The sequence below is a fragment of the Phyllobates terribilis genome, unplaced genomic scaffold, assembly GCF_046119375.1.
Source record: "Phyllobates terribilis strain yellow unplaced genomic scaffold, ASM4611937v1 Scaffold_8__6_contigs__length_399053987, whole genome shotgun sequence".
Taxonomy (NCBI): domain Eukaryota; kingdom Metazoa; phylum Chordata; class Amphibia; order Anura; family Dendrobatidae; genus Phyllobates; species Phyllobates terribilis.
In genome coordinates this window covers 155,986,902-156,058,990 of record NW_027362768.1, presented here as the reverse complement: position 1 = coordinate 156,058,990, position 72,089 = coordinate 155,986,902, and the positions used below count along the sequence as shown (strand labels likewise).

General features: G+C 46.6%; 1 protein-coding gene across 1 annotated transcript; it reads right to left on the bottom strand.

Moving 5' to 3' along the window:
• Positions 1-17,231: 17,231 nt before the first annotated feature.
• On the bottom strand, positions 17,232-49,927 carry LOC141156954 (calcium-activated chloride channel regulator 1-like). Its single transcript, XM_073643547.1, has 14 exons — positions 49,706-49,927; positions 48,404-48,538; positions 48,094-48,244; positions 47,511-47,619; positions 45,661-45,838; positions 38,151-38,375; positions 35,180-35,407; positions 34,132-34,309; positions 25,747-25,853; positions 25,091-25,312; positions 23,514-23,784; positions 22,350-22,514; positions 19,311-19,538; positions 17,232-17,742 (listed from the first exon to the last, which is right to left on the bottom strand). The coding sequence occupies exons 1-14, from the start codon at positions 49,862-49,864 to the stop codon at positions 17,321-17,323; spliced, it is 2,778 nt and encodes a 925-aa protein (XP_073499648.1). The 5' UTR covers positions 49,865-49,927; the 3' UTR covers positions 17,232-17,320.
• Positions 49,928-72,089: the final 22,162 nt, after the last annotated feature.

Below are 72,089 nucleotides of genomic sequence, written 5' to 3'. Positions count from 1 at the left end.
AACATCCAGCCCCTCATCCCCCCAGTGTATAACATCCAGCCCCTCATCCCCCGGTGTGTAACATCCAGCCCCTCATCCCCCGGTGTGTAACATCCAGCCCCTCATCCCCCGGTGTGTAACATCCAGCCCCTCATCCCCCCAGTGTATAACATCCAGCCCCTCATCCCCCGGTGTATAACATCCGGCCCCTCGCCCCCAGTGTATAACATCAGACCCCTCACCCGCGGTATATAACATCCAGGCAACATTGTACCTGCTGTACAGTTTAATGGAGGAGGGATAATGCTATGGGCTGTTATCAGAGTCGGCCTCGGCCCCTTAGATCCAGAGAAGGGAAATCTTAACCCTTCACCACGAAACATTGTGGACCATTGTAGTGACGCGCCCCTGGGCCTGTGTCGCGCTGCGTTGCGCACGCGGGAGCTTACCCGGAGCCGGATCTGTTGAGGGTTGTAGTCTCGTGGCGGTGACCCGGTCCGTGCCCAGGGAGTCAAACTGAGCGGCGATGTATCAGCGGTAGATGTTGGATGACTACGCCACCCGTTGAGTACAGCTAAGGAGCTGCTGCTGCAGGGCAGACCGCTGAGGCCGGTGGTAGGATTGTGCAGCGTGATAGTATAACCCCCAACGGGAGGGGTATGGCCTCAGGGCAGCCGACGTGGATGATGGGGGTAGCAGGAACCACTCGGAGACGGTACGGTGTAGTTCAGGGTCTTTACTGGTGACAAAGATAGACCCTCCCGGAGTACTGGCTAGCGATTGGGGCCTGGTCAGTCCTTGAGCAGATGGGATCTCCCCTGGCCAGGCGGAGTTGTAGGCCTCCCAAACTAACTGTACTCTTCTGGCTACCTTGCTAGAGGCGGGTATAAGTAGCCCACGTCCCTCAGTGTACCGTGTGGTGCTCACCCGTATGGCCGGTGACTCGGGGCCTTCTAGTAGCTTCCGCTCCACGACGGCGGTGCTGGTCCCATGCGTGTGACCGTGCCTTCGGGTTTCTTGGCCAGAGGACCTGGAATCCCCTGCCTGACGGATTCTGCTGCTGGGTAGGAGTTAGTCCCCACAGCCTCGGACTCCGGGTCCGGTAAGAAATCTTCTCAGTCAGGGCGAGCTCTGCAGCTGCCAGCCCCTGACTCCTTGTAACACTGCTCCCACAGAGCTCCTGATGTTCTGTTCCTATATTTGCTTCTTTTCTCTGTCTCTACTTCTTCTCTACTCACTAACCCTGCCTCAGCCCTAGGTTTATATAGGGGAAGTTCTTCCCCTCCCAGGACTGGGCAGGAGGTGTGGCATGCATAGGATTCCTGACCAAGAGACCTCCCACCTGCTCTCAGACGTAATATCTCTATCACTGTGGCAACCAGACCCCTGGGGTGTCACATTCCCCCCTAGTGAAATTTAGTACTCCGGGACTAAACATATTTTAGAAAAACATAACAAGATATAACAATAACAATACAATTGTAGTGCCGGCGTCCCTGCCCTCTCCTAGGCAGGGACGCTGCTCCTCTCACCGCTCTGCTCCGTGCCCAGCATCCTCCCCCCGCTCTGCTCTCAGCGCGCGCTCCTTCCCGGCCCCTGTGCTTAGGGCGCGCGCGCGCTCCCCTCCTCTTAAAGGGGCCGCGCGCGCCGCCCTAAAGAGTCCCCGGCCAATGGCCGGAGGACTTCATCATATATAAGGCACCTCCTCCAAAATGGAGGTGCCCGAGCAATGTTGTTTGCACCTGTGTCTCACCTGTGCTTCAGCCCTCAGGTCCCGTTGCCAGTTACCTGCCAGTTACTTGCCTGTTTCCTGCCAGTTACCTGCCTGATTCCTGCCTGAATACTTGTTACCTGTCTGCCAGTCTGAGGTCCGACGGTCTGCCTTACTACTCCTGTCAGTCTGTCTAAGGACCAGCCTGCCCGCTCACCTGGGAGCGCATATCAGCTACCTGCCTGCTTGCCTGAGGTCCGACGGTCTGCCTTACTACTCCGGTCAGTCTGTCTATGGACCAGCTTGCCCGCTCACCTGGGAGCGCTTCTCCGTTACCTGCCTGCTTGCCAGCCCGGAGGCTCCGTTGTCACGTGCTGTGACCACCAGCTATCTCAGAGACTCTTGCCCGCTCACCTGGGAGCGCATCTCCGTTACCTGCCTGCTTGCCAGCCCGGAGGTCCCGTTGTCACGTGCGGTGACCACCAGCTATTCCAGAGACTCTTGCCCGCTCACCTGGGAGCGCTTCTCCGTTACCTGCCTGCCTGCCAGCCCGGAGGCTCCGCCGTCACGTGCCGTGACCACCTGCTATTCCAGAGACTCTCGCTTGCTCACCTGGGAGCACCAATCTACCATCTGCCTGCTAGCCTACCCGGAGGCTCTGCCATCACAGGTCGTACCTACCCCTTACCCAGAGACTGCCCTGATCACTTGCCGTATCTCCCTGTCCGTTCACCCAGAGACTGCCACCCGCTCCCTTACAAGGGCCGCCCCCTTGTATAGTAGCTCAGAGGTTCCGCCTCCCGGACCCGTTACAGTTTGCTCGGGCCATGGAACCCGGTGGCACCCAAGCTCCCTCGCTCACGGACCTGTGTCATGAACTATCCCGTCAAAGGTCCCAACAGGAGTCCATCCTGGGTCACCTGCGGAATGTCAATACTCGCCTGGACACTCTGACTGCACCACCTGCAGCCACTGCCAGTACCATGACTCGCAACCCGGCAGCTCCGCTACCCACTAATACCATGGTAACCTATCCCGGACCCCGGCTGTCTGCACCTCCTCGCTTCGGAGGTGACTCCGCCCAGGCTCGGGGCTTCATAAATCAGTGCACCCTGCACTTTGAACTTTTGTCCCATCAGTTTAATTCCGACCGGGCCAAAATTGCCTTTATCATGTCCCATCTCACCGGGGAGGCCCTGGCCTGGCTAAATCCTCTATGGGAGAGAGGAGACCCCCTGGTGTCCAACTTGCCTGCTTTTCTCTCAGCTTTCCGGAAAGTCTTCGACGAACCCGGACGGAAGACCTCATCCGCATCCTCTCTGCTACGCCTCCGTCAGGAGGGTCTCACCGTGGGCCAATATGCCATACGGTTCCGCACCCTTGCCTCGGAGCTGGCCTGGGATAACGACGCTCTGGTATCCGTCTTCTGGGAGGGTCTGTCCGGTCGTATTAAAGATGAACTTGCTGGTCGGGACATTCCTACCTCTCTCGATGATCTAATAACCCTTGCCACCCGGATTGACCTACGGTTCCAGGAGCGTGCCAAAGAGGTCACCCGTGAGAGAAGGATTCCACGTTTAGCTCCTACTTTCCAGAAACCCGTCATTCCCTCCGTTTCTCCCCAGGTACACTCTTCTGAGCCTATGCAGGTCGACCAGACCAAGATGGTCAAAACCCGTCAGGACTCACGCCGTGCCGAGGGGAGCTGCTTCTACTGTGGCAGTAAGGAGCACCGGATCCGTGCCTGCCCGGAGAGGTCGGGAAACGCCTGTGTCTAGGTTCGCTCAGAGAGGTCCACCTAGACAAGAATAAATCCTCTCCATCCCTGCTGTTGTCTGTTTCGATCATCTACGGGGAGAACCGTTATTTCGAACTAGCCCAACTTGACTCTGGAGCAGCCGGGAACCTTATTTCACAGTCCCTGGTTGAGAAATACCGCATCCCCACCAAACCTCTGGCTGTACCCTTGTCTGTCGCTGCCGTGGATGGGGGCCTCTTACCTCGCCCCATTCAACTCATCACCGAATCCATTACCCTGCAGGTGGGAATGCTGCATTCTGAAAGTATCTCCTTTCATGTTCTGCCTGGACTCTCTCACGCCCTCTTGCTAGGTCTGCCCTGGCTCCAGAGACATGCACCCGTGCTAGACTGGCAAACCGGAGAGGTCCTTCGCTGGGGACAAGACTGTCATAAAACCTGCCTGGTTCCCGTCCATCCCGTCCGTCCCTCTCCTACCCCAGCTAATCTACCTGGACTTCCGATTCCTTATTGGTCTTATGCAGATGTCTTTAATAAAAAGGAGGCAGAGACATTACCACCACATAGACCATACGACTGTCCCATCGATCTGCTACCCGGTACTACTCCTCCCCGTGGGCGTATCTATCCTTTATCCGCTGCTGAGACCCGGTCAATGTCCGAATATATTGAGGAGAATCTGGCCAGAGGATTCATCCGGAAATCTACCTCCCCGGCGGGAGCAGGCTTCTTTTTCGTCAAAAAGAAGGACGGCTCTCTCCGTCCCTGTATAGACTATAGAGGCCTAAACCTGATCACGGTGAAGAATAAGTACCCCCTTCCGCTCATTCCAGAATTATTTGATCGTCTGAGGGGGGCTAGGATCTTCACCAAACTGGACCTTCGTGGGGCGTATAACCTGGTTCGTATTCGTCAGGGGGATGAATGGAAGACGGCATTCAACACCCGGGACGGCCACTATGAATACCTGGTAATGCCCTTTGGTCTCTGTAACGCTCCTGCCGTCTTTCAAGAGTTGGTCAATGACATCTTCCGGGACCTTCTCTACTCCTGCGTAGTGGTGTACCTGGACGACATCTTGGTCTTCTCTCCGGATCTCCAGACTCACCGGAGGGACGTTCGTCAGGTCCTGCTCAGGCTCAGGCAGAACCATCTCTACGCTAAATATGAGAAGTGCCTCTTTGAGCAGACCTCGCTTCCGTTTCTGGGCTACATTATCTCTCAGACCGGCCTACAAATGGATCCTGAGAAACTGTCTGCCATCGAGAAATGGCCCTGACCGGAGGGGTTGAAGGCCATTCAGCGATTCCTGGGCTTCGCCAACTACTACCGCCTCTTCATACCACACTTCTCTTCCCGGACGGCCCCAATTTCTGCGCTCACCCGTAAAGGTGCTAATCCCAAAGAGTGGCCACCCGAAGCAGAGGAGGCCTTTCTTTCCCTTAAACAGGCCTTCTCTTCCGCCCCGGTGCTGCATCGCCCAGATGGCAACAAGCAGTTCTTCCTGGAAGTTGACGCCTCCTCCTCTGGAGCCGGAGCGGTACTTACTCAAAAATCATCTTCCGGGAGGATGGTAACTTGTGGCTTCTTCTCAAAACTTTTCTCCTCCTCTGAGCGCAACTATTCCATAGGAGACCGAGAGTTATTGGCCATCAAACTGGCATTGGAGGAGTGGCGTTACCTGCTCGAGGGGGCTCTTCACCCGGTAATAATTTACACTGACCACAAGAACTTGGCTTACCTCCAGCATGCCCAGAGACTTAACCCGCGCCAAGCCCGGTGGTCCTTGTTTTTTGCTCGTTTTGATTTTGTCCTTCATTTTCGCCCGGCTGACAAAAACATCAAGGCGGACGCCTTGTCTCGATCCTTTCTGGTGTCTGATCTCGAGGAGGATCCGAAACACATCATCGATCCCGCCAGAGTAATGCAGGTGGCTCCCGTGAGTCTAAATCGTCTTCCTCCTGGTAAGACGTTCGTACCAGTACCTGATCGGGAGAAGATCCTACACTGGGGTCATTCGTCTAAACTAGCTGGCCACGCCGGTCAGAAAAAGACCCTCCAGCTTATTACCCGGCACTACTGGTGGCCTAACCTGCACAAGGATGTAATTGACTTTGTTTCTGCCTGTGTGTCCTGCGCCCGCAACAAAGTTCCGAGACACCTGCCGGCCGGCCGCCTCCTACCTCTGCCAGTACCTGCTGCCCCCTGGCAGCATATAGCGATGGACTTCATAACTGATCTGCCCGTCTCTGCCGGTTGTACGGTCATTTGGGTGGTCGCTGACCGCTTTTCCAAGATGGCTCACTTCATTCCACTGCCAGGTCTTCCGTCTGCACCCGAGCTGGCTAAAGACTTTATTCGCCACATCTTCCGTCTTCATGGCCTGCCCCGTCACATCGTGTCGGATCGAGGAGTACAGTTCACTTCCCGTTTCTGGAGAGCCACTTGTAAATTGCTGGACGTCACCCTGGACTTCTCCTCCGCTTACCACCCACAGTCTAATGGTCAAGTGGAGCGGATCAATCAGAACCTGACCAGTTACCTTCGGCACTTCGTTAATGCCCACCATTCTGACTGGGTGGATCTCCTGCCATGGGCCGAATTCTCGTACAACAATCACGAGAGCGAGTCTTCCTCCAAATCCCCGTTTTTTGTAGTCTACGGTCAGCATCCTCGGATCCCGTTTCCCGTCTCCACCTCGGTGGACAATCCGGCTGCGGAATCTCTTGTTAACAAATTTTCCTCCATATGGGAGAGTACCCGGTCCGCACTCCTTCTGTCATCCGAGCGTATGAAAAGACACGCTGACAAAAAACGTCTGGACCCTCCTCAATTCCGCCCTGGGGATAAAGTCTGGCTCTCGTCCAAATATGTCCGGCTCAAGATCCCTTCCTATAAGTTAGGGCCTCGGTTCATCGGCCCACTGGAGGTCATCAGTCAGATCAACCCGGTGGCCTATAAATTGAAACTCCCGGCCAACTTACGGATCCCTAACTCCTTCCATGTATCTCTCCTCAAACCTGTGGTGCTTAACTCTTTTTCCAAGTCTACAGGTACGCCTCCTGCTCCGGTTTCTGCTGAGGACGAGTTTGAGGTAGAGAACATTCTTGCCACCAAAAGGGTAAGAGGAAAGACCTTTTTCCTGGTAGATTGGAAGGGGTTTGGTCCTGAGGAGAGAACGTGGGAGCCCCGGGAGAACATCCATGCCCCTCTCATCCTAGCTAAATTTCTGTCTGGCCTAAAAAAGGGGGGGCCTAAAGGGGGGGGTACTGTAGTGCCGGCGTCCCTGCCCTCTCCTAGGCAGGGACGCTGCTCCTCTCACCGCTCTGCTCCGTGCCCAGCATCCTCCCCCCGCTCTGCTCTCAGCGCGCGCTCCTTCCCGGCCCCTGTGCTTAGGGCGCGCGCGCGCGCGCTCCCCTCCTCTTAAAGGGGCCGCGCGCGCCGCCCTAAAGAGTCCCCGGCCAATGGCCGGAGGACTTCATCATATATAAGGCACCTCCTCCAAAATGGAGGTGCCCGAGCAATGTTGTTTGCACCTGTGTCTCACCTGTGCTTCAGCCCTCAGGTCCCGTTGCCAGTTACCTGCCAGTTACTTGCCTGTTTCCTGCCAGTTACCTGCCTGATTCCTGCCTGAATACTTGTTACCTGTCTGCCAGTCTGAGGTCCGACGGTCTGCCTTACTACTCCTGTCAGTCTGTCTAAGGACCAGCCTGCCCGCTCACCTGGGAGCGCATATCAGCTACCTGCCTGCTTGCCTGAGGTCCGACGGTCTGCCTTACTACTCCGGTCAGTCTGTCTATGGACCAGCTTGCCCGCTCACCTGGGAGCGCTTCTCCGTTACCTGCCTGCTTGCCAGCCCGGAGGCTCCGTTGTCACGTGCTGTGACCACCAGCTATCTCAGAGACTCTTGCCCGCTCACCTGGGAGCGCATCTCCGTTACCTGCCTGCTTGCCAGCCCGGAGGTCCCGTTGTCACGTGCGGTGACCACCAGCTATTCCAGAGACTCTTGCCCGCTCACCTGGGAGCGCTTCTCCGTTACCTGCCTGCCTGCCAGCCCGGAGGCTCCGCCGTCACGTGCCGTGACCACCTGCTATTCCAGAGACTCTCGCTTGCTCACCTGGGAGCACCAATCTACCATCTGCCTGCTAGCCTACCCGGAGGCTCTGCCATCACAGGTCGTACCTACCCCTTACCCAGAGACTGCCCTGATCACTTGCCGTATCTCCCTGTCCGTTCACCCAGAGACTGCCACCCGCTCCCTTACAAGGGCCGCCCCCTTGTATAGTAGCTCAGAGGTTCCGCCTCCCGGACCCGTTACAACAATAAAGAAACACATAAAGGTGGTCACGGCATGTCCGTAACCGGGTGCAGTCTTTGAAGAAAGCAAGGTGTCCATTTCACCAAAACAGGGAGACGTAACCAGGTAGGGGTCTGTCCTGCCCCGAGTCCTTAACAGTCTTTAGTCCGTCCTGGGTTACGCTCCAACTATGTACACAGGATTCCCGGTAAATCCACCAAAGACTCCTATAAACAACTAGAAACACATAATTATTCACAAGCAACAAGAAAAACAGGTAACCACAAATAAAACAATTTATACACTTCAAATCCTCCAACGTGCGGGTAACTGGCCTCTAGTGGCCCTAGTGGACCTACGGAGCTGACTGTCTGGCCCTGAACTAGGGTGTAGGAGCTGTCAAGGGTAAATTGGGCAGCTGTCTATGAGCCCTTTGGCTCACTAGGGATATGGCAGGCTCACTGCAAGCAGAGGGTTGATCCTCCTGATCTGCTGGTGTGGGGTCTTCTGCCTCCTGGACCGGCTGTTCTTCCAGCTCTACCTGTTGCTCCGTAGGTGCTTGGGATGCTGGTTGGAGGAAGGTGAGTACGGGTACCACAACTGCAGCATTGACTTGAGTCCAAGACCGAGGGAAGTCTCCGAGCACAGTACTAACCATATCTTCCCTTTCCTCTACGGGTCGATGGTCTTCTTGTTCCTCTTCAGGGTTCCGTAGCTGTTCAGGACACTTCTTCAGGTGATCCCGGGATACAATGGCTGTGGTCTCCCCTCCGTCTTTACTGATGGTACAGACCTTCGGGTTCTCGTGGCTTGAGGGCAGTACGGTGTACGGGTCCTTCTCCCACTGGTCGTCCAACTTGTGGAGCCGTCTTTTCCTCTTCAAGACCTGCTCTCCGGGCACCAGGGGAACAGCGGGAGCATACTGGTTGTAAGTTTTCTCTTGTCTCTCCCTAGCCTGACAGAGACTTTGCTCCACGCTCTCCTGTACTTTCCGGTACTGCTGCTGCCTCTCTGTGTCCCAGTCTGCTTCTGGTGAAGTGTCCTCGGGTGTCAGGACTCCCATTTCCAGGTCAACAGGTAACTTACCAGGTCTCGCCCTCATTAGGTAAGCCGGGGTACAGTTGGTGGAACCTACCGGGATGTGGTTGTATAGGTCCACCAGATCGGGCAGCTTCTCAGGCCACAGACTGCGTTCTTCCAGGGGCAACGTTTTCAGAAGATCCATTACCACCTGGTTCATTTTCTCACAAAGTCCATTAGTTTGCGGATGATAGGGTGTCGTCCTTATCTTCCGGCAGCCATACAGATTGCAGAATTCCTGGAAGACCTCCGCTTCAAAGGCAGGTCCCTGGTCCGTCAGCACTTGGTCCGGGTACCCGTGTGGACGGCAGAAGTGCTGCTGGAAGGCTCTAGCTGCTGTTTGAGCCGTTAAGTCCTTGACGGGGACGACAACCAAGAACCGGGAGTAATGATCCACGATGGTTAACGCGTAGACGTAGCCACTTCTGCTTGGGGTCAGTTTTACATGATCCAAGGCTACCAGTTCCAACGGCTGCCGGGTGACGATGGACTGCAGGGGAGTCTTCTGGCTGGCACGGTCCTTCCTCCTCAGGTTGCACGGGCCACAGTCTCTGCACCACCTCTCGATGGTTCCCCTCATGCCTACCCAATGGAACCGCCCGCGCAGCAGGAACTCCAGCTTCTTCCATCCGAAATGCCCAGCTCCATCGTGGTATGCCTCCATCACCATGGCTGCGTCTCGTCGTGGCACCACTACTTGCCAGATTAGTTCATGCGTCCGGGAGTTAACCATCCTGCGGCACAACTTCCCCTTGTAAAGGAACAGTCTACTCTTTTCTGCCCACAGTTGCTTGGCTTCCTCCGGAGCGTCTGGGTCAAGGCGAGCCTCTGGCCGAGTCAGCATCTCCTTCACCAGCCGGGGCAGGGTCACTGTCTTGCGTTTCCGCCCAGTTGTAGTGAGGTAAGGGGTTAAGCGTAGCGCCTTGCTTACTCCTTACCCGATGGGAATACTGGATAGTCCCATGACGGTGAAACGTGGGGAGTTCGACTTCTTCCAGTCCCTCTGGATCTTCTCCTACGTCCGGTAGGTTTGGCATCCTGGACAGGGCGTCCGCGTTGGTATTTGAGCGTCCTGCCCGGTATTTGATGGTGAACTCGTAGTTGGACAGGCGGGCCATCCATCTCTGCTCTAGGGCACCGAGTCTTGCCGTGTCCAGGTGTGTCAACGGGTTGTTATCCGTGTACATGACGAACCGGGAAGAAGCGAGGTAGTGCTTAAAGCGTTCGGTGACTGCCCACACCACTGCCAGGAACTCTAGCTTAAATGAGCTGTAATTCTCAGGGTTTCTTTCGGTGGGTCGCAGTTTTCGGCTGGCGTAAGCGATTACTCGCTCCTTCCCCTGCTGGATCTGGGACAACACGGCTCCTAGCCCGATGTTACTTGCGTCGGTGTAGAGGATAAAGGGCTGGCTGTAATCCGGGTACGCCAGGATTTCATCCCCCGTGAGGGCCATCTTCAGCTGGCGGAAGGACTCTTCTTCCAACTTCTCCCATCTGAAGGGCGGCTTCTGGTTCTTGGCCTTCCGTGACTGGCCTATCAGGAGGTCCTGCATAGGAGCTGCCTTTTTGGTGAAACCGGGGATGAACCTGCGGTAGTAGCCTACCAACCCGAGGAACTGCCGCACTTCCTTTACACTGGAGGGACTTGGCCATTCCTTAATTGTGGTGATCTTATCAGGGTCGGGAGCCACTCCGTCAGCGCTCACCACGTGTCCCAGGTACTGCACCTTTGGTTTCAGGAGGTGACACTTGGACGGTTTCACCTTTAGGCCGTAGCTTGCCAGAGCTTCGAACACTTCCGCCAGGTGTTTCAGGTGGTCCTCATAAGTCTTAGAATATACGATGACATCGTCCAGGTACAACAGGACCGTCTCGAAGTTTCTGTGGCCCAGACAGCACTCCATTAATCGTTGGAAGGTTCCTGGTGCGTTGCAGAGTCCGAACGGCATACAGGTAAACTCGCTAAGTCCCATCGGGGTGGTGAATGCGGTCTTCTCCCGGTCCACCTCTGCTACAGGAACCTGCCAGTACCAACTAGTGAGATCCAAGGTAGAGAAGAAGTTAGCAGATCTTAAAGCAGCCAAAGACTCCTCTATCCTTGATAAGGGGTACGCATCCTTGTGTGTGATACGGTTGATTTTCCGGTAATCTACACACATCCTCATGGTGTTGTCTTTCTTTTTGACTAAGACTAGTGGAGCTGCCCAGGGGCTACAGCTATCCCTGATCACCCCAGCCTCCTTCATGTCTCTAAGCATCCCCTTGGCGTGTTGGTAGTGTGCAGGGGGTACGGGTCGATACCTCTCTTTTATGGGAGGATGGTCTCCCGTGGGGATGTGGTGTTCTACCCCCTTGACTCGCCCGAAGTCTAACGGGTGTTTACTAAACACTCTCTCGTACTCTTGAACCACCCGATAGACTCCCTGTTTCTGGTGTGAGGGAGTGGAGTCAGTACCCAAATGTAGTTGCTGACACCAGTCCTCCATTGTTTTCTTAGAGCCGTTACCTTCCTCCGGGTGAGATGGAGGCAAGGGTTCCACAGATTGTATAGCATTTTGGTTAATGGTATATAATTTGGCTAGCGTGGCATACCGGGGCAGGTACACTTCCCTCTTCCCGATATTGATTATGCGAACGGGCACCATCCCATGGCGTACATTAACCACCCCCCGTGCTGTCAAGATGGTGGGCCTACTGTCTGAGTAAACTGGTTCTACCATTGCCTGGTAATCTCTACCTCTCAGACCAATAGCTGCCCGGCACCAAATCATCATTTCACTTTTTGGGGGCATGGCAATAGGGAAAGGGTCACACATTCTCACGCTACCAATCTCACCGCCGGAGAGTTCCACCTGTTGCCATCGCATCAGTGCCCGGATCTCTTTTTGGAGCACTCGCTGCTCGCCGGAGCTGGCGTTCTTGGCAACCTGCTGTAAAAGGAAAATCACCTCTGCAAGACAATTTTCAATTACATTAGTTCCTAGAGTTATCTTTGGGTGACTCTCGTGTTTGTCAATGTCTACAATGATCAGTCCCTGTGCTGCCAGTTCGACTCTACCGATTTTAATTGTCACCTCTTTAAATCCAATCTGTGGCACGGGCTGACCATTGCTGGCGATGATACTCAAGTCGTCGTCAGGGTAGCGGGTGATATCCGAGTCATTCCAGTACTGCTTGAAGAGCACGTACGGGATGGTGGTGACCTGTGACCCGGTGTCCAGTAGGGCACTCATAGGAATGCCATCCAGTACCACGGGTAAGACTGGACGTCCTCCCACATATTTGTCGCGCCAGTTCGATGGGCCTGGTGATCTTTTTCCTGGGGGTTGGCCCTCTACCCCAGGTTGTGCCAGTTTAAAGGACAGTACCTTGCCATATGTCCGGGTTGATTGCAGCGGCGGCAGATGGGTCGTCCGTCCTCGTTGTATCGGTCGCTGGGTCTCCCTCTGGCCGGTGGGGTCCTCCTTGGTCGACGCCATGGGATGTCCTCCGGTCCGGATGCCAGCTGGATCTTCCCTGGAGTGGAAACCTGTAAAGACTGCACAGTTCGGGTTAGCGCAGCAACGCTTTTAGCTAGCTCTTGGACCTGATGGTGCAGGTCTGGAGCCGGGTCATTGTTCAAAGCCTGCGCATCAGCTCCCACAGGCCCTGCCGACAAGGGTGCCGCCTCCTGGTGGTAAGTGGTAGTGGGGCGTCTGTGGGTCACAACGCCACCTGGTGCCGGTTCTCGGAGCACCCGGATGGCTCTGTCCTTGAACTGTGCAAATCCCAGATGAGGGTCCTGTAAGGCCATTGCCCGCAACTGGGTTCGGTGGGCATTGCAATATAAACCCTCTATAAATTGTTCAGTCAACAGCCTGTCCTCGTCTCCCACGCCGTCAGGGTCGGTCTGCTTAATGGCTCTCAGGGCCTCTTGTAGGTTCAGGGCATAGTCCCTTATACTCTCGTATGCTCGCTGCTTGCACCCGTAGAATCTAAGCTTGATCTCGGCTGAGGTGCGGGTATCAAAGGTGTCCCTCAGCCGGGTTAGTATCCCTGCGACAGTCCTCCCCCCAGGTGGCCAGGACTTTACCTCCCTTCGGGCTGCCCCAGTTAATTGGGCCACCAGGATGCTCACTTTTTGCTCTTCTGTGAGGGGGTACACCTGGAAGAGGCTATCCAGCTTTTCTCTAAAGTCATGCAGGGTATGTGACTCCCCTGAGTACTGGGGTAGCCAGGCCGCTCCCGGGATATAGGGCATGGTGAAAGGCATGACTGCAGCAGCGGTGGCGCTGGCGGGGGTTGAGGCAGTGAAGCTCTCCTCCGTATCCGACATCCTCCTCCCCCCTAGTGGACCATGGCCTACCTTGCGATGATCCTCTTCCGTAGGCCGCGGCTCCGCAGTAGATCGTCAGGGTTGAGGACCTTCCGTCGCGCTCCTGTGACGTCGGCGTCTGCTGGGCTCCTTCCAGGACCTTACGCGACGTCCGGACGTGAGGCGGGGCTTCAGTTCTCGCGCGCTTTCGGAGTCCACGCCCCTCTTCTTCCCGCGCGACGTCTTCAAGATGGCGTCCAACGGCGGGAAAACTCCACGGAAGGCGGGAAGAAGGCTGAAAATGGCGCCGGATGGCGGGAATCTTCACCGATGGCGGGAAGAAGGCTGAAGATGGCGCCGGATGGCGGGAATCTTCACCACAGGTAAGTTTGAACAGTCTTTTTCAGGCACGCAGTACCCGGTGGTTGCGGGCACGAAATCCTGCCGACTACGCCAAAAGTTGACGCGCCCCTGGGCCTGTGTCGCGCTGCGTTGCGCACACGGGAGCTTACCCGGAGCCGGATCTGTTGAGGGTTGTAGTCTCGTGGCGGTGACCCGGTCCGTGCCCAGGGAGTCAAACTGAGCGGCGATGTATCAGCGGTAGATGTTGGACGACTACGCCACCCGTTGAGTACAGCTAAGGAGCTGCTGCTGCAGGGCAGACCGCTGAGGCCGGTGGTAGGATTGTGCAGCGTGATAGTATAACCCCCAACGGGAGGGGTATGGCCTCAGGGCAGCCGACGTGGATGATGGGGGTAGCAGGAACCACTCGGAGACGGTACGGTGTAGTTCAGGGTCTTTACTGGTGACAAAGATAGACCCTCCCGGAGTACTGGCTAGCGATTGGGGCCTGGTCAGTCCTTGAGCAGATGGGATCTCCCCTGGCCAGGCGGAGTTGTAGGTCTCCCAAACTAACTGTACTCTTCTGGCTACCTTGCTAGAGGCGGGTATAAGTAGCCCACGTCCCTCAGTGTACCGTGTGGTGCTCACCCGTATGGCCGGTGACTCGGGGCCTTCTAGTAGCTTCCGCTCCACGACGGCGGTGCTGGTCCCATGCGTGTGACCGTGCCTTCGGGTTTCTTGGCCAGAGGACCTGGAATCCCCTGCCTGACGGATTCTGCTGCTGGGTAGGAGTTAGTCCCCACAGCCTCCGACTCCGGGTCCGGTAAGAAATCTTCTCAGTCAGGGCGAGCTCTGCAGCTGCCAGCCCCTGACTCCTTGTAACACTGCTCCCACAGAGCTCCTGATGTTCTGTTCCTATATTTGCTTCTTTTCTCTGTCTCTACTTCTTCTCTACTCACTAACCCTGCCTCAGCCCTAGGTTTATATAGGGGAAGTTCTTCCCCTCCCAGGACTGGGCAGGAGGTGTGGCATGCATAGGATTCCTGACCAAGAGACCTCCCACCTGCTCTCAGACGTAATATCTCTATCACTGTGGCAACCAGACCCCTGGGGTGTCACAGTAGCTTTGGCTTTGTGGGAACAGTTTGGGGAAGACCCCTTTGTGTTCCTCATGACTGTGCCAAGAACACAAGATCCATAAAGACATGGAGGGGGAGAACATGACCGGCCGCAGAGAGCCCGGACCTCAGCCCCATCCAACATCTATAATAGATTGTGAGCCCGACCTCTCCTCAACACCAGGGTCTGATTTCACAAATGATCTTCTGCATAAAGGAGCAAAAACTCCCACAGGCTCCTCCAAAATCTTATAGAAAACTTCCCCTGAAGAGCGGGAGCAGTTATATCTGCAAAGTGACTGACCCCATATTAATGTCTATGGATGTAGAATGGAAAGTGATAAAAACTTCGGTAAGTGAAATGTGGAGGTGACCCAACGATTTTGGTCATATAGCACATGGTCCTGGTGTGATGCTTATGTGCCTACTATAGACGCTTTCAGAGGTGGACTGGGACTAGTATGGACAATCTTATGTGGGTTCCAATCAAACAGACTAGTCTTCACTTCCCATATACTTCACATTGGAGTCCACCTGGTGGCCATTTGTGGTAGTGCAGTATTAATACAAAAAGTGCCAGTAATTCAGTATGCAAATTGCCTCTTCAGAGAAAAAGAGGACTTGAACTCTATAGCACCACCTATTGGAAGCAGCAATCCTACAAGTCACAATCAACCCTTTAATGAGTCGTGCAATATGACTTAGTAATTCAGTAAGAAGTAAAACAACCAAAACCAGTAGAAATGATTAAAGAGAAAAGCACATATTATACAGATAGAATTTATTAATGTAATTACAATATAACGTATCGTTGATGGAAGGGATTTTGATTTTCCATCTAATTGCTCATACTACAATCATTTATTTTCATTGTGGTTGATCATTAAAAAAGGTTGCTTTGCACAGCCACAAGGGGTCTCTAGCTGCTTATATATTGCTGTATATTGTTCCTTCTGACTTCAGTGAATTTTATGTAAGTAGGTAGCTCCCTCTAGTGGTGGCTGGGGGCAGCAAAAAAAAAAATTTAATTAAATTCCCTAAAACCTTTCTACTTCTAAAGTCGGTAGAAACAATTTGCACCAAATGTCTTTATTGTTATCGTACTCCTGGTTCTGTGCTGTTTAGGTCCTTAGCTTCCAGCATGTATAAAAAAGCTGCAAATTCTGGAGCATATCATATTTGTACTAAAAGTTGCCACTAGGCATGAGTGAGTCAATCCGTAACAAATCAAATTAGTTACGAATTTCCCCCAAAATTTGGATACTGATGAATCAGAATTTTTTGAGATTTGATTTACACAAATCCTGGAAAATAGGGGGGTCAGCCTGCCTCCATTTAATTTCTTCATTTGAGGGCTTAAAATAATATATTATAGTCACCTGTCCTTACACAGACTGTGCCGCAATTCTCCGGTTCTGTGCACCGGTCTTGAATTCTTTTGGCACTGATGGTTGGCCATACAGGGTCACTTGGAGGGTGGCACACATCATTGACATCAATAATGTGTGTTGCCTCCTCCAAGACAGAGTGGAGACAATCACCGGCCTCTATTCCTTGAGAACTCAAAAAAGAGGTGGGGGACCATGGAAGCTGCAGCAGAGGTGTCGCAAGGACAGGTGAGGGTCTAGGACAGGTGACCTTAATGTGTTTTACAGCTGAAAAAACAAACAAACAAAAAAAGGAGCGCCAGCTGATGAGCACGGTAGGTCCACACGGGGAGTACAGGTGTTGAAGAATTGAAGCACCACTTCTTATCCCACCTTCTTCCAGGTCCGCCTCTCCTCCTTGCACACTGAGCAATGCAGTGGAAGTTAAACCATATACTGGAGTAATTGCCAATCCAACCAGAGACTCGCAGAATTAATTTAATAGATAAAAATATTTTTACAACTCAATAACAAATAAACAGAGCCAAATCTACTGGTTTCAGGTTTCCCATTCATCAGGATCCTGCGTTGCATTGTTCAGTGTGCTAGGAGGAGAGGCTGACCTGGAATAAGGGGAGATCGGAATCTTTCTCCACCTACGAAGTAAGTGGAGCTTCAATCCTTAAACTCTCCTGCTCTCCGTGTGGACCTACCTTGCTCAACGGCTGGCGCTCCTTTTTTTGCTTGTTTGTTTTTTCAGCTGTCTTACAATACGGCGCCTGATTAGGATGTCCGGACCTGGTAGCAGCAGGCTGACTGAGCTGTAACAAAGTTGTCCACATTCAAGATATCTACAGTATTTAGTGTGTTTTGTTGGTTTTTCTACCCCTTCTCTCTCCTCAGAAGCGTTCCTTGTCAGCCTGTTTTCTTAATGTATTTTATTATTTTTTAACCTCTTCACTCCCTTCATTACTTGGGTCTAGAGAAACTTTGGAGCATAATAAATTTCTTTTCACAGCTACCAGACACTTTCGATTTGAATCTGAAATTTTTTGGAGGGGAGATTCCATCGCCTCTAGTTGCAACTTTTTACTCCTCTGGTCACTTTTGAAAAGATGGTGAGAAAGGTGTGGGGTTAACTTCAGAAGTAATAGCTGCACTCAGTCTGACACATTTATTATAATATACGGCAGAAGTTGGTGCAATTATTCTCATCTTAGGCGTAGATTTTAATTTTCTTCATCGGAGCTTGGCAAAATATCAGCGATTTTTGTAATTCTTTTTGCCTTGTTAGAATAGGGGAGGAACATGGGGTGCCTGTCAAATTAGAGCAGACGCCTCTGTAACAGGTCTCTATAACATGCATGATCTGGGTTAGTTCTTGTCTGGCACCGGCAGACCCTCTGCAGTGGGACATATTGGTTTGGGCTTAGATGGGCACTTTACAGGTTGTTTTGGGGCAGATGTGGACCCTGGGTCACAGACCTGGATATGCTTTGCCGTACAGGTTGTACTTTTTTGTGTATGGCACTGCGTGACACCTGGCACAGTAGGTACCCGGATGGCGGCCTGTGCTATATTAGATGGCACTGATTTCTGCATCTTTTTATCCACAGCAATAAGAGCAAAATAAAGGATGGTGACGTCTTTTACATCATGATTGGGAATAAACGTGAATGTTTCTCGTGATCCGGCCGAGCTCGGTTTCAGATCGGTGATGTCCACGACAGCAGAACTCTCAAAGTTATCTCTGAGTTGGGCAATATCGTCGCTCACTCGCAAGTCGTAACTCAGAGCTGGAAAAAAAGAAAAATAATATATATTTTCTACTGCCATTAAATACAATACAGAGAAATATCACAACTTTAACCCCTTTCTAAAAGGACCATTTTTTAAAAAAATTTTGCACTTTAATTTTTTTCTTCCTCTTCTTCCCCAGAGACATAACTTATTAATCTCTTCGTAGACAAGGCTGTACGAGAGCTTGTTTTTTTGTAGTACAACACCATTCACTTTACCATATAATGTACTGAAGAATGGGAAAAAATTAAAGCAGATTGAAATGGTGAAAAAAAATTCTTTATTTTTTGGGTTTTTGTTTTTTCTTGGGAGGTTCAGTAAAAATGACCCGGCAAAATCATTTGTCAGGTCTGTACCATTAAGGGGATGCCAAACTTAAAGAGGTATTCCCATCTCCAAGATCCTATCCCAATGTGAAGTAGATGTAATAATAATAATATTAGCAAATACCTCCAATTAGAAATGTAGTATAGTTCTCCTGATAACCTATGTCTCTTACCCCATGTGCAGGGCATTGCATTGCAGCAACTTAGGTATCCATGGTTATGACCATTCACATAGTGACAGTTAGTTAGTTACTAGTGGTTGTAACCATGGATACCTAAGCTACTGTAATGCCCTGCACATAAGGTAAGCGACATAGCTAATGAGAAGAACTATACTACATTTCTAATTGGAGGTATTTGCTAATATTATTGTTATTACACATACCACTTATTGGGGATAGGATCTTAGCGATGGAAATACCCCTTTATGAAATAAGTAAGACTTTTTTTTTTAGGTGAGTTTTAGTTTTTATTGGTGCTAATTTGAGGAAAAAAATATTTTTTCATAAGCAATTAAAGCATTTAATTTTTTTTTCAATGTTCACCAAAATAATTAATCTTATATTTTTATAGATTGGACTTTTGCGGAATATGTTTTTATAATTTATTTTTTAAAGTCTCCTTCGGGTACTTGAACCTGCTGTTGTTTGATCACTTATGACCTGTCAGAAATCATTACCACTAGCCAGATGCTTTTTTGCAGGGGATACAGCTGTTTTCCGTCAGAATCCTGTGACCATTTAACAATCAATTTAGGAAACACGACATCATTTTCATCGTGATTGTTTTTTTCTAAGAAAGCTAGGAAGAAAACTTTCTGAGGGTCCGTGCCCACGATGCGTTTTTCAAGCGTTTTTTCTGCGTAATTTTCGCAGCGTAAACGCTTGTAAAACGCTTGGTAATCCTTCCCCCATGGTCCCCAATGTCAATCCGCACTTTCAATGCCTATGCTGCGGAATTTTCCGCAGAGTTTTTGATGTGCGGAAAATTCCGCAGCATGTCCATTATTTGTGCGTTTACACATGTGGGATTGCCATCTCAATGCATTAGAAAAACGCAAGGCAATTCCGCATGTGCAAAACGCTTCAAAAACGCTCGAAAAACATGTGTCAAATTCCGCACGCGTTTTTCCGGGCAAGGACATGCAGAAATGAAGTGGAAATTTTCCGCTTCATTTCTTCATCGTGGGCACATAGCCTCAATATTTTTTTCCCCCAGTGTAGTACAAAATCTCGCACCGTTTCCTTGGTCCAGGTCGTCACCAGGTGCTGTCCAGGATAAGACAATGCTGTCAGCTTTACTCTTCGCCTCTAAATCTATAATTTTCCCCGGAGGATAAACATCTGTTTTTGAGTAGACAACATCAGACACCATGAACGATCCACCAGCAGCCACTCTCCTGAGTGCTCCCAGTGCAGGAAGAACATCGTCTTCTGGAGGCATTGATGGGTTCATCATGACCTTACCTGTGATGATAGAGAACAGATCGCCCTGTGACTAGCTGAGATTTAACACTGGAAGGTTACACATGGCCGAGCCGAATCTTCACACAGGGCCGCATCAAGGTATATAGAGGTCCGTGGGCAAAAGTGAGACCCCCACCTCAATAGTATTGAGGTCATGACAACTACATACTCTTCGTGCAGCATGAGGACGTTGGCTAATGTTTTCTGCGGACATCTCTGTAATGTTCGGGGCCTACGACCAGAACTAGACACTGGGAAGTGTGCCTTATTCCCTTCCCACAAGGGGAAGCCGGACGAGGAGAAATGTGAAGGAAACGGGACTGGACTCATAGGAGCTGCGGGACAGGATAGAGTATCCCAGGGGCCACGGGACCCATCAAGCAAAGGTATAGCTCAAGCTGAACAAACAGAGAATATGGAAACGTATTGTGCTGTAACATCGATTGAACATGGACTGCTAAGCAATGTTGAGCTGTTGGTTATGAAGCAAGTGTCCCCTGATTAATGTGCGACTGTTCCGGGATCGTGGAGACAGCAGATGACTCTGGCCGAAATGTGAGTGTTATGCAGTACACCCACAGCGCATGGGAACTGGAACACTGTTTATTTGTGGGGTGCCAGGGTGTGGGAACACAGCAGTCCCTCGCTGGCGTCTGATGGAGGAGGCTGAGTTAGGCAAAATTGAACCCCTTTGGGATGAACTAGAAAGAGATGGCGAGCAAGGCCCTCTCCCCAACATAAAATAAGTAGAAGCTGTTTTAGCTGCAAAGTGGGGTCTAACTTCATATTTGTGCCTATGGATTTAGTATGGGTTTTCATAAAAGCTCCTGTCGATATAATGTGTAGACAGTCCGGTACTATCGGTCCTTTGCCATCTAAAAAGAAGATGCTTCCAAAAATGCCAATCACCAGAGAAAAATGAGCCCTTGTCTCCTCCACCTTCATATTTACAAACATAGACCGTCCTTTGTCAGATTACCATGGGTCCCACAATCTCAGTAGCCCTAGCAGCTGGCTAGGTTTGCCTCTTGACGCAAACATTGAGCTAGCAGGGAATGTGTGGCGATTTCCTCTCTGGAGCCTGAAAAATTGTGAATGCAGCTGTAGACTGTGATACAGGCATGGAATCAGCACTCATATATACAGTGGGTACGGAAAGTATTCAGACCCCTTTAAATTTTTCACTCTTTGTTTCATTGCAGCCATTTGGTAAATTCTAAAAAGTTCATTTTTTTCTCATTAAAGTACACTCTGCACCCCATCTTGACAGAAAAAACCCCAGAAATGTAGAAATTGTAGCAAATTTATTAAAAAAGAAAAACTGAAATATCACATGGTTATAAGTATTCAGACCCTTTGCTCAGTATTCAGTAGAAGCACCCTTTTGAGCTAGTACAGCCATGAGTCGTCTTGCGAATGATGCAACAAGTTTTTCACACCTGGATTTGGGAATCCTCTGCCATTCTTCCTTGCAGATCCTCTCCAGTTCCGTCAGGTTGGATGGTGAACGTTGGTGGACAACCATTTTCAGGTCTCTCTAGAGATGCTCAATTGGGTTTAGGTCAGGGCTGTGGCTGGGCCAGTCAAGAATGGTCACAGAGTTGTTCTGAAGCGACTCCTTTGTTATTTTAGCTGTGTGCTTAGGGTCATTGTCTTGTTGGAAGGTGAACCTTCGGTCAAGTCTGAGGTCCAGAGCACTCTGGAAGAGGTTTTCATCCAGGATATCTCTGTACTTGGCCACGTTCATGTTTCCTTCAATTGCAACCAGTCATCCTGTCCCTGCAGCTGAAAAACACCCCAATGGCATGATGCTGCCTCCACCATGTTTCACTGTTGGGATTGTATTGGGCAGGTGATGAGCAGTGCCTGGTTTTCTCCACATATACCGCTTAGAATTATCACCAAAAAGTTCTATCTTTGTCTCATCAGACCAGAGAATCTTATTTCTCATAGTCTGGGAGTCCTTCATGTGTTTTTGAGCAAACTCTTTGCGGGCTTTCATATGTCTTGCACTGAGGAGAGACTTCCGTCGGGCCACTCTGCCATAAAGGCCTGACTGGTGGAGGGTTGCAGTGATAGTTGACTTTGTGGAACTTTCTCCCATCTCCCTACTGCATCTCTGGAGCTCAGCCACAGTGATCTTGGGGTTCTTCTTTACGTCTCTCACCAAGGCTCTTCTCCCACGATTGCTCAGTTTGGCTGGACGCCAGGTCTAGGAAGACTTCTGGTGGTCCCAAACTTCTTCCATTTAAGAATTATGGAGGTCACTATGCTCTTAGGAATCTTGCGTAAAGCATAAATTCTTTTGTAACCTTGGCCAGACCTGTGCCTTGCCACAATTCTGTCTCTGAGCTCCTTGGGCAGTTCCTTTGATTCTCAGTTGGTCTGACATGCACTGTGAGCTGTGAGGTTTTATATAGACAGGTGTGTGCCTTTCCAAATCAACTCCTATCAGTTTAATTAAACACAGCTGAAGGAGTAGAACCATCTCAAGGAGGATCACAAGGAAATGGACAGCATGTGACTTAAATATGAGTTTCTGAGCAAAGGGTCGGAATACTTATGACCATGTGATATTTCAGATTTTCTTTTTTAATAAATTAATAAATCAAGATGGGGTGCAGAGTGTACTTTAATGAGAAAAAAATGAACTTTTTAGAATTTACCAAATGGCTGCAATGAAACAAAGAGTGAAAGATTTAAAGGGGTCTGAATACTTTCCGTACCCACTGTATTTATATAAAAGTAAAACCGTATAAATCCCGTGGCAGGTGGGTACACAAGTAAAGTGCCATAATTACCTATTCTTACCATTTTCAACAAAACCGGGTAAGGCGAAAATGCGATTCTTAGGATGGGTGAGTCCGCACTCACTCTCAGCACAAGCGACACGCACTTTCAGACTGTACCGTCCGCTGACATTGAAACTGAAGAAATATTTTGAGTAGATGCCATCATCTTTTACAGTATCAGCACCTGTGAATAGTAATGTTCTTCATGTAAAGAGATGCTCTGCCAGTGATTATTCTGGTTAATATCTCATTTTAAATAAGACAAAGCTCTATTTTCTGTTACCGAGCCTCAATCCCCTACTTCTCTTGTCACAGCCATATAGATACAGAAAATGATAGAATTCTGCCTTCCTGCAGTCACCACTAGGGGGAGCTTACTAAAAAGTGTTTATACAGCTCCTATTGAAATCAGTAAACTCTCAAGCTCCCTCTAGTGGTGGCTGAAGGTTGGTAGAATTTAATTATTTGGAGACAATCTGTCCTTATATTATGATGTCCTTTTTAAAGGGGTTTTATGGGGATAAAATATCTTAGTATAGACCATCAATATTTGATCTGTGGGGGTCCATCTCCTGTTAGTACTTTTGATTGGTTTACTGACTGGAGCACAGCATCCTCTTCAAGTAAAGCGGCATACTTGGTTATTAAAGGCTGTGGCTGGGATGTCTATCATTCTGAATGCAGCTCTGGATGTGAGTAGAGGATATAGTATGTGATGTATGAGATGTGTACCAATAGGAAAACAGGAAACTAATTAAAGGGGTTAATTGGTTGTGGAAAACTTCTGTCTTCTAGTGCAGTTTACTTAAAAAACAAACAAAATGTGCTTTACTCATCTTCCCTGGGCCCACAGTGTTTGTTATTTTCTACAGCGCTGATGTCACGACAACAGCCCTGCAACCAATCAGCTCTGCCCAAGTAGATGATATTAGACTATCAGAGAGGATGATCTCACCAATAGGTTGTAGCCAATCGCAGACACCAGAAGCAGCAGTGGAGACTCAGAAGTGGACCCAGGCAGGGTGAGTAAAGCACAGTGGGTTTTTTTTATTGTTGTTTTTTTAAACAAACTTCAATGTTGGGACATGGGTTTTTGGAAATCGAAACCCCCTTTTAAATAAGAGTAAAAAAATGGCTTTGGTTGCAATAAATTTAGACAATGCATTGTAGAAAGTTCCACTACCTGCTCCGTTGTCCAGAAGTTCGAGAACCATATTGTTTCCCTTTTCCGGGGTGATAATTGCTGTGACTTTTGCTCCTTTCACCGGCAGTAGCCCTTGGCTTACAGACGCGTAGACAATCATGGGGTCGGGGTACTTGTTGGTGTCTTTGTTCATATGGACATTCACAGTGATCGGCGGTAGGTTCATATCAGGGGATTTGGACGTCACTACGATACCTAACACCTGAGCTTCCGTAAATTTGTTGCAGAGCGTGAAAATCCAGGTTCCTCTCTGGAAGAAAAAAAAAGATATGAAGATAACAACATCAACCTCCTTGGCAAATCTCTCTGGCGCTGCCACATTGTTTGGAGCTCACCCCATAAATCCGCCCTGCTTTTTGAGAAGGATTTTGTAGAGTTTCTGCTAAAAAAAAACCCTATTCCTTTCAAAGAGGAATCTCCCCCTTTCCCTACAGGTTTATTTGTTTGTCTATAGGGGGCAGTACACTTCTATTTATTGTATAGTGATGAGACTAAACTTAGTTTGTCTGAATGAACTTGAAAAAGTGATAACTAATTTTGAGCAAAAAAACATGTCAAAAGCAGCCACCCTTCCCTTGAGAGTTTGTGTAAAATTACGCAGTAGGTGGCGACAATGAGCACACTAGAAAGCTCCTTTCAGGAGGATGACAACATGATGTCTATGCTGGAAAGTATTAGGCGACGTTCACACATTCAGTATTTGGTCAGTATTTCACATCTGTATTTGGAAGCCAAAACCAGGTGAGGAACAATCAGAGAAAAAGTATAATAGAAACAAGTCACCAATTCTACATTTATCACCCACTCCTGGTTTTGTCTCCCATTCCTGAGAAAAAATACTGACCGAATACTGACCAAATACTGATAATGGGGCTGTGGCCAAAGTATAATAGAAACACGTCACCACTTCTGTATTTAACACCCACTCCTGATTTTGGCTTACAAATACTGATGTAAAATACTGACCAAATACTGAGCGCGTGAATGTGGCTTAAGGCTATGTTCACACATCATGTTTTTTTTTATGCGTTTTTTTAATGCAAATTTTCAGCTGCGTTTTGCAGTACCAGCAAAGTCTATGAGATTCCAGAAATGTCATGCACACATCATGGATTGTCTTTGTTCAGGATCTTATGCTTTGCATGTTTTTTTAGCACAATAGAGCATGTCACTTCTTTCAATGTTATTTCAGCCAGAAATGGGTGGTGAAAAAAAAACGCAACAAAAACGCATGTGTCAGGTTTTCAGCGTTTTTTTTTTCACTGAACTTTATGTACATGCATAACAGAGACAAAAGGACAGTGAAAAAAGCGCTGAAAAAAACGCACCAAAAACGCACCCAAAAAAGAAAAGCAGGAAAACAACAACAAAAATCCTGAACAACCTCCTGGCAAGAGATCAGGTTTTGATGCGGAAAAAAATGCTGAAAAAACCATGATGTGTGAACATAGCCTTAATGAGACAGTCAGGATAAAAAAAAAACAATAATTGGAGAATCCTCTCTTCTTGCATTTCACTTTATGGCACTAACATAGAGTTGCCCTTTAAACCATTACCCTGGCCATTCCTGGAGCCTTCATTCGGCTCAAGTTGGAAGCGTTTGTCTTTGTAAAGTTTGCAGTTAAATAGATTTTTCCATCTGGGTCTTCCAGCTTGATAGATACTTCAGAAAACTGCCAGGTAACTGTGAAGAAAGTTTCTGCCCCCACTGAGTTATCGATATACACAGTGTAACTCATGCACTTCTCTGGGTTCAAATTGATGGTGGCGCTCTCTACCTGTCAGATGTAAAGGAAATTATTAAATATTATGTGCAGTAAGTGTCATGCAAACGTTACATAACATATGTCCTATAAATGGATTTTCTACATTGGAGCATCTCCACTTCTTAGAAGGGTCCTTAACAATAAGCAGATCACAAAGTGATCATCAATGATCAGCTGAAATTACGGGAAAATCTCACATCAAGTGATCAATTTCCCTGTAGCGCCACCGCAGGAGAAATGAAGTAATACACAATGTCCATTCAAATCAATGGGTTACGTAATGCAGGACAGGACAGGTCCTTGAGGAAGAGATGCTCTTTGTAACTCGCCAAAAAATAAGGATTCAGAATACAGGACGCAATCTTATCTTTTCACATGTCCTAAGAGGGTGTATAAAAATTATCTTTTTAACTTTCTAATTAGTATGTGAAGTGTCATCTGACTACCTGGGTGACCTCGGAAGAATGGCCTCCGTTTTCATTTGCAATTCTGATAAAAGCGTCAATCAAATCGTTGGATCTCACTTCATCTGTCACAAAGTATTTCAGACCTCCTGTAAAAAAAAATCCTGCTATTAGACCAATCTTGTGTTATGAAATGTGCGCGGAGACTTTACGGTGGAGTTCTCGTGGTTCGGTATTACATGTGCCGCCATATGGTGCTTTTGTAGCGCCACCATATTACAGAGATAATCTTCTTAGTTATGGGAAAGTATAATATAATCCTATAATACGGCATCCAATCAAAATTTGAACTTTCATTGTGAGACCCATACTGCTTGTCTTCGCATGAAATTTAAGAGATACATTGGTACAGTATGGTCCCAGGGTTGGACTGGGGCACCGGGACACTGGAGAATTCTCCGGTGGGCCCGGGTCCTCAATGGGCCCCTGAGCAGGACGCACGGGGCCCTGGTTAACATGGCTGCCGGTGAACCGCACTGCAAGGGCCTGGAGGGTCAGGAGGGCCCTAGCAGTGCGGCCAATGAGGGCAATCTGGCCTGCTTATCGGACCCCCAGGCTCCGTAAGTGTTTTTTTTTTTTTAACTAATACACTAGACTGGAGATGGGGGGAAATGGGGACAGCAATGGTGATGGAGAATGTAGGGGGAGGTGAGGGAGAGCTATGGTGGAGGTGTGGGCAGATGAGGGACCGCAATAGTGATGGAGGAGGTGGGGGGAGATGAGGGAGAGCAATGGTGATGGAGGAGGTGGGGGGAGATGAGGGAGAGCAATGGTGATGGAGGAGGTGGAGGGAGAAAAGGGAGAGCAATGGTGAAGGAGGAGGTGTGGGGAGATGAGGGACAGCAATAGTGATGGAGGAGGTGGGGGGACAAGAGGGAGAGCAATGGTGATGGAGGAGGGGGGGAGATGAGGGAGAGCAATGATGATGGAGGAGGTGGGGGAGATGAGGGAGAGCAATGGTGATGGAGGAGGTGGGGGGAGATGAGAGAAAGCAATTGTGCTGGAGAAGGTGGGGGGAGAAGAGGGAGACCAATGGTGAAGGAGGAGGTGGGGGGGAGATGAGGGAGAGCAATGGTGCTGGAGAAGGTGGGGAGAGATGAGAGAGAGCAATGGTGATAGTGGAGGGAGATGAGGGAAAGCTATGGTGATGGAGGAGGTGGAGGGAGATGAGGGAGAGCAATAGTGATGGAGGAGGTGGAGGAGATATGGCATGACAATGGGGGAGGTGGGGGGAGATATGGCATGGTGATGAAGGAGGTGGGGGGAGATATGGCATGGCAATGGTGATGGAGGAAGTGGGAGGGAGATATGGCATGGTGATGGAGGAGGTGGGGGGAGATATGGCATGGCAATGATGGTGGAGGAGGTGGGGGAAGATATGGCATGGCAATGGGGGAGGTGGGGGGAGATATGCATGGCATGGTGATGGAGGAGGTAGGGGGAGATATGCATGGCATGGTGATGGAGGAGGTGGGGGGAGATATGCATGGCATAGTGATGGAGAAGGTAGGGGGATATATGCATGGCATGGTGATGGAGGAGGTAGGGGGACATATGGATGGCATGGTGATGGAGGAGGTGGGGGGAGATATGCATGGCATGGTGATGGAGGAGGTGGGGGGAGATATGCATGGCATGGTGATGGAGGAGGTAGGGGGAGATATGCATGGCATGGTGATGAAGGAGGTGGGGGAGATATGCATAGCATGGTGATGGAGGAGGTAGGGGGAGATATGCATGGCATGGTGATGGAGGAGGTGTGGGGAGATATGACATGGCACTGGTGTTGGAGGAGGTGGGGGAGATATGCATGGCATGGTGATGGAGGAGGTAGGGGGAGATATGCATGGCATAATGATGAAGGAGTTGGGGGGAGATATGCATGGCATGGTGATGGAGGAGGTAGGGGGAGATATGCATGGCATGGTGATGGAGGAGGTGTGGGGAGATATGATATGGCACTGGTGTTGGAGGAGGTGGGGGAGATATGGCAATGATGATGGAGCAGGTGGGGGAGATATGGCAAAGATGATGGAGCAGGTGGGGGAGATATGGCAATGATGATGGAGCAGGTGGGGGCGATATGCCAATGATGACGGAGGAGGTAGGGGGAGATATGGCAATGATGATGGAGGAGGTGGTGGGGGGAGATATGGCAATGATGATGGAGGAGGTGGTGGGGAGATATGGCAATGATGATGGAGGAGGTGGTGGGGAGATATGGCAATGATGGAGGAGGTGGTGGGGGGAGACATGGCTATGATGGAGGTGGTGGGGGGAGATATGGCAATGATGATGGAGGAGGTGGGGGAGATATGGCAAGGTTGATGTAGGAGGTGGGGGAGATATGGCAATGATGGAGGAGATATGACAATGATGGAGGAGGTGGGGGAGATATGACAATGTTGGAGAAGGTGAGGGAGAGCAATGATGGAGAAGGTGGGGGAGAGCAATGATGGGAATAGGAGAGAGCAATGATGGAGGTGGGGGAGAGAAATGATGGGGAAATATTTGGACGCTATATGCTGTTAATATCTGGTCAGGTCACAGTGTGGTGGTATTTCTCCCTTGTATGTGGTATTATTCAGTCACTATGTGGTGGTAATATGTGGTCTGGTCATGGTGTGGTGGTATTTCTCCCTTGTATGTAGTATTATTCGGTCACTATGTGGTGGTAATATGTGGTCTGATCATGGTGTGCTGGTATTTCTCTCTTGTATGTAGTATTATTCGGTCACTATGTGGTGATAATATGTGGTCTGGTCATGGTGTGGCAGTATTTCTCCATTGTATGTGGTACTATTGGTGCTGGTATAGTGGATTGTGTTGTGCATGGCGGTCATTTGTTCTCTCTGATATTAATTAGGAGAAGATTCTTTATTTCCATTAGTGATTAAATACTTGGAACAAGATGCACTTACAGGGGTTCTCTGGCGAAAACAAGTAATTACCTCTCCACAGGTTAAGTGATAAATTATTGATTAGTGGGGGTCTGACTGCTGGGACCCGCACCGATTGGTAGAGTGTGGAGCTTTTATCCCCATTAGACTGGAGATCATGTGCAACCTAACCACTGATCCATTCATTCCCTCAGTGGCTGTGAGCGCTGATCTTTTTTGGAAGCTCCCAAGAGAATGAATGTAGGTCTCGGTCAGACGTCCCACCTGCCGCTGCATTTTAAAATGTGGATAAGTTTCCTTTCAGGGATAAAACTTCCCCATTCTTCCGATAGGTGCGTTTTCCAATGTTCGGACCCAAGCGATCAATAAGTGATCACCGATCCTGTGGATCCCATGGATCAGTGATAACTTGTTTTAACCAAAGAACCCCTTTAATGCAAACTACCGTAATTGTACATCCCAGTTATAGTATGTGCACAGTAGATGTGCAAGAGCCGTCTGTGATTTACAGTCAACGCTCCACTATAACGGGGATATCGCTTAACAGTTATTTGCATATTGGTGTAGGGTGGGCCCTGAGGATCAATTCCTCCTGTGGACCTCAGACACCCCAGTCCGACACTGCATGGCCCCAGGGCCGGCGTCAGCACCCGGCATACCCGGGCAAGTGCCGGGGCCCTGGACCATCAGGGGGGCCCACTCGTTATCGGGGCCGGGCCGCTTCCCCGGCATCTGTGCAGGGCCACCAGTGCTGTTCAAGCCCTGCTCTGCTTCATGCAGCAGCAGCAGTGTGCGGTCAGTGTGCTGCTGCTCCAGGGCCATGTGACACGCCTGAGGCCCTGCACTGCCACATGACCGAGGAACTGGACGGGACACAGGCCAGGGGGCAGGTGAGCGAGCTTCCCCAATCTCCATATAAAAAATATTTCTTATGTGTGTGAGCATGTATGATGTGAATGTCTGTGTATGTCAGTGTGTATGACTGTGTATATATATTTATGTCTGTTTTATATGTGTTTTTAAGAATGTGTTCAAATATGTATGTGTATTTATCTGTGCGTGTCTGCGTATTGTGTGTGTATATCTGTGTACCATGTTCATGTGTGTATGTGTGTGCATGCCTGTGTACCGTGTGCATGCGCATGTCTGTGCACTGTGTGTGCGTGTCTGCGTATTGTGTGTGTGGCGCCCCTGAGGGTTCGGTCGCCACAGAGGTATTGCATCTCATCCAGAGGTGTGGTATCTCACTCTCAGGTAAGGAAGGAGTATGGCTTGGGACCCTAACACCTGCATTCACTACACCACATTTCCGGGGGACAGGGCGAGATTGCTCCAACGGGAGAGCACAGTCCCTGATCCCTGTCTGGAGTGGGGAGGAACCACTTAGAGAGGGGGAACTATGTAGTGGATGGGGTGGAGGACGTAGATCCTGGGAGCACTGGAGTAGGAGGTATAAAAGTAAGGAACCATCTTGGTTCAAGGGAGAAGGGAGTCGGTGGAGTTCCAGTCAGTCAGACTGAGGAGAAGTCAGGGAGCAGAGGCTCTGCACGAGCTCTGCTCCACAGGCGGGCCAAGTCAGGAGGCCTGAGCCTGAGAGAGAGGAGAGGGAGCAGGACGGCTCCAGGAATGAGGAGTGAAGGGACCCTAGGGGTACGGGCCGTGCAGAAGGCCACCCGTACACCCGTTGCTACCAGGAGGTAGAGGGGTCAGGCCAGAACAGGGAACCGGGTACCTCAACTAGTAGAGAAACAGCAAATGCTTAACTAGGAACCGGAGGCTGCAGTGCTTCAAGTGCTGTAGCCACAAGTCCACACCAGTTGCACTAAGAAGGTAGCCACATAGGACCCAGGGGACGGAACATACGTTGCCCGCCAAGGCCCGAGGGTACCGGATAGAAGTGGCGCTGGGTGTGAGGTGCAGGAAGAAGCCAGAGGAAGGTACACAGAATGGGGTCCTGATAAGTGCTCTGGAAATACCTGAGGGTGGACTGAACCCCTCACTGAGTGCGCACAGCACGAAGGGGGAAGATTGCTCTGGTACCTGTAATCTGAACTACAACAACAGTGAGTAAAGACCCTGGGACTGCACTATCTTGTCTCTGTGTTCCTTGCAGCGCCAGCACTCACAGCACTAGAACGCCCTGCACAATCACCACCATCATCCAGTCACGCTGCCCTGAAACTACACTCCTCCTGTGGGGAGTCACATCACCTTGCTGCACATACCACCAGCTTCAACGGACTGCCCCGCAACGGCGGTTACAATAACCGCATTCCACAGGTGGCATAGTCGGACATTAACATTTGTACACAGATACTACCCCCTTGGTTTGACCGCCCTGGGTCACGGACCGGGTCGCCGCCACGGTGACTACAACCCCCAGCATCTACCGGCCCGGCTCTGGGTACCCCACGGCCCAGGGGGCGCGTCAACTTTGGCGTAGTCGGCAGGATATGCAACCAACCCGTTATCACCGGGTATCGCGCGCCTAGAGACTGTTTCACTGTATTGAATGTGGCACCCGCCCCAGAAGAAAAGGCGCCATTATGTGCGTGCTAAAAGACGACAAGAAACCACCTCCCATCGTGGGCCAGGTCCCAGAATGGCACCAGAAGCGGAGCCCGTCCCAAATAGCAGTGGTCATGTATGCAAGTGTGTCCATCAAGGTGGGGGGGCTGACCCTGAAGGTGACCGACAGCAGGCTGCCATGGGACCGCAGCAACTTGCCTTGCGACCGCCCCCAGCAGGGGAGGGGAGAGAGGAAAACTGGCAGACAGGGTGTGGTCTGGATCAGTCTAGACAGACCGCACCCAGTGGGGAAGATGGAGGACGGCAGTACCGGAGCCCCAGTCAGCGACCTGCTGCAGGCCGCAGCACCCTACATGCTGGAGGAGCTAGTGGCTAAGCTGCCCCAGGAGGACTCGGAGTTCCTCTGCTTGGGGATGGAAGACCTGGGCCGGAGGATGGAAATGGCACACCGAGATGCCATCACCGAGCGGAAGCGGGAAATGGAACGGCGGATGGCGAGCCGGCAGCCGATGACGATACCAGGCACCGGCGGTGCCCCAGCCTCGGCGGATCCCGACCAGCGCCAGGAGGCGACACGTGACGCAGGAGCGGCCGCGGGAGCAGGTAGGAGGAGTCTCCCTGTCCCGGGCGCTGCCAGCGTCGACCTGCTCCTGGGCCCCCTGGTGGAGCCGCTGATACCGGGCGCCACCAACACCAGCCCGCTCCTGCCCCCGCAACCAAGCCCTCCAGCCCCGGGCGCCACCAGCGGTCGGCCCGCTCCTGATCCCGCAGCAAGTTCTGCAATCAAGTCCTCTAACCCCGGGCGCTGCCACCACCAGCCCGCGCCCAGTCTCAAAGCCGCGCCCTCTGACCCCAGGCGTCATCAGTAGCGACCCTCTCCAGGCCCGGCCGCAAGGCCTACAAGCCACAGGCACGTCCGCCCAGCATGCTCTCCAGATCCCGGAAGCATCCAGCCAGCCTCTGGGCCCCCTGCAGGAGCCGTCTCCCCCGCCAGCCGAGTGGATGTACCGCCGCCGCCGGTGGGACTGGTCCGCAGAGGTAGAAGACCAGTGCCCCTCGCTCCTGCCCGCCTCGCAGCCGGCCGTCGTCTCCCAAATACCAGAGGACGAGTCCTAGTTTGAGTGGGATCACTCTGGGGAGGATCTGATGAGATTCTCCCAGGAGACCAAGGCAGCCGCAGCCCGTCGCAAGGAGTTCTGCCACCAACAGCTGATCCAATTTGAAAAAGAGCGCAGCTCATGGCGCATGCGGTGGGAGACGTTAGAGGCCCAGAATATGCAGGAGAAAGCCCGGGCCCGTCAGTCCAACAAAGCCACCCACGGTCCCAGAGAAGAGGGGACCGTAGTTAAATTTAACTTACACTGTGTTCCAAATTATTATGCAAATAATATTTTCTCAGATTTTCCCAAATTACCTATATGAATTGCAGTCATTGTAATTTTCCAGTCAAATAACTATTAGAGTACAATTGAAAGGTTTTTGTACAAACTGCCTATGATAACAGTATATTTTTTAAAAAATAAAAAACTCAAACTGCACTCAAAATGCATGTTCCAAATTATTATGCACAGCAGAGTTTTCAACCTTTTCATTTTAATAAAGAACAAAAAAATGGTCATAGGATAGGGGCTGGTTCCTGGGCATAGGAAGGAGCTCATTGGTTGCAGGTCACCTGGGCTCAAACACAGAGGAGGAGGTATATAAGGTGGGCACCATCTTAGTTCTGTAGTAGGGAGAAGAGAGAAGAGAAGTTCAGTCTGTGAGGAGGAAGTGAGAGTGGAGGAGGAGGGGAGCAGAGGCTCCGCTGGAGTTCTGCTCCAGAGCCAGGCCTAGGACACGGGCAGGGCGAGAGGGAGAGAAGGAAAGGAACAAAACAGAAAGAGAAAGGAACCGAAGAGAAAGGCCCAGGAACACGAAGGAAGAAGGGACCCTAAGGACCCAGGAAATTACAGGTGACGGGTCAGGCAAGGAAAGGGTACCGGATCCCAAGTTGGTGGAGGCAAATAATCCTCAGCCAAGAACCAGAGGTCGTGATCATATATTGGTGCGACCCCTCGCTAAACCTGCTAGGAAGGCACCATATACGATAGCGGAAAACGGGGCCCACGTTTGCCTGCATAAATCCGCGGTAGCTGGACAGAAGTTTGGTCACTGGTGGGGCACGAGCCAGAGAAAGGACAGAAGGGGGTCCTGTACAATGCTCCTGAATTGCCTGGGAGTTGACCGAGCCCCTCACCTGGTGGACGCAGCACGGCTTGGGCATTCACTACCTGTACAGAAGTGGCTTGGAGTATACGAACTGTGAGTAAAAGACCCTGGACTGCAACACGTTGTCTTCGTGCTTCTTACTTCGCCAGCACTAACGGTACTGGGACTCCCTGCACCATCACCCCCACCATCTACCCCTCGCTGCCCTGAGGCTACACTCCCCCCGTGGGGAGTCGTACTATTCCCTGCTGCACCCACAACACCAGCCTCAGCGGTCTGCACTGCAGCGGCGGTTAGCCCTGACCGCAATCCACGGGTGGCGTAGTCGGACACTGCAAAACATAGTAGACTACCACTGGTCTGACCACCCTGAGCCACGGACTGGGTTGCCACTACTACCCCCATCATCACACTGAAGCCCGGTTTCGAGTGCCCCACGGCTCAGGGGGCGAATCACATGCACCAATGACAAGGGAAATGATAGATCTGTGGTTCTCCAGCGACACTTTGCAGCATGCTCTGATGCCCGGTTTTTGCTTGGACATGCTGGGAGTTGTTGTACAGCGGCAGGTAGTAATCCTCTCCCCTATAGTTGTGCCACTGTTGATAGCAGAACTGGAAATTCTATGGTTGTTCCTTCCCTAATTTTCAATGAAGGCAAATCTACCTCTAAACATTCACATGTGGCTTATCTGATAGACTGGATGATAATTCTCCGTGTACTCCTCACCCGTCATATCAGCAATCTGCTCCAGTTCTGTAGACGCCTCTTTGCTCAGGGCTATTATATGGATGATGACTCCGCTGTCTTCAATCTCAGGAAAGCAATGAATTGAACTTTGAAGATTATCTCCATCTGCTAGAAATAGGATTTCAGTACCATGTAATGATCCGCTCTTCTGGTTGACCTGTGTGATAATATATTGAATTATTTACCCATGTAGAAGAATATATTTCTGGAAGCCAAACATATTATAAGGGCTCATGCACCAGCTCTGAGTTGTTATAAAGTCATTATCATTTCATAAAGAGTGTTTTTTCCGCATGCAGCCTTACATCACCAAGCACAATGCAGAGCGTCAGATGAAGTGGTGTAAAGCTGCAACAACTGAACTCTGGAGCAGAGGAAATGTATTCTGTGGAGTGATGGATCACACTTTTTCATAATGTATTTTGTATTATTACATCTGTTAACAACATCAAAAATATGTTTGATTTTTCCATGGTTGGATTGGAACCCAAATGCTGCAATGCAACAGTATTAACCACTAAGCCATGTTATAAATAATAGACTATATAAACAAATAAAAAGGACTGGTCAGCCATTATAACATATCTGTTCTATTAAAATTTAAAGTATTCTTTCTTATCTGTTATCGTTGTTTCAGAAGTCCATGATAATCGGTCCGATATCGGATCAGAATACATGGATCTCGTGACGCAAGCGTGACAGCTTCATAGAAATATGTGTGGCCAGTCCAGGCATTGCGATCCGACATTATCATGGATTTCTGAAACAGCCTTTACTCTGCCGGAAAATGATTAAATTGACAACTAGTAGTTACTTAACCTGTTGCCAATAGGTTGTGTCTTACATTTACAGCTACTGGCAGCACCTTTTGGATATTGGAGTATTAGAATACGATTCTTTGATAAAGGGAATTGTAACACCCAGTTTTTATCCTATTTATACATTTCTGGGAGGAATAAAAGAGCAATCACAATGCAGAGTTCTAAGAAAATATATTCCAGAACTGTTCTTTTATAAAGCGACTCACCTTAAATGCAGTTAAAATACCCAAACAGAAGTCAGATCCGTAGTTGGACTCTGACGGCGGCACTCGAGATTTGAGAAATTCTCGGTCGCTGTCTTGAGTGATTTGTAGCAGCTCAGAACCGATGTATGGATATAGCGAGAACTCGACAATACCAATGTAAGTCCCTGCTGCGATGGCCTCGGTGAGGAAGATGTCTGCCGCCTGATTTACTCGCTGCATACGTTGGTTCTGCAATAGTCAAAAGGTTCAATTTATTATAAACACATGGACTTAAGATGGCAATCAGGATTAGTACAGGATCAGTAATGTATGTACACAGTGACTGCACCAGCAGAATAGTGAGTGCAGCTCTGGGGTATAATACAGGATGTAACTCAGGATCAGTACAGGATAAGTAATGTATGTACACAGTGACTGCACCAGCAGAATAGTGAGTGCAGCTCTGGAGTATAATACTGGATGTAACTCAGGATCAGTACAGGATAAGTAATGTAATGTATGTACACAGTGACTGCACCAGCAGAACAGCGAGTGCAGCTCTGGAGTATAATACAGGATGTAACTCAGGATCAGTACAGCATAAGTAATGTAATGTATGTACACAGTGACTGCACCAGCAGAATAGTGAGTGCAGCTCTGGAGTATAATACAGGATATAACTCAGGATCAGTACAGGATAAGTAATGTAATGTATGTACACAGTGATTGCACCAGCAGAATAGTGAGTGCAGCTCTGGGGTATAATACAGGATGTAACTCAGGATCAGTAATATAATGTATGTACACAGTGACTGCACCAGCAGAATAGTGAGTGCAGCTCTGGAGAATAATACAGGATGTAACTCAGGATCAGTACAGGATAAGTAATGTAATGTATGTACACAGTGACTGCACCAGCAGAATAGTGAGTGCAGCTCTGGAGTATAATACAGGATGTAACTCAGGATCAGTACAGGATAAGAAATGTAATGTATGTACACAGTGACAGTACCAGCAGAATAGTGAGTACAGCTCTGGAGTATAATACAGGATGTAACTCAGGATCAGTACAGGATCAGTAATGTAATGTATATACACAGTGACTGCACCAGCAGAATAGTGAGCGCAGCTCTGGAGTATAATACAGGATGTAACTCAGGATCAGTACAGGATCAGTAATGTAATGTATTTACACAGTGACTGTGTGGCACCGTGCTATTACAGGTACCACAGGACCCAAAAGGGTGCATGGACGGACTTCTCCACAAGAGGCCCTCATTACATAACAGACACCTCCACCCTTCCCCTCATACCACCAGAGGGAACCCTGTTAGGGATATATATACTGGAGGGTGGAGTTAGGTAGGCAGAGCGTGCTGGCACAGAGATCAGTGAAGAAGCAGCATGTGAGCTGCTGTGCTGAGGGCCAGCCAGGGCCTAAAGCACGTGCTGAAGCCTCAGGGCCTAGAGCATGGCCGGAAGCAAGGAGAAGAGTGAGAGGAGTTATGGGGGCAGAGGAGCATCTTAGGCTCACCCCAGAACACAAGCCGGACACCGGGTCCGCGCCTACAGAGTCCTCTACGCCCAGTAGGAATAACCAGTATACCAGGAGTATTCTAGACCCCTGGTCAACCTGAAGCTACAATCATCTAAAGAACTAGGAACCACGAAGGCCCCAGCGTCCATGGATAGTGGTATCCAGAAGAAAGTTCTTACCACCAAGCATACAGGTTAGGAGAGTGAAAGAGTACAGAAGCTAGGCCTAGTTTCAGGCTGGTCAGAAGCTTCAGAGTGAGAGGAAGAAACAGATCAGGAGGCCTATTACCCGCTCACTGGGGAGAGTCCAGAAGTGCACCTTCCTACTAGGTACCCTGGACCATACCTGCCGTTACACCAGTAAAGGTACTGAAGCGAATCCCCTGTGTGCGTGTCCGTCATTCCTCCTGACCCGACTGGACCACCTCTCACCTGCATCCCTTCCATCAACCCTGCCCCAGGGGGCCCACTCCGCCTGTGAGGAGCAGAAACATCCCAGCTGCCATCCCATCACCCCCGGAGGTCTGCAGCAGCGCTGGTACCCATTACCGGAAACCACAGGTGGCGTCACGAGACAAAGCTGTTAACAAAACCCCTTTTAAAGAGTGACCCCAGGGTATGGGCCAGGGAGCCGACTGCCGTGACATCCCACAGAAGGTCAAGGCCCGGGTACCGAGTCCCCCATATTCCCCTGGGCGGGTCAACTGCACCAGCAGAATAGTCAGTGCAACTCTGGAGTATAATACAGGATGTAACTCAGGATCAGTATAGGATCAATAATGTAATGTATGTACACAGTGACTGCACCGGCAGAAAAGTGAGTGCAGCTCTGGAGTATAATACAGGCTATAACTCAGGATCAGTACAGGATCAGTAATGTAATGTATGCACACAGTGACTCCACCAGCAGAATAGTGAGTGCAGCTCTGGAGTATAATACAGGATGTAACTCAGGATCAGTACAGGATCAGTAATGTAATGTATGTACACAGTGACTGCACCAGCAGAATAGTGAGTGCAGCTCTGGAGTATAATACAGGATGTAACTCAGGATCAGTAATGTAATGTATGTACACAGTGACTGCACCAGCAGAATAGTGAGTGCAGCTCTGGAGTATAATTCAGGATGTAACTCAGGATCAGTACAGGATCAGTAATGTAATGTATGTACACAGTGACTGCACCAGCAGAATAGTGAGTGCAGCTCTGGAGTATAATATAGGATGTAACTCAGGATCAGTGCAGGATAAGTAATTTCTTTATGAAGATTCCCTTTCTGCAGATTAATTTTATATGTAAACGTAAAACATGTTCGTAGTTAGACTTTGAAGGGTTTTTCCTGGACCTGGACCTTTAGTTATCGGACCTCTATCAGTCATATATTAATCACTTATCCTGCTTGTGGCTGTGGTACAATTGATTTGTATTTCAGAACAGAAGAGTTGGCCGGGATCACCGTGCTCATGCTTCCTGAGACATCTATCAGCAGAGTGATCACTCGCTCCCTGTATCGCAGGATTTGGAGGGTCGGCTCAGGAATGATGAAGTTCTCCCTTGGTTCAGATGAAGCAATATCAATGGAATTCTTAATGATGTCCCATGTACTGTGACAATCACACATCCGATTCTGCATGGTGGGAGCTTCCATATTATGATTGGTCTCATCACAGAATCCTGATACCTGTATATGGGGAACACATGAAGTGTATGAATTCTGTATGAATTTGAAGCAAAAAAAATAATAGTACTAAAACGTGACTTTAAATAAAATATGGGGGCGTAGGTATACGGAGTCCAGGTATCAGGGGTGCGGCAGCGCCTGGGCCATAGAGTCTGGGGGAGGAACCCAGAGGCCCATCTACCTCTTAGGAAGGCATCAGTATTATTAACATAGTTTTTTAAGGTTGAAGGAAGACTAAGTCCATCTAGTTCAACCCATAGCCTAACATGTTGATCCAGAGGAAGGCAAAAAACCCATGTGGCAAACACTAAGCTCCACATTGGGGAAAAAAATTCCTTCCCGACTCCATACGACAATCAGACTAGTTCCCTGGATCAACGCCCTATCAAGGAATCTAGTATTTATAACCTGTAATATTATACTTTTCAAGAAAGGCATCCATGCCCTTCTTAAATTTTAACAGTGAATCACTCATTACAACATCATGCGGCAGAGAGTTCCATAGTCTCACTGCTCTTACAGTAAAGAATCCGTGTCTGTGATTATGATTAAACCTTCTTTCCTCCAGACGTAGAAGATGCCCCCTTGTTCCCGTCTCAGGACTCAGAGTAAAAAGATCAGTAGAAAGGTCTTTGTACTGTCCCCTCATATACTTGTACATAGTAATAAGATCACCCCTAAGCCTTCTTTTTTCCACAGTAAATAACCCCAAGTGTAATAACCTGTCTTGGTATTGCAGACGCCCCAGTCTTCTAATAACCTTGGTCGCTCTTCTCTGCACCCGCTCTAGTTCAGCTATGTCTTTCTTATACACCGGAGACCAGAACTGTATACAGTATTCTAAGTGTGGTCGCACTAATGCCTTGTATAGAGGTAAAATTATGTTCTCCTCATGAGCATCTATGCCTCTTTTAATGCATCCCATTATTTTATTTGCCTTTGCAGCAGCTGCCTGACACTGGCCACTAAACGTGAGCTTGTCGTCCACCAATAGACCCAGGTCTTTTCAGTTACTGTTTTGCCCAGTGTTTTACAATTAAGCATATAATTATACATTTTATTTCCTCTGCCCAAGTGCATTACCTTACATTTATCCCCATTAAAGCTCATTTGCCATTTATCAGCCCAAGCTTCTAGTTTACATAGATCCTCCTGTAATATAAAATTGTCCTCCTCTGTATTGATTACCCTACAGAGTTTAGTTTCATGTGCAAATATTGAAATATTACTCTGTATGCCCCCTACAAGGTCATTAATAAATATGTTAAAAAGAAGGGGCCCAATACTGACCCCTGTCGTACCCCACTGTTAACTGAGACCCAGTCTGAGTGTTTTCCATTAATAACCACCCTTTGTTTCCTATCACTGACCCAATTCTTAACCCACATACATATATTTTCCCCTATCCCCATTGTTCTCATTTTATGTATCAACCTTTTGTGTGGAACCGTATCAAAAGCTTTTGAAAAGTCCATATACACAACATCCACTGCATTTCCTTGGTCCAGTCCAGAACTTGCCTCCTCATAAAAACTGATCAGATTAGTTTGACAGGAACGGTCCCTCGTAAACCCATGTTGATATTGGGTCATGAGGTTATTCTTCTTCAGATACTCTATTATAGCATCTCTTAGGAAACCCTCCAGGATTTTACCCACAGTAGAGGTTAAGCTTACTGGCCTATAATTTCCAAGTTCAGTTTTTGTCCCCTTTTTGAATATTGGCACCACATTTGCTATACACCAGTCCTATTGTACAGACCCTGTTATTATGGAATCTTTAAAGATTAAAAATAATGGTCTATCTATGACGTTACTTAATTCCTGCAGTACTCGCGGGTGTATCCCATCCGGGTCCGGGGATTTGTCAACTTTAGTGAATTTTAGACGCCGCCGTACTTCCTGCTGGGTTAAGCAAGTGACATTTAATGGAGAATTTTTGTTATCACTAATCATGTTTTCTGTCATGCGATTTTCTTGTGTAAATACGGTTGAAAAAAAATCATTTAGCATATTGGCTTTTTCCTCATCCTCATCCACCATTTCACCCAGACTATTTTTAAGGGGGCCAACACTATCATTTTTTAGTTTTTTAATATTTATGTAGTTAAAGAATATATTGGGATTATTTTTACTTTCTCTGGCAATGATTCTCTCTGCCTCAATCTTTGCTGCCTTGATTTGTTTTTTACATAATTTATTTAATTTTCTATATTTATTTAATGCCTCATCACTACCTACTTCCTTTAGTTCTCTAAATGCTTTCTTTTTGTCACTTATTGCGCCCCTTACAGCTCTATTTAGCCATAGTGGTTTCCTCCTATTTCTAGCATGTTTATTCCCAAAGGGTATATATTGTGCACAGGTAATATTCAGGATGTTAATAAATGTCTCCCATTTGCTTTGTGTAGCTTTATGTCTCAAGGTATCGTCCCAGTTTATTGCACTAAGATCATCTCTCAACCGTTGGAAATTTGCCTTCCTGAAGTTTAGTGTCCTGGTAACCCCTCTACTACACATCTTATTAAAGGTTACATGAAAACGTATTATTTTGTGATCACTATTACCCAAGTGACCCCCAACTCGTATATTTGATATGCGGTCTGGCCTATTGGTTAATATTAGGTCTAGCAGTGCCCCCCTTCTTGTTGGGTCCTGAACCAGTTGTGAAAGGTAATTGTCTCTCATAGTTGTCAAAAACCTATTACCTTTGCTTGAACTACATGTTTCTGTCCCCCAATGTATTTCAGGGTAGTTGAAGTCTCCCATAATAATGACTTCTCCTTTAGTCGCTGCTTCATCTATTTGCTTTACGAGGATATTCTCCGCTACTTCCATTATTTTTGGAGACTTATAACAAACCCCTATCAGTAATTTATTATTTTTTCCCCCTCCCCTTATCTCCCCCACCCCTTATCTCTTAGTTTGCGAGTGTGAACGAGCTGAGTGTGACCGGAGCGTAAGTGCGAACGAAAGTAAGTGTGTGACTTGTTTTTCAGTGAAGAGGTATTTGGGAATCCTGCAGAAAATACCTGTGTGAATTGCGGTGAGTTGCTGCATTGTGACCTGCAGAGTGCTTTTCTACCTGTTTAGTTTTATTGGGCTTTTTAAAACCTATTTTCTCACTACAATTTTACAGTTTCTTAGTTTACTACCTGTGTATTTAAGGGTTAACTACATTGCACTAAAATCTTGAGATGTAGCTATACTCACAAGGGGTTAATTAAGGGGGAGGGGTCATAATTAAGGGTTTATAAGGGGCAGCTGGTTGGGCATCCAGTCCTTTGGAAGTGCATTGAGCTGTAGGGTGCATTGCTGGAAAAAGGAAAAAAAAACAACAACAAAACCTCTTTAAATCTCTTAGTTTGCGAGTGTGAACGAGCTGAGTGTGACCGGAGTGTAAGTGCGAACGAAAGTAAGTGTGTGACTTGTTTTTCAGTGACTTTGGAGTCAGGGAGTTTGGAAGGGAGGACTTTGGACTGAATTGCTGTCAGTATTTTATTAATTCTTTACTTTTATTTTTACTTAACATTCTGTCTATTGCAATCCCCATTAGGAAATGAGCTCCATTATTGACAATGCTATCCAGTGTACATCTTGCCACATGTATTCATTCCTTGAACAGCCGGTCGGGGTTGCTTACTGCTGCGAGAGATGTGTGCACGTTGTGCGTTTGGAAGCCCAGGTACTGGATCTAAATGAGCAGCTGGCAACACTGAGATCCATTGACAATATGGAAAGGAGTCTGCTGCTCACTGAGCAGCAGCTCACTGGGGTAGATGTGGAGGAGGGTGGTAGTCGGGAGCTGCAGGACAGTGAGGCCGCTAGTTGCGTGACAGTTAGAAGGGGGGGTAGAGGGAAGAGTGCCAGGGAGGCTAGTCCTGATCTGGCACACCCCAATAAGTTTGCAAAGTTGGCAGATGAGGGGAGTGATGGTACAGGGGTAGCACTGCTGCAGCAAGGCATGTCCCCTGAAAGCCGGAGGAGTGTCAGCTCCAGTAAAGAGGGAAATAGGAGAGCAAGGCAGGCCAGGCAGGTGCTGGTAGTGGGGGACTCAATTATTAGGGGAACAGATAGGGCAATTTGTCACAAAGACAGGGATCGTCGAACAGTGTGCTCCCTACCTGGCGCTCGAGTCCGGCACATCGCTGATCGGGTTGACAGATTACTGGGAGGGGCTGGTGAGGACCCAGCGGTCATGGTGGACATTGGCACAAATGACAAAGTTAGAGGTAGGTGGAAGGTCCTTAAAGATGATTTCAGGGAATTAGGCTGCAAGCTGAAAGCAAGGACCTCCAAGGTGGTATTCTCTAAAATACTACCAGTACCACGTGCCACGCCAGAGAGGCAATGGGAGATTAGGCAGATAAATAAGTGGCTCAAGAACTGGTGTAGGAAGGAGGGATTTGGGTTCCTGGAGAACTGGGCCGACTTCTCAGTTGGCTACAGACTCTATGCTAGGGACCGGCTGCACCTCAATGGGAAGGGTGCAGTTGTGCTGGGGGAGAAAATGGCTAGAAGGTTGGAGGAGTGATTGGGGGGGAGGGTATTCATTTTATAGGTGGGGAAGATAGTGACCTGGGCACAAATAAAGAAATTGGGGGTGGGGTTAGAACAGTCAATAAAGTAAGAAGGAATAGAGGTACAGAGAGATACATAAAATGCATGTACACTAATGCCAGAAGCCTCACCAACAAAATGGAGGAATTAGAATTAATTTTGTTGGAAAATAATTATGACATGGTAGGGATATCTGAGACGTGGCTGGACATGAGCCATGACTGGGCAGTTAATTTACAGGGCTATAGTCTGTTCAGAAAAGACCGTCCAAACAAGTGAGGGGGGGGGGGTGTGTTTATATGTAAAATCATCCTTACAACCCATCTGGCGCATGGCTGGTATGGTCCTAATACAGAATTTGTATGAGGGTTAGGGGGCACAAATACTATACAGGTGAAATGAAACCATGTAATAGTAAGTGTGAAAAAGCTAATAGGGTAATATGGAGGGTAATGGTAAATTAGGGTAAAATAGGGTTTTTAGGGGTAGACTTAGGATCAAGTCTAAGAAATGTTCCTGGGGCTGTTTCTGTAGTACAATGCCGCCATAGAGGACCACATGTAGTGCCTAGATCTCTTTAATATGGAAGCTTTGGGACTCTAAATGCCACTGTCAGGGGCGTAACTAAAATCGGTGCAGGGATTGTAGTCACATATGGGCCCTGGAGCTTAGGGCGTACCCAAAAGATTCCTTTGGCCCATATGAGAAGACCAATGCTATTTATAAAGAACCCGTCGTGTTCAAAATAGTATCTGATCTGAATGCAGGATATTATAGAGCAGGAGGAGCTGATCAGATTGATATACATTTTTGTTGGAAAAGTTTCATTACAAATTTTTAATATTTAATATTTTAATAGCATTTCATTCATTGAAATCCCTGGAGTTTGTATGCATGAGTCCAGTGGGCGTTCCTAGTCAGTCATTCCCTATATGACTGTGGATGTAGAGATAAATGTCAATCACTGACTAGGACCGCCCACTGGACTCATGCATACAAACACCAGGATTTTCATTGAATAAAATGCAAGGGTTTCTAAAACTTTTCCAACAAACCTATGTATCTTCCGGTGATCATCTTCTCCTTCTCTAGACCATACTGTCCACAGAACGGACTGCTTCTACAATGTGATAGGTCGTCTTTAAAGACCTGTGTAAGGGAATTTTTGGAGATTTAACTTTGGGGTCCACAAACTTTAAGTTACGACACTGCAACTATCTGTGATGTCTAAAGGTGCACATACAGATCAAAGCAAATTTTGCAGACCCTAACCCATTCATTTTGGCATGACCAACCAACTCCTTTTTATGTATGGGGACCCCTTGACTCTCCCCTGACAGATGATCTCAGGAAAAAAGAAGTATCGGCCATTCTTTTGTTCTCGGGAGATATAAGTGGTGCCTGTCAGTGTTCTACCCCACTCTACCCATGCAATCAGGGGCGTAATTAATAGGTGCAAGGGTTGCAATTGCACCCAAGTACTGGAGCCTGGAGGGGCCAAAAAGGTGATTTTGGCCCATATGAGAAGACTGTTACTATTAATACTTGCGATATTTCGGGGCCCTGTTGGAGATTTAGCATTGGGGTCCATGAGCTTCAAGTTACGCTATTGCATGTAATGCACATGGGCGAGCATTTGTGTTTATCGGGGAATCAGGATTAATAGCTGTAAACTAAACAAAGGTTTGGCCAACATTTATTGATGTTGTATGCAGTGGTGGAACTTAAACCTAATGGACCCCAATGCAAAAGCTCCAACGGGGCCCTCAATTATTTCAAGTCTTTAATAGTAATGTTTTTTTCATATAGGCCAAAGGGACTTTTTAGGCCCCTTAGGCTCCAGGGCCCGGATGCAATTGCAACCCCTGCACCTATTGTAGTTACGCCCCTGGTTGTATGGGCACCTTAAAAATGAAAGCCGCAGGGATCTATAGCCAAATGAGGCATTTATGGCCTTATGGAGTCTGCAGACATAACATCTTAATACCCTGAGGAAAAGTTGTTGTTTTTTTTTATTCTTCGCCTTAAGCCATAACTTTTATGTTTTCTTCTAACTTGCATCAGTTGTTATTTTGAATGACATCATTAATTTTGCCATATAATGTACTGAAACGAGGGGAAAACAATTCTAAGTGGTGTAAAATTCTAAAAAAAATTAACATTAAAAAAATATATATTTTTAACTTTTTTCATTTTTTTTATTTTTTATTTGTTCCCCCAGGAGATTTGAACCTCTCATAGAGCTTGTTCAATACACTGTATAGGGCAGTATTGTGTATGGCAGATGTCGCCAAGGGGGTAAAATGGTCGCTCTATTTAGGCAATCCATTTTTGTTTGACAACTCATCTGATGAGCATTTTGCGGAGGTACGCAGCACTTATGAAAAACAAATTGATTAAACTGTGCAATTTATCAAAACTGTATCTACAGTAAGACTGTTTGTTGCTCATGGCAACCAATCGCAACTCAGCTTTCATTTTCTAAACTACTCTGTAAAAATGAAAGCAGAGTTCTGATTGGTTGCCATAGGCAACAGAGATGGTCTTGGTGATAGATGAGGCCTAATTTATTTTGTAAAAATAATAGTTTTGATTTTGTGCCATAAAATGAAATTTGTAACATTTGAGAAAGTTTATTTAATAACAGGGAATGTTTGACTGTCTTGTACAGTCATACATGTTCATTTCAGAAAGGTCAACTACCGTAACCTTACAATTGTACTCACGGGCTGAAGGCCAGGAGAATACATAATGGATTCAGAGGAGAAGAGATTTTTGTCAGGGTAGAAAGTGCAGCCGTGTGCATACAAGCCGGTGCCATGATCGATACTACATGGCCTTGTTACACAGGAATGCGCCATGCTTTGTGGCCTTCTATACGTGCCATTGATATTAACCGAACACCTAGAAATGACATGAAAATGTACATCATGGGATATATTAAAGTGATTTCATCAGTATGTTCTTCAGAAAAAAATGATTATACTGTTAGATGGATTTTCTGGTATAAAAAGCCTCTTTCCAAATACAGTATTATGGATAAATATATTGTTGCAATAGATGAGGTCAATGGTTTAGGGTTTATATCCATTAGTAAGATGGAGGACCCTGCACTACTCAGCATTACACACAGACATCCCATGGATTTCAGTGAGAACGGTGTAATGCTGCATTTCCCCTGTGATGGCGCTGCAGGGAGATTGAGCACTTAATGCCAGAGACCCCCATCAGCTGATCGCAGCACCAAAACACCCTTTGATCATTGGGTCAATGATAGAGAACTAGCACTTTTTTTTTTTTTTATGAAGGGCCTTTAGAAAATCTGAGGGACATAACACAGGGGGCCCGAGGAGGCGTGCTGGAGCCAGACGCTCCTTATTCACGTGTGCCGGACGAATGGCGTACACCCCTCGCCACTAACCCTACTCCATAGCCCCTGCTGTAGTAAGATTTGGGGTGTAGCAAAGGTACAGGGCCATGGAGACCACTACTCATCAAATTCATGAGTGATGGTCTCCTCGTCCTTTACTGCCCAATATTTGCCCATTTTGTCGGAGCTGGGAGAAACTGGTGTGAGAATGGCAAAAATTTCAAAATTTAGACGCAACTCTGAGTTGCACCTAAATTCTGCTACTTTTCCAAAGCTTTTACAGCAGATTTCTGGCATGAAAGCTTTGATACATCGGGCCCTTTGTGTTTAGCTCATGGTTCCTTTCAGTCCTATGACAGGGCTTGAAGAGACGTGATGGTTGGTTAAAGGGATTCTCCACCTTTGGGGACACTTTTTTTTTTACATAAATGCATATATTTTTGGCTACAAATCTTGTAATTGAGTCTCATTACACATTTTGTACCATTTGCTTTCTATAGCCTCTGTGTTGTTCTGAATATTCCTGGCTGCAAAAGGATCGATTAGAAAGTTTGTTCTGATGGTCAAAAGGGTCAAAAGGGAAAGTTTATAACTCTTTTATCTGTTGTTTTCTAATCTGCTCTCAGCTGATTTATAAACATATCAGAGTTAAATGGTTAAAGGGAATCTGTCAGCAGGTTTTTGCTATTTAATCTGAGAGCAGCATGATGTAGTGGTAGAGACCCTGATTCCAGTGATATGTCACTTATTGGGCTGAATGATGCATTTTTGATAGAATCGGTGTTTTCCCTGTTGTAGATGTAGCAGTGCTCAGAATGCTGAGCTCCGTATAACCCCGCCCACACCAATGGTTGGCAGCATCCTCTGTACACTGTACATTGTCAGTATGATGCCAATCAGTGGTGGGGGCGGGGTTATGCTGATTACACAGCTGGACTGGCTTGCATGTGAAACCTAGTCCTCCTAGTGATATTCTCCTGGTGATAAAACACTGATTGTTTTGAATCTACAGCACACAGCCTAATAAGTGACACATTTCTGAAAGTAGGTTCTCTTGCTCCAGATTATACTGCTCTCAGGTTAAATAGCAAAAACCTGTTGACAAATTCCCTTTAAATGGGCAGGGAAACAGATTCATGCTAGTAATAAATGGGTGGACAACCCATTTACATCTACAGACATCCTAATAAATGTGTAGTTTAATACCTTGTTGCCTCTATTTGATGTTTTCCAGAAAGATAGAATGGTTGATCGATGTTGTGTTCCTCAAACACTCCCCAACGAAGATGAGCCCACTCATGAACGAACACTTTTCCTAAAAATGTAAAATTTTAGGTTCTTTCATCAGTCTTTAACATATTTATACTAAAATATATTTTTCAGTACAGCTGCAAGAACTCATGGCTGGCCAGATATTACCTCTCCAGAGAAAATCTTTATGATCAGAAAGTGGCACTTATTATATATTTTGTTAAACTAACTTTTACATTTTTTTCTACTTTTTTTTAATAGCATGATATAAATGAACGTCCATGTAAAATTAAATATTAATCACTGCAGTTTTCATAATTTCCACTAGATGTCAGCAAAATTGGCTCCTTTTCAGACTAGTAAAAGAAGATAATCTCACTTTACAGCCTGCTGTGACAACTAATGTAATCATTACAGAGACAGCCTACCAGTTCATCTTGCAAAATTTTACGTCTTCACTGTTTTTAGGCAGCTGGTCCAAATTAAAGAACTTAGGAGGGAACATTCTGGAAATTAAAGAATTAAGTCACTTTCTTACCGTAAGGTCCATAAAATGAGGTCAAATCTTCCTGCAGCAAAAAGTTTGGTGTCAAGTGAATATATTGTCCCTTCTCCCCGCATCCACCATATTGTCTTGTGTAAGGGGCGTCTCCAGTACGTAAGAATGAATTCACAATGACAACATCTGCCTGGATTTGTAAAATGTTAAAAAAGAAAATGACTAAAGTTGTTGGAAAAATTTTCATATTTATAAACTTTTTTTAAAAAATTTCTCCCCCGAAAAGTCCTGTTGTTTGGTGCATTAACAAAGATTATAAACCTCTCTGTGTACAGTATGACATTCTTACCTTCTCATACCGTTCTCTTGTACGGTTCTTAGAACTCCGTGACCAAGTTTTAGGAATCAAGATCTTTGCGCTTCTTATATAAAGCCTTTGTCTTGTAGCATTAAACAGATCACGTGTAGCCTCTTTCACCATTTTCTTGGAAAAAAGCAATATGCATAAAAATTTGTACTAATAAATAAAACAAGCTGAAATGTAATAGCTTATAGCGAAACTACAAAGCAGAAGAAGTCTTCATCAGAGAAAATAACTTTGCAGGAAGTACAGGGACTGGACTGCAGAGGACGGGGGTAAAGTTATTTTATCTGATGAAGCCCACTACAGATTGTTTGGGACATTTGGAAGAATGGTTATCCGGTGAAGAAAGGGTGAGCACTACCATAAGACTTGTGTCATGCCAACAGTAAGACATCTTTAAACCATTCCCCATGGAGGGAGCTTACTCACAAGTTTGCCTAAGAACACAGCCATGAATAAAGAATGGGATCCAAACATCCTCCAAGAGCAGCTTCTCCCAACGATCCAGGAGCAGTGTGGTGATAAACAATGAATTTTCCAGCATGATGGAGACCATGTCACCAGGCAAAAGTGATAACTAAGTAGCTTGATGAACAAAACATTGACATTTTGGGCTCATTGTCAGGAAACTCCCCAGATCTCAAGCCCATTGAGAACCTGTGGTTAATCCTCGAAAAGCAGATGGACAAACAAAAACACAAAAAATGTGATAAACTCCAGGCACTGATTAGGTAAGAATGGGTGGTCATCAGTCCAGATTTTGCCCAGTAGCAAATATCCAGTTGCCAGGACGAAGGGGAGAACTCTTGAAAAATCAGGGTCAACACTGTAAACATTGAGTCTTTACATAAACTTTGTACATGTATCAATAAAAGTTTAAAAACGTATGCGCTTATAAAATTGTGTCAGTCTCAAAACTTTTGGCCATGACTGTATAATATAGCAAACTCAAACAGGGGCGGACATATCATTGGTGCAACTAGTGCAGCCACAAAGGGGCCCAAGTGGTAAGGGGGCCACTACCACCTCCAAAGCAGGTGGAATTGTGTATTATGATGAGTTTTTGGACTGCATAGGGCTCATATACTGTTCTTGCTCAGGGACCCTCTTCTGTCTGTATCTGCCCCTGAACTCAAAGCCTCCTGATTTAGACCAGAGTAGAATAGATTTGCCCTCATCTTTGATAGGACCACCGCTTTGGAAGACCAATCTTGGGAGGCCCTCTTAAGAAGGTGTCAACAACCATGAATATTTATGTGCTATGCTCTGACTGTATAATGACCTTACCTGAATTTTTTCTATGAGCACAACATCTTCGGGTACATCCGGGTGTATGGCAATTACGATATCATCATATGCCCCAGCGTTACACTTCACCATAGAAGCCTCAGTTGTGAAGAAGAAGACTTGAAATCCCAGTAAAGCCAACACACCCCATGTCGCCATCCTGTATAGAGTAACTTTAACCCAACTGTGTTTTTCCTTTATGGTGATACAGTGTTGTGTGATCGAAAAGTTTATAAGAACTTTATTGCTTTGTTTCTCAGATGATTGGGTTGTGGGCAATCTCAGTTGAGTCAATAGCGTAATAATGCAACAGAAATAGAAAAGGAATTTTTCTGGGTGAAACTGGAATTCGCAGGTGTCAGAACAATAAAAAAAAGGTTTTCGATTTTGAGCTTTAGTAAAGTTTTGGAAATACAGTAGCAATCAAAAGTTTTGCATTTTTTTTTAAAGTGTGATTACTTCTGTCTGGTTGTTGTGATGTCATTTGTCCTGGTGATTTTAGTAACCCTGAAGCAAATAGTTGTCAGCTATAAGAACGAAAAATTGTGTTTGACATTGTTTTATCCCTTTAAGTGTTAGTTTTCAACATTTGCTAGGCCAAATGTTTTGCATATTTTGTCATGAGTAGTCAAATTTTGCCTACATTTTTCTTTTTTTATTGTGTGTCCTTTTAGGTTAAAACATGGCAAAGACAAAGCCAAATTTATCACCAGATGTCAGGAAGCTTATTATTCTAAGAGTGAAGTCAGACAAAAGCCAAAAAGAAGTAACTATGGAATTCAACTGTTCTCAGAGTCAAGTGTCAGAAAAAGAAGGTTATGGAACAGCTGACAAACATAGAAGTGGACGACCATGGAAAACTTCCTCCAGAGTTGATCACGTTATTAAGAAAAAGTCAGCATCTGATGTCCATAAAAGTGCTGTACAGATTTCCCACGAAATGCATGAAGAATACGGGGTCAAAGTGAGTCGCCAAACTGTGGTGCGACTGCTAAGAGCAGTAGGGTTGAATGCACAAGTTCCAGTCAAGAAGCCTTTCATCTCTGCAAAGAACCGGAAGGTCTGACTTGAGTATGCCAAAGAACACAGCCAATGGAAAGAGACTGATTGGTCTAAGGCATTGTGGTTGGGTGAACCCAAATTTAATCTGTTTGGTAGTGATGGCAAGCACTATATATATATCACCCAAATGAAAAATGTAATGATGTAAGGTACCAAACACCTACAGTGAAACATGGTGGAGGCAATGTCATGGTTTGGGGCTGCTTTTCTGCATCTGCCATTGGCCCTCTGCATAGAATTGAAGGAAATATGAATGCTACCATGTACAAGGATATACTGAAGAATGTAAGGCTGTTGGTAAAAGCAAAGTAGGCAGGGGATGGAGAATCCAGCAAGACAATGATCCTAAGCACACATCCAATTTAGTCAAAAATTGGTCAGCAAAGAAAAATGTTCGCCTGTTGTAATGGCAGAGCCCATCACCTGATTTACACCCTATAAAGCACCTTTGGAATAGTAACATATAACATAGTTTGTAAAGCCGAATAAAGACTTGCGTCCATCAAGTTCGACCTGTTAGTTCTGTAATTGCTAAAGTTGATCCAGAGGAGGGCAAAAACCCCAAATGATTTGGCCAATCTTCACCTGAGGAAAAATTCCCTCCCGACTCTGAAACCAGCAGTCAGAATAAATCCCTGTATCAACCTACTATTTTATTTTATTTTTAAGTATACGCTGAAATCTGCCTGGTATCTAGAAATGCATCCAGTCCCCGCTTGAACTGGTTTAGTGAATCCGACATTACCGTCTCCTCACTCAGTGAATTCCATATTCTCACTGCTCTTACCGTAAAGAACCCCTTCCTATGCTGGTGCTGAAACCTTTTCTTTTCCAGTCTTAGTGAATGCCCTCTTGTTACCGTAATATCCCTCCTTTTGAACAAATCCCGGGCAAGATCTCTATACTGTCCCCTAACATATTTGTACACATTTATTATGTCCCCCCTCAACCTTCTCTTTTCCAGGCTGAATAGTCCTAGTTTTGCCAACCTCTCTGGGTATTGCAGTCCCTCCATTCCCTTTATTAATTTTGTTGCCCTCCTTTGTACCTTTTCAAGCTCATTTATATCCTTTCTATATATTGGGGCACATAACTGAGCACAGTATTCCAAGTGTGGTCTGACCAGTGCTTTGTACAGTGGAAGAACAATGTTCTCATCCTTTGCAGCTATACCTCTTCTGATACATCCCATTACCCTGCTTGCCCTTACAGCAGCGGCCTGACTTTGGGCACTCCAATTTAGTTTTCTATCAATCAAGATGCCCAAGTCCTTCTCCATCTCTGAATTCCCCAATGATTTCCCATTCAGTGAGTACTGGTGACTTCCATTTTTCCTTCCCATATGTATGACCTTACATTTCTCCTCGTTAAACCTCATTTGCCATTTAATGCTCCACCTACCCAGCTTATCCAAATCCCTCTGTAGGTCTTCACTATCCTCTTTTGTATTAATTGTTTTACATAACTTTGTGTCATCTGCAAATATTGATATTTTACTATTTATCCCGTTGACTATGTCGTTAATAAAGATATTAAATAACATTGGGCCTAGTACAGACCCCTGTGGTACCCCACTAGTGACGCTTACCCAATCTGAGTATATTCCATTTATAACCACCCTCTGCCTTCTATCCTTTAGCCAGTTAGCTACCCACTTGCAGACATTTTCCCCCAGCCCCATCATTTTCATTTTGTATACCAACCTATTATGTGGCACGCTATCGAACGCTTTTGAGAAGTCGAGATACACGACATCCACTGGTTCCCCCTGATCTACTCGAGAGCTAACCTCCTCGTAGAAGTCAATCAGGTTTGTTTGGCAGGAGCGATTCCTCATGAATCCATGTTGGTTCGGGATTAAAAGATTATTAGCATCAAGATGCTCCGTAATTGCCTCTTTAATGAAGCTTTCAAAAATTTTGCCCACAACGGACGTCAGACTCACCGGCCGATAGTTTCCGGCGTCACTTTTCGCTCCCTTTTTGAATATTGGCACTACATTCGCCTGTCGCCAATCAAGTGGTACAGACCCAGTCTCAACAGAGTCCTTAAATATAAGATATAACGGTCTGTCTATCACATTACTTAGTTCCCTTAGTACCCGTGGGTGTATGCCATCAGGTCCTGGTGATTTGTTTATTTTAATGTTACTGAGGCGTTTCTGTACCTCAGCTTGGGTTAGATTTGTCATACTTAGTGGAGGATTAAGCTTGTCACTTCTCATTTCTCCTGTTAGTTCGATTTCCTTTGTGAAAGTTGTCGAAAAAAAATTATTTAATAGATTAGCTTTATCCTCATCTTTCTCTATGATTTTGCCTTCCTCACTTTTTATCGGTCCAATATTATTCGATTTAATCCTTTTACTATTTATATACGTAAAGAACAGTTTGGGATTTGATCTACTTTCCCTAGCAATACGTCTCTCTGTTTCCTCCTTCGCTATTTTTATTTGTTTTTTACAGGTTCTCGTTTTTTCCTTGTAACACATTAGTGCCTCCTTACTGTTTTCCTGTTTTAATCTCTTGAATGCCTCTTTTTTGCTATTTAACGCCCCTTTTACGTTCTTGTTCAACCATATTGGTTTCCTCTTATTTCGGGCCCTTTTATTCCCATATGGTATATATCTCTCGCACTGAGTATTCAGAATTCTTTTGAAGGTTTCCCATTTACTATTCGTATTCCTTTGATTAAGAACTTTGTCCCAGTCAATAAGTTGAAGGCTTTCTTTCAGCTGATCAAACTTCGCCCTCCTAAAGTTTAATGTTTTTGTTGTTCCCTTATTGATAACCCTACTGAAGGGCATTTTGAAGTCGATAATATTATGGTCGCTATTACCTAGGTGCCCCCCTATCTGTACCTCAGTTATTCTATCAGGCCTATTAGTCAATATTAAGTCCAACACGGCCTTCCCTCTCGTTGGTTCCTGCACTAGTTGGGAGAGATAATTATCCTTAATATTTGTCAAGAACCTTTTTCCTTTCTGAGATCTACAGGTTTCTGTTTCCCAGTCAATATCCGGGTAGTTGAAGTCCCCCATTACAATCACTTCATTATGTTTTGCTACTTTGTCTATTTGTCCTAATAGCAGATTCTCATTCTCCTCTGTTATATTGGGTGGCTTATAGCAGACCCCCAGTAATATTTTATTATTATTTTTAGTTCCCTCTATCTCTACCCACATGGACTCGACCCCCTCTTCTCCCTCTCCTATATCTTCCCTTAGTCTGGGTTTTAGACATGACTTTACATATAAGCAGACTCCTCCGCCTTTCCCCTGTTTCCGGTCCCTTCTAAATAAACTATAATCTGTTAAATTTACCGCCCAGTCGCAGCTATCGTCTAGCCAAGTCTCTGTTATACCTACGATGTCATACCTCTCCTCCGATATAAGCGCCCGCAGCTCATCCGCCTTATTGGTCAGGCTTCTTGCGTTGGTCAGCATGCAAGATAAAACTTTGGGGTTATTTAGCATCCTATTCTTCTCTAACGATCTAACTGTACTATCCCCACCCCCCTCTCCACCCTCATTATATTCACTTCTCCCCTTCCCCCTTGCTTGCCTCACATCCCACCTATTTCCTTGGTTCCCCCCCCCCCCCCCATCTCTAGTTTAAAAACTCCTCCAACCTATTAGCCATCTTCTTCCCCAGAATGAGTTAGGGCGACGAGTTGGGGCCAGTACCCATAACAATAAAGATGAACTGTTTGCAGATTTGCAAATGCAATGGAGCAAGATCCCTCAAGATGTCTTGAATACTCTAGTGGCTTCAATGCCCCGTCAGTTCAGTGCAGTAATTACAGCAAGAGGTTAGCCCTACAAAATACTAAGTTATGGCATAAGCAATGAATTACTCTCTATGTTGTGATCAATAAATAGTAGAGGCAAAACTTTTGGCAGTCAGTTTTCTGTAATTAAATGAGCATACCTATATCCAAAAGCATTTTGGATAAAATTAAGGTCCTGCATGATGACAACTTCATGCACTTTCAATTCATCACCAGGGAAATGGCGTCACAACAACCAGACAGAAGTAATAACACTTTTAATAAAAATGCAAAACTTTTGGTCTCCACTGTATGTCATTAAGAGATATAAAGGGTATGTTGCATTAGGGCTCCCCCGTGGCAAAGTCAGAATGTGGTCTTGTACTATTTGTATGCCTGAAAAGTCTTATTCAGGATCAGCTTTGCTACTGCTATCTAGAAAAAAAGGGCAATGTTAAAATGTCCACTCACAGAGGGGGCCACACGCCAAATAGAAACTCAGAAGATAAAACTCTAAACCCTATGGGCCCTATAGCCACCTGCGCATTATGCTTTACCCTACTGCGAGCACAGTCGAAAACATAAGTGCGGCAAAGCATAGTGTGCAGGTGCGAGCCGCGATTTCTGTGCGAAGTCGTAAGATTTTGCCCGGCAGTGTGGATGACGCAATGTGTCATCCACGTCAATAAAAGCAGGAGGACGGCGAGCAGCGGCCGGATGGAGTGATGGAGAAGCCTGAAACCACGCCAATCGGACTGGAACAACTGGATTAACATGCAGAGTGGGAGAATATAAAAAGGTTTTTGGGGGGGTCTACAAGGGGAGTCAGGGGGTTATATAAGCATTTATGGAATGCAGCACAAGCGCTGAATAAGGTGATAGTTTTAGTTCATATAGGATAAAACTGGTAACAGGTTCCCTTTAAGAGAATTTAGGTGCAGAATACATCTATTAACCAAGCAGAAAAGGATTCTTCTTTCTGTGCCCCCTGTTGACCTGATATCTCTGATGCACTGTAAATTCTTGAGTTTTATGCAGTCTCATCTGTATGTCTTTAGGCGTCAAGGCCTTTGCAACCTATATTTTGTGATCTATAAATCTGGGTGTGGGCACACTACAAGTAATGAGCAAAACAGTTCCTGTACTGCCTAAAAATATATCTACTTAGATAATGCATGGTACTTTAAGGAGAATCCGTCAGTGCGATTTTATAATGTAAAGACAAGACATAGCTTTAGTGGCGCTGTAATACTGATTAAATTTATACCTCCGATGAAGAAATCCACTTTGTGATTCTTCTTTAATCACCATTTGAATGTTTCTGTTAATTAGATTTCGGTGCGCAGGGGCCGGACGGTGCACTGGGTCTTCTCCTATTGGTTTGTGATTTCCTGGGTCCTCTGCTGCCTTTTTTTGAAGAGGAGGTTTCAGACAGACAAGGCAGGTCACTGAAAAAGCCGTGACCTGTTATTCAAAGGCTGGAGGCAGCAGAGGGGTCCGAGAATCACAATCAGGGAGGAGAAGACCCAGTGCACAGTCCGGCCCCTGAACACCGAAATCTAATTAGCAGAAAACTTCAGATAGTGATTAAAAAAGAACCATAAACTGGATTTCTTCACCAGAGGTATCAATTTAATCAGTATTACAGTATCATTATGATCATGTCTTTACATTACAAAATTGTGTTGACAGCTTCTGTGAAACTCGGTTTGAGCACAAATGGCAATGAATGGACTGTAAGCCGGGTTTCCCGACCCAAGCTTGACAGCCTTACAGGCATATATGAGGCTGTCAAGTCCAGGTCAGGAGCTTCGGAAACAGTCTGTGCACTGCAGTCCTCACTTGGACTGGTGTATAAAAGGCGTTTCAATTCAAACTGCTGATTTGGGAGAGTAACTTTTTGTTACAGAATTTCCCCTTTATATAGCACCACAGCATGCATATATATAGAGCTAAATGGTTACAACATCATATTATCATAGAATGCCCACAAAATACCATCTTTCAATAGCCGTATAATAGCGCTAAGCCTATTATGAACATGACAGTGCTTGGGCACTTGGTTTTTAAGTCCATACTTGGTCCCCAGCCACCACTATTTCTCCCAGTATCGTCTCCGCCTTCCATAAGCACGGGTCCCACAACATTACCTGTGCCCTCCCCAGTGCACTAACTGGGAAGGACCGCCTAACCATAAACACATGGACAGGTGAATGTGGCCGGGGACGGTACGGAGCCGGTCCACATTAAAAATGCAGCCATAGAGTGTCAGGGAACCTTCCCACACACTTTTCTTAGCCAGGACTGCTTCTCAGCAGGGTTGGACGGCCCCACCAGAGAATCCTAGGGTGGGCCCTGGCTTCTCCATCAGGAGAGTTCATGATAGGTGCAAACTTTGCAGCTGCTATGGGGCTCTTCAGCGGGGGGGGGGAAGGTGGGCCCTCAGAATCAAATCCTCTTGTGGGCCCAATGTTTTTCAGTCTGACACTGCTTCTCAGTGGGAGTTGTATTTCACCACAGCCATATTATTTAGCTCGGTGAAAGGAAACTATACCCCGTGGTATAAATTGGCCTAGGCCAGATTATATCCCTCCGGGTCAGAATATACCCCAGCTGCTGTTGATCAGATTTTTCACGCTTTTGAGAACCAATGAGCACAGGGCCCCAGGCAGCTCACGAGGGGGCAGAGACAACACGCAAGGGGGGAAGAGACAGCAAGCAGGGCCCCTGTGAGCTTTCTCTGCCCCGTTGTGTGCTGTCTCTGCCCCCCTGTGCGCTGTCTGGGACCCCCTGTGTGCTGTTTGGGACCCCCTGTGCGATGTCTGGGGCCCCATTCTTGAGTATATCACTCAATCCTGTGCGATGTCTGGCGATGTCTGGGGCCCCTGTGCGATGTCTGGGGCCCCTGTGCGATGTGTGTTGTCTGGGGTCCCTGTGTGATGTCTGAAGCCCCTGTGCGATGTCTGAGGCCACTGTGTGATGTCTGGGGCCCCTTGCGCTGTTTGGGACCCCTGTCTTGGGTCTGGGGCCCCGTTCTTGAGTATATCACTCAATCCTGTATGATGTCTGGGGCCCCTGTGCAATATGTGATGTCTGGGGCCCCTTTGTGATGTCTGGGGCCCCTGTGCGATGTCTGGGGCCCCGTTCTTGGGTATATTAACCCCTTAACCCCCGAGGGTGGTTTGCACGTTAATGACCAGGCCAATTTTTACAACTCTGACGACTGTCACTTTATGAGGTAATTACTCTGGAACGCTTCAACGGATCCCCCTGATTCTGAGACTGTTTTTTCGTGACATACTGTACTTCATGATTTTGGTAAAATTTCTTCGATATCACTTGCATTTATTTGTGAAAAAAACGGAAATTTGGCGAAAATTTTGAAAATTTTGCAATCTTCAAAATTTGAATTTTTATGCCCTTAAATCAGAGAGATATGTCACACAAAAGAGTTAATAAATAACATTTCCCACATGTCTACTTTACATCAGCACAATTTTGGAACCAAAATTTTTTTTTATTAGGGAGCTATAAGGGTTAAAAGTTGACCAGCGATTTCTCATTTTGCAACAAAATTTACAAAACCATTTTTTTAGGGACCACATCACATTTGAAGTCACTTTGAGAGGTCTTTATGACAGAAAATACCCAAAAGTGACACCATTCTAAAAACAGCACCCCTCAATGTGCTCAAAACCACATTCAAGAACTTTATTAACCCTTCAGGTGCTTCACAGGAATTTTTGAATGTGGAAGAAAAAAATGAACATTTAACTTTTTTCACAAAAATGTTACTTTAGACCCAATTTTTCTTATTTTCACAGGGGTAACAAAAAAAAATGGACCCAAAAATTTGTTGTGCAATTTCCCTTGGGCACGCAGATACCCCATATGTGGGGAAAAAACACTGTTTGGGCACACGGCAGGGCTCGGAAGGGAAGGAGCGCCATTTGACTTTTTGATTGTAAAATTTGCTTGAATAATTAGCGGACGCCATGTTGCGTTTGGAGAGCCCCTGATGTGCCTAAACATTGGAGCTCCCCCACAAGTGACCTCATTTTGGAAACTAGACCCCCCAAGGCACCTATCTAGATGCATAGTGAGCACTTAGAACCCCCAGGTACTTCACAAATTGATTCGTAAAAATGAAAAAGTGGAAAAAAAAATACTTTTTCATTTTTACGAATCAATTTGTGAAGCACCTGGGGGTTCCAAGTGCTCACTATGCATCTAGATAGGTGCCTTGGGGGGTCTAGTTTCCAAAATGGGGTCACTTGTGGGGGAGCTCCAATGTGTAGGCACACAGGGACTCTCCAAATGCAACATGGTGTCCGCTAACAAATTGAATGAAAAATCGGCTCAAATTGTTAGTGGACACCATGTTGCATTTGGAGAGCCCCTGTGTGTCTAAACATTGGAGCTCCCCCACAAGTGACCCCATTTTGGAAACTAGACCCCCCAAGGCACCTATCTAGATGCATAGTGAGCACTTGGAACCCCCAGGTGCTTCACAAATTGATTCGTAAAAATGAAAAAGTTTTTTTTTTTCCACTTTTTCATTTTTACGAATCAATTTGTGAAGCACCTGGGGGTTCCAAGTGCTCACTATGCATCTAGATAGGTGCCTTGGGGGGTCTAGTTTCCAAAATGGGGTCACTTGTGGGGGAGCTCCAATGTTTAGGCACACAGGGACCCTCCAAATGCAACATGGTGTCTGCTAACAAATTGAATGGAAAATCGGCTCAAATTGTTAGCGGACACCATGTTGCGTTTGGAGAGCCCCTGTGTGTCTAAACATTGGAGCTCCCCCACAAGTGACCCCATTATGGAATCTAGACCCCCCAAGGCACCTATCTAGATGCATAGTGAGCACTTGGAACCCCCAGGTGCTTCACAAATTGATTCGTAAAAATGAAAAAGTGTTTTTTTTTTCACTTTTTCATTTTTACGAATCAATTTGTGAAGCACCTGGGGGTTCCAAGTGCTCACTATGCATCTAGATAGGTGCCTTGGGTGGTGTAGTTTCCAAAATGGGGTCACTTGTGGGGGAGCTCCAATGTTTAGGCACACAGGGGCTCTCCAAACGCAACATGGCGTCCGCTAACAATTTGAGCCGATTTTCCATTCAATTTTTTAGCGGACACCATGTCGCGTTTGGAGAGCCCCTGATGTGCCTAAACAGTGGAGCTTCCCCACAAGTGACCCCATTTTGGAAACTATACCCCTCAAGGATTTTATTAAGGTGTATAGTGAACATTTTGAACCCAGAGGTACGACACAGAATTTGATAACATTAGGTCATCATATTGAATAAGTTGTCATTAGTCTTGAGCGCAAGTGCTCGCTACTTGAGTTTGCATCGGGTACTCAGGTATGCACCATGTACTGCGTGTGCTCTAGTGACATGCTCGAGTCCCTGCCCCGCATGTTTCACGGTTATTAGACACCCAAAAAAAAACATGTGGGGATCGCTCGTGCATGGCAGGTAATCTCCGCAAAGTTTTTTTGGCCGCGAAGCATATGGGGCGGAGACTCGAGCATGTCACTCAAATACCCACGATACTCAATGCATACCCGAGCACCCGATGCAAACTCAAGTAGGGAGCACTTGCGCTCAACACTAGTCGCCATATCGTCATCTTTTTTTCTTACTTTTGAAAAAAATCCCAACCCCATCACAACCCTAACCCCAAACCCAGCCCTAACCCTAGCCCAACCCTAGCCCTAACCCTAGCCCAACCCTAACCCGAGAGTTTATTTTTTACGCCGTTCCTCGTGTGGTATAAGTGATTAGATGACTTTATTCTTCGGTCGGTGCGATTACAGTGATACCAGAATCATATGGGGTTTTTATGACTGACAGCTGTCACACACTAAAAGACGCATTTTTTGTAAAATCTAGTTTTTGCATTGCCATATTTTGAGAGCTATAATTTTTCCAGATTTTGGCAAACAGTCATGTGACAGCTTGTTTTTTGCGGGATGAGTTGACGTTGTTATTGGTGCCATTTTCAGGCACGTGACATTTTTTGATCGCTTTCTATTCCGATTTTTGGGAGTCAGAATAAACAAAAACCAACAATTCAGGAATTGTTTTTTTTATTTTTTTTTTTTTTATTCTGTTCTGCGTGTGGTAAAATTGATAAGGCAGCTTTATTCTTCGGGTCAGTACATTTACAGCGGTACCACATTTATATCATTTTTCTATGTTTTGCACTTCTACATAATAAAAGCAATTTTATAGAAAAAATAATTTTTGAGCATAGCTTTATTCTGAGAGCTATAACTTTTTTATTTTTTGGCTGATGGAGCTGTATGGTGGCTTGTTGTTTGCAGGACGAGATGACGTTTTCAGCGGTACCATTTTTATTTATATTCGTCTTTTTGATCGCGTGTTATTCCATTTTTTGTTTGGCGGTATGATGATAAAGCATTGTTTTTTGCTTCGTTTTTTTTTACCGTGTTCACTGAAGGGGTTAACTAGTGGGACAGTTTTATAGGTCAGGTTGTTCCGGACGTGGCGATACCAAATATGTGTACTTTTATTGTTTTTTTTTTGTTTTTTTTATAATAATATTTATTGATGGGTACATTATATTTTTATTTTTGGTGGATTATTTTTTTTATTTTTTTTAAAATATTTTTTCAATTTTTTTTAATTTTTTTTTTCACTTTCTTACAGTTTTTACACTTTTTTACTCTGTCCCACTCTGGGACTTTCACTTTTTTTATTCTGATCGCCTGCATGGCATAGGAATGGAGCACCATCCCTGTGCCGTGCAGGCTGTCAGCGCTGGACAGGGAGAAGATAGTTTGGAGATGCACTGCGCATGTCCAAAAAATCTTCCTGCTGTCTGGTGACCCGGATGTTGTCATGACGACATCGGGTCGTCATGGCAACATCCTGAAAGCCACGGCAGACAGCGCTGGAGGCCGGAAGAGGAGGTGAGTATCTGCGATGACCTCCTCTTGCCACCGCAATGCTGCGATCGACTTCGATCGCAGCATTGCGGGGGTTAATGTGCTGGGAGCGGTGCGGGACCGCTCCCTGCACATAGTACCGGGTGTCAGCTGTGACAATCAGCTGACACCCGGCGGTGATCGCGCCCGCACAGCCTGTGTGCGTGCGCGATCGCAATGACGTACTAATACGGGTCTGGCTCTTAAGTCCCAGGGCACAGACGCGTATTAGTACGTCTAATGTTGTTAAGGGGTTAAAGATAAAAGTATATTAAAGTTTATTAAAGATCAGATTTTTCACGGTTATGAGCACTATTTAGTGATATACTCAAGAATTACATAATTTTTCAACATTTTATTGTTTAACCCCTTTAGAGTCCATGACGTCTTAGTACGCACATTTGCGTACTGCCCGTTCAGTGAGGGCTGCTGCGCTGAGCCCTCACTGAACCGAGCACATGTCAGCTGATTCTTGCAGCTGACATGTGCCCGCAACAGCCGCAGGTGGAATCGCGATCCACCCGCGGCTGTTAACCTGTTAAATGCCGCTGTCAATCTCCGACAGCGGCATTTAACGCACGCTTCCTGGAAGCGTGTCCTAAGCCCCGCCCACCGGCTACTCCGTCACATGATCGTGGGTCGCCGATGGGCGTGCATTACCACCCAGGGTCTGCAGCAGACGCCTGTGGTTGTCATGATCTGGTCGCTATGAGCGCCACCTAGTGGTCGGCGCTCATAGCACAGGACCATTTCTGCTGCATACAGGGGACCTGCAGGTCCCCTGTATGTAGCAGAGCCGATCAGACAACTGCTGCTTCTATGGAGACTATTGAAGCATGCAGTAAGTGAAAAAAAAAAGTTTTTAAAAAAATAAAAAAAATTAAAAAAATATAAAAGTTTAAATCACCCCCCTTTTGCCCCATTCAAAATAAAATAATAAAAAATAAACCCCACATACACATATTTGGTATCGCCGCGTTCAGAATCGCCCGATCTATTAATATAAAAAAATAATTAATCGGATCGGTAAACGGCGTAACGAGAAAAAAATTCTAAACGCCAGAGTTACATTTTTTGGTCGCCGCAAAATTGCAATAAAATGCAATAACGGGCGATCAAAACATTGGATCTACCCCAAAATGTTATCAATAAAAATGTCAGCCCGGTGCACAAAAATAAGCCCTCACCCAGCCCCAGATCACGAAAAATGGAGACGCTACAGGTCTCCGAAAATGGCGGTATTTTTTTTTTTTTTTACCAAATTTTGGAATTTTTTTCACCACTTAAATATAAAAGAACCTATACATGTTTGGTGTCTATGAACTCGTAATGACCTGGAGAATAAGAATGGCAGGTCAGTTTTAGCATTCAGTGAACGTGGTAAAAAAATAAATAAAAAACAACTGTGGTATTGCACTTTTTTTGCAATTTTACCGCACTTGGAATTTTTTTCCCGTTTTCCCGTACATGATATGGTAAAACTAGTAATGGCGTTGAAAAGTACAACTCGTCCCGCAAAAAATAAGCCCTCACATGGCCATATTGACCAAAAAATAAAAACGCTATGGCTCTGGGAACAAAGGGAGCAAAAAACGAAAAAGCAAAAACGACAAAACCCAAGGTTGCGAAAGGGTTAAAGCTCTAAACACACAGACTTTTGTTACTTCAACCAGAAAAAAATTTTCAACATTTTATTGTGTCAAACTCTTAACACACAGACTTTTTTTTACTTCAACCGGAAAACCTTGACAGTTCATAAAAAAACTTGACTGTTCAGGATATAATAAAAGTCATAACATTCTGAAACTTCAACTTATAAAGGTACCTTAACATGGGGCGATTATTGGTTCCAGAGAGGCTTTCAGCCGATAATCGTACACATGGCTGGTGACAGGACACTACAATATAAAAGTTCAAAGGTAAACACTGATAACATTAAAATGATTAGTAAACACTGATAACAGCATTAAAATGATCATGCTTGTTTTCAAGATAAAATTCATGTTCTGTTGTTGACTGCAGATTGAAGCTTGCGGGATAGGTCAACCAATCCATGGTGTCAACGACTTTTGTGTGGATGATGATGTCACAACTTAACGGATTTGCTGTGGCCATGATCTCTGCATCAGTTGCCCAGACTCCATCACGAGAGATGCCAGAGGTGTTCACATATTCATTCACATCTTGATTAAAGTAGCCCTGTAGTTTTTTGGACAAGTCAGTTTTCATGTGGTGGATGACTTTAACTCTGAGAAGGGAGTAGTTGTCCTCTGTTCCTGTCAGGATATAGCTGATGGCCCAAAAGTAGCAGTTCCCATCACCTTTGGTTTTATATGTACACCGTGGTTGTCCAAGATCTCTTGTGCATCCAAAGTACACAACCCTACTAAACGTAAGGTCAAGAGTGGTGGTAAGATACTTCCTTCCTGAACTTGGTAGTGGGTTGAAAGTCTTGCTTTGCTTGTGTTTCTGTGTGGCCGAGTCACTGGGACAGTCATCAGGGGACTGGGGTGGTAGAGAAGTCTCTTCATCATGGTAAATCTTAAGGTTGCTGGCATGGTAGGTGTTGCTTAGTATCTTGCCAGTCTTATTCTTCTAAAGTTTTACTCGTCCCTTGGTTAAGGATTCCACAACTCAGTAGGGTCCAACCCAGCGTGGTTCCATCTTTGAACCCATGCGATGAATACGACATTGATTCTTGATGTAAACAATGGTGCCAGCAGTGATTTTTGTTTGTTGCTGTTGTGTCGGCGATCAAAGGCACACTTTTGGTGTTCCTGAGCAGAATGGATGTTGGTACTTACAGTTAAGTGGATCCTGTTATGAATGGTTGTGAGTGTATTTAGCACATCAGGGTTGGCATCATCTGAAAGCGACATGACATCCACAGTGTCATTTGCTGATGGATTGAGGTAAATAGGAAGCTTAGCCTTTCGTCCAAATGTGTTGGTACATGCAACAGTTGTGGACTTCTTTGTTTGTGTGAAGGAGGACTTTATGCTGATCTGACTGTAGATGGCGATGTTGTGTAAAGTTTCCTTGTTTACTGTATTGTAAAAAGAAAAAAAGTCTCTCTTGTATTTTCTGTTTTGTTCTTACTTGCAGTACTGTGTGACTGTGCGTTTTTTCCTTTACGTCATGTTCTGAGAAGTAAAAGCTTGTTATCCCATGTAATCTGCTCTGTGAAGTTTCTACCGTAACTGTGGGTATCCAGAAGCTGTGCAACAGGTTATGGGCCCAGGCACCGAGGACCCCAGGCACCAAGGACCCCAGACACCCAGGACACTGGAACTCTCAGCAAGACCCCAGTGAATGCAGAAGAATTCTTAATAGTGATGAGCGAGCACTAAAATGCTCGGGTACTCGTTGCTCGGGTCGAGCAAATTGGAATACTCGGGTGCTCGACCCGAGCAATGAGCCCAATGTAAGTATATGGGAAACTCGAGCATTTTTCAGGCGGCTCCCCCTGGCGGTCTGCAGAGGGCCTAAAAATTGCCCAAATCGATGGGAACAGTGCTCAAATGACATGGGAACATGCTGTTCCCCATGGAAGCATTTCTGACTCCCAGGTAACTGCTGTCAACAACGTTGTCACAGGTATTACGCCACTTTTACAGACTCACAATAAAACATACAAAAACGAAACCAAAATGGATTTTCCTTGGAATTATGTTAAGGAACATCCTTTCCAGGGTAATGACTTGTATATGAAGCAAAATAAATAACCAAAAACAAAAATGCTCCTCCACACCTTGGGCTATGTTCACACGGAGCGTTTTTGATGCGTTTTTGCACTTTTGCATTGCTTTCAACAAAGACAAATGCATTCACTGGGAAATGTCATTTTAACATTTTAGAACCTTATCTGGCCATGTGGTGTGTGACACATCATCAGACACATGCATACAGTGCTGAAGAGACATGGGAACACCATGTGGAAGACCTCTGGAAGCATTTCTGACTCCCAGGTCACTGCCTAAAAGTGTCCCCATCATAAGTGATCCTTGGCGCATGTGAAGATGCCTCCCGCCATGCACCTGTCATTGCAGACTTGCAACAATCACCGTCCACGTCCTTGTCCCAGTGCAGAGTTCAGTTGCCCCTACCCCATTCCTTGGAATGCAAGCACAAGTATGCAGCCAGTCAGCCACCCACCCACAGGCTGCAACACTAAACTGCCAGATTTCTGGGCAGCTGCTTGCACTTGAAATATGGCCTTGTAAGCTCGTGGAGGTGGAAGCTTTTCACAACCTCATGCCGGCGGCGACCGGGTGTCCATACTCGGTCCCCAGCCGCCACTGTTTCGCACAAACACGTGGACAGGTGAATGTGGCCAGGGACAGTACGGAGCCAGTCCTCAACTTTTTTTGCTGAGAGTTGTATTTAGCTTGGTGAAAGGACTGGCATAGAGGGAAACCGTATCTACTCCGGTTGTCATTTCTCCGTCACCAGGTTCCGCCCATTGTCACACACGGCCATGTATGTTCAGCGGTGAGACCACAGATCAGGCTGCTGTGTTACAGCTTTCAACAAGTCTGCAGCGCTGGGCGGTTTGTCAATTAAGCATGTTATCTTCAGCACAGCTTGTTGCCACTTGGCCAAGGCAGTGCTGCAGTGCTGTCAGCTTGTGACTGATGTGGTCATTTCGGAGATGGAGGAGGAGGTGCATGAGCTGAACAATGTGATTACATTGAGGTTAAATTGGTGATGCTGTTTTTTATACTAAAGAAAGATCCTATTGTTTTGTTTTTTTTACGTTATTTTTTAAGACAAATGCATTCACTGGGAAATATCATTTTAACATTTTACAACCTTATCTGGCAATGTGGTGTGTGACACATCATCAGACACATCCTGTTTTATTTATGATTGAGGGACTTTGAAAGTCATAAAGCCTATTTTTATAGGGACATCAGATGACCCTTACTATTCTTAAAAGGCCAGCAGTCGGCCCTTGCTATTGTTAGAGAGCCATCAGCCGGCTATGCTTTGTTGTTCCCATTATTAACAAGTGGGTCTCCAATACTGTTATTGCTTATCCAGTGACTGCAAGGGCTGCCAAAAATTTGAACGCAACCCAATACCCCTTTGAAGAGACATAGAGGAGGGTCTCAGTAAAAAAAATGTTCCCATTATAAAGGAGCGGGTCTCCTATAGTGGTAATGCCCATGCTGTGACTGCAAGGGCTGCCAAAATTTGTGAAAAAATCCACTAAGAATTTAAAGACACAAAGAGCAGGGCCACAGTAACGACAAATTACCATTAGAAAGGAGAGACTCTGCTATACAGTTATAGGATATGCAGTGAGACCAACGGCTGACCAAATTTAGGAAAAACCCCACTATGAATTTAAAGACACATAGAGCAGGGCCACAGTAACAAGTACAACATGTTCCCATTAGAAAGGAGAGGGTCTGCTATACAGTTATAGGGTATTAATATAGGAGAAAGAATGAGGGACATAGAGGTAACAACGAAGTATATATAAGTTTATTAAATAGTTACTTATTCACAATGAATATCGCATAATAAACAGACACTTAAATGACACATAATAAATACATACATAGAAAGAGTCACAGCTTAGATGATCAGGTGTATATGGTCAGGAATGTCCAGCATACATCAAACCCCCCCCCACATCCCTATACCATAAGTGATTGGAGAGGGTAATAGAGCGGAGATAGGGGGAGGGGGGAAAAGGGAAAGGCAAAGCATACACCAACAATTATAAGTCAAGGGCTGTAGTAATGGATAATCCAAGACATAGTGTCTACCTGGAATAGCAAGCGCCCATAGAAACAATGAGAGGTGCTTTATCTAAAATATGAGGTAACGCTGGAAATAAGAGGGGTTCCGTGGAAGGGGATGCCTCGATGCGCGTTTTGCCCCCAGCACGCAGGCTTTCTCAAGAGGTAGTTTTAGGGTATGCAGTGAGTCCAACGGCTGTCCAATTTTAGGAAAAACCCCACTAAGAATTTAAAGACATATAGAGCAGGGCCACAGTAACAAGTACGACATGTTCCCATTAGAAAGGAGAAGGTCTGCAATACAGTTATAGGGTATGCGGTGAGTCCAACGGCTGACCAATTTTAGGAAAAACCCCACTAAGAATTTAAAGACACATAGAGCAGGGCCACAGTAACGACAAATTCCCATAAGAAAGGAGAGAGTCTGCAATACAGTTATAGGGTATGCAGTGAGTCTAATGGCTGACCAAATTTAGGAAAAACCCCACTAAGAATTTAAAGACACATAGAGCAGGGCCATAGTAACAAGTACGACATGTTCCCATTAGAAAGGAGAGGGTCTGCTATACAGTTATAGGGTATGCAGTGAGTCCAACGGCAGACCAATTTTAGGAAAAACCCCACTAAGAATTAAAGACACATAGAGCAGGGCCACAGTAATAAGTACGACATGTTCCCGTTAGAAAGAAGAGGGTCTGCTATACAGTTATAGGGTATGCAGTGAGTCCAACAGCTGACCAATTTTAGGAAAACCCCACTAAGAATTTAAAGACACACAGAGCAGGGCCACAGTAACAAGTATGACATGTTCCCATTAGAAAGGAGAGGGTCTGCTATACAGTTAAAGGGTATGCAGTGAGTCCAACAGCTGACCAATTTTAGGAAAAACCCCACTAAGAATTTAAAGACACATAGAGCAGGGCCACAGAAACGACAAATTCCCATAAGAAAGGAGAGAGTTTGCTATACAGTTATAGGGTATGCAGTGAGTCCAAAGGCTGACCAATTTTAGGAAAAACCCCACTAACAATTTAAAGACACATAGGGCAGGGCCACAGTAACGACAAATTCCCATAAGAAAGGAGAGAGTTTGCTATACAGTTATAGGGTATGCAGTGAGTCCAAAGGCTGACCAATTTTAGGAAAAACCCCACTAACAATTTAAAGACACATAGGGCAGGGCCACAGTAACGACAAATTCCCATTAGAAAGGAGAGAGTCTGCTATTGTGTAACCCAGGGGGAATATAGGGGACTCGGTACCCGGGCCTTTTACCTTGTTTAAGAGGTCACGGCAGTCGGCTCCCGGGCCCGTACTCTGGGTCTCTCTTTAAAAAGGGGTTTTAGTATACAGTTTGTCTCGTGAAGCCACCTGTGGTTTCCGGTAATGGTTTCCGGCGCTGCTGCAGACCTCCGGGGGTGATGGGATGGCAGCTGGGATGTTCTTGCTCCCCACAGGTGGAGCGGGCCCCCGGGGCAGTGTAGGTGCAGATGGTGGTGATGCTGGGGCTTGTAGTGCAGGAGAGATGGCGCAGCAGGAGTAACTGACAGAGACAGGGGATTCACTTCAGTACCTTTACTGGTGTGGATGTCAGGTACGGTCCAGAGTACTCGGTAGGAAGGGTGCACGTCAGGACTTCTCCCCAGTGAATGAGCATAAGGCCTCCTGGTCCGTGTTTCCCTCTCTCTAGGCTCCTGGCCAGCCTGCAACTGGGCCTAGCTTCTGTGTCGTGCTGTTCCTTCACCTGTCGCTTGGTAGTAGGACCTTTTTCTGGCAACCACTATCCCTGGACGCTGGGGCCTTCGTGGTTCCTAGTCCTGTCAAGGGTTTAGCTTCAGGTCGACAAGGGACTTGTAGTCCTCCTAGTATGCCGTTGATCCCTGCTGGGTATAAAGGACCCTGTAGGCGTGGACCCGGTGTCCGGTTCGTGTCTTGGGGTGAGTCTATGATACTCCTCTGCCCCCTCAACTCCTTTCTCCTCTCCTCTTTGCCTCCGGCCACACTCGGGGCCCTCAATACAGCAGCAGACGTGCTGCGTCTTCACTGCTCTCAGTGGCAGCACACTCTCTGACTGACTGAGACTCAACTGCCTGGCTCCACCCTCCATATATATATCCCTAACGGGGTCCCTCTGGGGGTATGAGGTGGAAGGGTAGAGCTGTTTGTTTGTAACGAGGGCCTCTTGTGGAGAAGTCCATCCATGCACCCTTTTGGGTCCTGTGGTACCTGTGAACAGCAGGGTGCCACACTATACAGTTATAGGGTATGCAGTGAGTCCAACGACTGACCAATTTTAGGAAAAACCCCACTAAGGCTATGTGCCCACGATGCAGAAATGCTCAGGATTTTTTCCTGAGCGTTTCTGCATCTACCTGGCAGAAAAAAACGCATGCGGATTGTACATGCATTTTCCTGCCAGGGACATGCGGAAATGGAGCATTATTCACTGACATTTCCGCATGCAGATTGACAAGCGCTTTCCAAGCGATTAGCATCACTTGGAAAGTGCTTGTGACAACTAGGTCACATTATATAAATCCATGCAAACTGCATGGATTAATATAGTGTGACCCGAGAGAGTGGTTAAAAATAAAAAAATAAATATATACTAACCCTCCGATGGCCCGCGCTGGCTTGCTTCGCTCGGTGCCGGCAACAGTGGATTGAAAGACCTGCTGACGTCAGCGTCGCGTGACCCGTCACATGACTCTGACGTCAGCGCAGGTCCTTCAATCTACTGCAAAGTGCCGGGAAGCAAGTAGGAGCGCACCGCGGGCCGCCGGAAGGTAAATATACATTTCTTTTTTATTTTATTCTTTTTTTACAGATTTTTTAATGGTACCTGGGTGTGGATGAGACTCTCCTCTCCTCTACACCCGGGTACCATCCGCACATTAGAACGCGCCAATTACGCAAGTACAGATGCAGTCTTGCGGAATTGGCGCGTTCTAATGCAAGTCAATGGCGGCAAAAATGCAGCATTTCCGCAAAATAATTGGTAGTGCTGCGTTTTTTTCCGCAATGATAATCCGCAGCGGAAATTTCCGCAGCATGTGCACAGCACATGCGGATTATCATTGGGGAACATTGCTGCCCTTCTACCATGCGTTTTTAATGCGTTTCCGCAGCTGCAAAAACGCTGCATAAAAAGCATTAAAAACGCATTGTGGGAACACAGCCTAAGAATTTAAAGACACATAGAGCAGGGCCACAGTAACAACAAATTCCCATTAGAAAGGAGAGAATCTGCTATACAGTTATAGGGTATGCAGTGAGTCCAACGGCTGACCAATTTTAGGAAAATCCCCACTAAGAATTTAAAGACACACAGAACAGGGCCACAGTAACGAGTACGACATGTTCCCATTAGAAAGGAGAGAGTCTGCTATACAGTTATAGGGTATGCAGTGAGTCCAACAGCTGACCAATTTTAGGAAAAACCCCACTAAGAATTTAAAGACACATAGAGCAGGGCCACAGTAATGACAAATTCCCATTAGAAAGGAGAGAGTTTGCTATACAGTTATAGGGTATGCAGTGAGTCCAACGGCTGACCAATTTTAGGAAAAACCCCACTAAGAATTTAAAGACACATAGAGCAGGGCCACAGTAACAAGTACGACATGTTCCCATTAGAAAGGAGAGGGTCTGCTATACAGTTATAGGGTATGCAGTGAGTCCAACGGCTGACCAATTTTAGGAAAAACCCCACTAAGAATTTAAAGACACATAGAGCAGGGCCACAGTAACGACAAATTCACATTAGAAATGAGAGAGTCTGCCATACTGTTTGCCTATGCAGTGAAGCAACGGCTGCCAAAAATTTGGAGGAACTCCAATGCCCCTTGGAAGAGACATAGAGGGCCTCATGAAAATATGTTAACATTATTAGGAAGTGGGTCTCCCATAGTGTTGGCCCATGCAGTGAATGCAAGGTGTAACATCCCTGGCGGCGTACTGGCATGGCTTACCATCTCCCACCATGCAAGATCGCCAACTTACCTATCAGTCCAGGTTGCACACTTTGCTCCAATACTTGCTGTGTGCATGTCTCTTTTCTGATTGCTTAGGGCGGCGGCCCTGTTACTTCCTGATTCTTAAAGTTACAGTGTGCACAGTCCTAATGCATCCCCAGCCTATTGCTGTGAGTCACTGGAAACTTAAACCCTCTCCACCCAGTAGGAGGTGCCTGAGCAACACTTTCTTTCAGTACGTTCTGTGCAACTGAGTTGCCAGGTCCTGTCCTGTATCTTGTCTGTTTACGCCACCCTGGGGGCTGAGTACCCAGGCCCATTACCTGTATCTGTGACTTCTTGTCTGTTTCCGCCACCCTGGGGGCTGAGTACCCAGGCCCCTTCCTGTATCTTGTTCCAGGTTTAGATCCTGTCTGAACTGTGTCCTAGCCCGTTACCAGTTTGTCTCTATGTCCAATCCTTCCCTTTTCCTGCAGTGTCTGAACCTGCACCTAACTCCAACTCGTTGTCTCTGTACTTCTGTTTGTGAGTTTTGTGTCCACTCGCTACTTTATTGCAAGTACCTTGTGTGCATCTGGTTCTGCTTGTCCCATTTCCCTGCCCCCGTATGTACCTCCTATGTTCTAGCTATCTTCCTGTGTTTCCCAGTCTGTTCCATGTGAACAGTACCCTGTCCTGTTTGCCTGCACCTGCGGCTCTGCTCCACTCTGCTCTTATTGCCCTCTGCACCTGCAGCTTAACTCTGCCCTGCTCCGCTTGTCCTCCGTGTCTGCGGTTCTGCTCTGCTCTGCTTGTCCTCCGCGCCTGTGGTTCTGCTCTGCTCCGCTTGTCCTCCGCGCCTGCGGTTCTGCTCTGCTTGTCCACCGCACCTAC

Excerpts from the sequence above, each read along its gene's own strand:
- LOC141156954 (XM_073643547.1), bottom strand. The coding sequence starts at position 49,864 with ATGGCGACATGGGGTGTGTTGGCTTTACTGGGATTTCAAGTCTTCTTC. Across the intron at positions 35,408-38,150 it reads TCTCAGGAAGCATGAGCACG|AACCAACGTATGCAGCGAGT; the intron begins GTGATCCCGGCC and ends TGACTATTGCAG. Across the intron at positions 23,785-25,090 it reads AGGCTCCAGGAATGGCCAGG|AGAGGAACCTGGATTTTCAC; the intron begins GTAATGGTTTAA and ends TTTTTCTTCCAG.